This window comes from Triticum aestivum, chromosome 3B (assembly GCF_018294505.1).
Source record: "Triticum aestivum cultivar Chinese Spring chromosome 3B, IWGSC CS RefSeq v2.1, whole genome shotgun sequence".
NCBI classification, from domain to species: Eukaryota; Viridiplantae; Streptophyta; class Magnoliopsida; order Poales; family Poaceae; genus Triticum; species Triticum aestivum.
In genome coordinates this window covers 319833743-319905831 of record NC_057801.1, presented here as the reverse complement: position 1 = coordinate 319905831, position 72089 = coordinate 319833743, and the positions used below count along the sequence as shown (strand labels likewise).

The following is a 72089-nucleotide window of genomic DNA, read 5'->3' as shown; positions in this document are numbered from 1 at the left end:
CTCATGAAGGAAGGCTTCAAACCCGGTTCACTCGACCCAACTCTTTTCACTAAGTCTTATGATGATGAATTGTTTGTGTGCCAAATATATGTTGATGATATCATTTTTGGTTGTACTGACCAACGATATAGTGATGAATTTGCCTATATGATGAGTGAAGAATATCAAATGTCTATGATGGGAGAATTGAAATTCTTTTTAGGTCTTCAAATTTGTCAATAGCGCAATGGGATATTCATATCTCAGGAGAAATACCTCAAGGATGTATTGAGAAAATTCGGCATGCAAGATTGCAAAGGGGTCAAAATTCCAATGCCCACAAATGGCCATCTATGCACTGATGAAAATGGTCAAGACTTCGATCAAAAGGTATACCGCTCCATGATTGGCTCTTTACTGTACCTATGTGCATCTAGGCCGGATATTATGCTTAGTGTTTGCATGTGTGCCCGATTTCAAGCTACACCGAAGGAATCACACCATAAGGTTGTGAAGCATATTCTTCGATACTTAGCTCACACACCAACACTTTGATTATGGTATCCCGAGGGCTCTTCTTTTGATCTCATCGGATATTCAGACTCTGACTATGCTGGCGATCGCGTGGACCGCAAATCAACATCAGGCACATGTCATTTCCTCGGACGATCTTTGGTCTGTTGGTCCTCGAAGAAACAGAACTGTGTATCACTCTCCACTGCAGAAGCTGAGTACATTGCTGCTGGATCGTGTTGTGCTCAACTACTATGGATGAAGCAAACACTCAAGGACTATGGCGTCAACGTGAAGAATGTACCTCTCTACTGTGACAATGAGAGTGCTATCAAGATTGCTCATAACCCAGTTCAGCACTCGAAGACCAAGCACATCCAGATTCGTCATCATTTTCTTCGTGATCATGTGTTGAAGGGCGACATCTCCATCGACCACGTCAACACTGAAGATCAACTGGCCGATATCTTCACTAAGCCCTTGGATGAGAAGAGATTTAGCAAGTTGCGATGTGAGCTAAATATCCTAGAATCTTCAAATATTCTCTGAAATGGACACACATCCTAACACTTATGCTGACTTGATGACTTAGATGCGCAACACACGAAGTAACGTTTTTCTTCAATCAATGAAGACTAACCCTCTAAGTGTGAAGAAACTAATGAAGAAATTGATTCTCAGAGCCCTACGACAATTGTACGAGGTGTCTGAAATCAGCTTTCTTATACGGTGGGTTACGCCACCACCCAAAGTTCAAAATCTTCAATTTGAGTTTTTCTTTGTTTTTAAAATTCCTCAGTATTTCAAATTCTTCAACTTTGCATTGTCTTCACTATTTCCGGTGTTGTTCTTCATTTGAATATATATATATATATATATATATATATATATATGTGTGTGTGAGTTTTATGTCCTCTACAACATTCACTTATTGCTAATTCTTCAAGTTGTTTTTCTTCTGCTAAGTGAATGTGATCGGACCCTTCCCTTCTATGCTAAACTCAACCCAGTCTATTCACAAATTCCTCATGTGCGTTCAAATTGAAACTCGTTCAAAATCTTCACTGTGTCCTTGACAGCTGAAGAAATTGCCAACAGAACTTTTAAACTTATCTTATCTAAATTTTCGGCATTGCCGCTCAAACCGTTCCACTTCTCATGACAATACTTATCTATTCACCACGATCCTACACGGTCGCCACCTCTTAGTACGTGGGTGACACATGTCACGCGAATGAGAAGGGCCAGGGGCACGTTCGTCCGATTTCCTCGGGTGAACAGTTTTTCACTCCATCTATAAATACCCTTGTCTCTTCCTCACTTCACTTTCACCTCGCTCGTGCTCTCTCCCGCTCGAGCTTCCCGAAACCCTTGCACCACCGCTACTTCATCGTCGCCGGTGAGGAAGAGCTTCACTGCCTCGACCTCGTCGTCGTCGTACTCGCGCCGGTTGTGGACTTCTTCACTCCGCCGCCGCCGTAGCTGTCTTCCTCTGCTGAGTTAGGGCGTGGAAGATCTGACCCGAGAAACTTCACATCTACTCTTTCCAGTTCGTCGCATTCTTCACTTAGGGTAATTAAAAGTTACTTTTACTGCCCTCTTTGATTCTCAACTTTTCTTGAAAATCTTCAAAGGTGTTTATTCTTCAAATCTTCACACACATGAACACCTCACATGTCATCTGCTCTTGATTGGTTTCTCTAAGCAATGATTTTCTTCAAGATTCCTCAATTGCGTGGATTTTCAATCTATACAACTCTCGAACCTAAGACAAAGAACGCTTAGTAAAATTCCTCAAGACTCATCTGGTCAAATTCCTCAAAACCTATTCATTTTTTGAAAAACCTTCTGAGAACGCATATGACCTCTCCAAATTCCTCGCAACTATACTCTGTTCACAGGTACAAATGTCCGCTGCTGAATCACTAGGTTCTCATCAACTTAACTCATTTGCAGTGTTCCTCGAAGAAAAGTTGCACACCTCTTCAGAAACTTCAGTTGTTCATATTCCTCAGCTGAAGAAAATGGCTGACAAGAAGCCACGGAAGGGAGGAAAGAGGCCTGAGGTCAATACTGCGTTTGAAATTCTTGAGGACATTTATGCTGGATACTGCACTCCTGATGAAGCCAAGTTTGGCAAGGAGGACAAGAATCAGCGCAAGGTGCGCATACAAAGGATAGAGAGGAGATGGGCATGAGAATGGAGGGAGTACAGGTATGTTACTCCCAAGTATATAAAGAAATTCGCGCTCAAACCTCCATGCTCAAGACCTCCATTGGCACCAGGCCAATTGGCAGATCCCACCAGCCTCAAGCGCGGTGAGGACTATGCTGATGAATGGGCAAAGCGCCAGGCCAAATTGGCCAAGCAAGCAAAGGAAGCAGTGAAGAAATTCAACACAGACTTTGCTACTGCTGCTGCCTCTGCTGAGGCCTCTGCTAGTTAGCCAAAGAAGGAAATGCATAAGAATCATGCGCATAAGTCCAGTGCTTCACCTTCAATGCCCTCACGGCCAAGCTCCTCTGCTATGCCCTCAAGGCCAGATTCTTCAAGGCCCTCACGGCAAATTCCTCGTACTACTCCTTCAAAGTCCTCAGCTCCTCCGTCAAAGTCTTCAGCTGCTCCGACCAAATCCTCGGCACCTGTGCATCTCGCCTCATGCCAAAGGACTCAAGGCTTCTCAATTGCCTTAGGAGCATCTGCAAGCTCCTCAGCTGCTCGAAATTCCTCAGCTGGCCCCTCTCTGTTGAAGAAAAAGGCCACTGCTGGATGAGGCGTTCGACCAAGTCCTCACAAGAAGCAGGTCGCCTTCCAAGCGCCCTCTGATTATGATGAGGCTGATGATGTAGAACTTGCCGAAATCATCAGAGACAGGCAAGCCAGAGCCGCTAGAGCCAAAGGCAGCAATATGCCGCTGATGTTGGATCCAAAGTTGATCCTCGACTACATTAACATGTGGCACAAGGACCCTAACACTCCTTTGCCGGAGATGAACCTCACTCCTGGTCAGACTCATGTTTTGACTGCCTTTATTGAGGAAGAAAAGTGGAAATTTGGCAGAAGTTTGAAGAAAGCGCAGTACAAGAAACAGTGCTACCTCAAGGCCAATGTCCTCACTCTTACCCCTGATCAACTCATTGCCTTGCAAGCTGAAATCAAGCAACTGAGTGATGAATTTGATCGCTACTATGCTGATTGGAAGGGCGCCAAGGTTCGGTTCGTCAATCTGACGAAGAAATTCACTTCAAGTGTTGTTGCTCCTGTGCACATTGAAGTTACACCGGCTGATGCATCTGCTCAGCCCACTGAAGAACATGCCAGCACCGCTGATGACAATCAGGCTACTGAAGAAAATGAGAGTACTAGTGGTGCGCCTGAAGAAAGTGAAGAAGTCAGGGCAACTGCATTAGTTGCGCCTGAAGAAAATGAACAAAAGTCCTCTGCAACTACACCAACTCTGATCCTTCCATCTGCATCAGATGCGAAGAAGACCAAGGTTGCAGAGCGTGCAGCTGTGAAGGAAAGGAAGGCATCAACTTCATCAAATTCTTTAGCTCTGAAGAAGATGAAGCCTCTGACTAGTTCAATTGAAAATCCAATTGATGCCGTTCCAGTCTCCTCCATGCTATCAAAGGACCTTGTTCCTTTTGGTGAAGACTATGTGATTCCCAATGAATTCGTTGAAGAAACTCCTTCTGCTGTTTCGACAGAGCAGTTGGACGAAGAAATTGAATTGGATGAAATCCCTTCAACTCCAGTCATTTCCTCACCTATGCCTCAGTTCACTGCTGAAGAGGCGGGTGTTGAAGAAATAGAAGATGAGGATGTGGACACTGGTTGCACCACTCCTGTGCTCAACGATGAATTTTGGGACAGTCAGCACCCCAACTCTCCAATGTTCACTCCACTCCAAGCAATTCCTCAGTCCCCTGCTACTACTTAAGTGCAAATGGGATCTGAAGAACCTCATGCAACCCCAAGTGTTCATGAAGAAATTCCAGCCACTAGTGCTGAAGAAATTGTCAATGAAGAATTGAAGACACAGGCTGAAGCTACAGAAGAGCCTGAAATTCCTCAGCCTGAGGAACCTGAGATTGCTATTCCGGAGGTGGTGATGCAATTGACTGACACTCCTCAGCACAAGCCAAAGGATCCCTTCTCCAAGAAGCAAAAATTCAAGGCTGATGATTTCTTCGGTGAGCATGTGTTCTTCACTGAATTCAACCCCTATGACAATGCTCGTCTTAGAAGGAAGCGTTTCTGGACTGCCAGCCAGGCCAACTTCTATTCCTCACTGCTCTTCAGCAAGGACAAAGTCTTCGACCACGAGCACATTCCTCAGTGGACATGGAATCCATGCCTTGCTTCTCTCAAGTCCTCAACATGCTTCATGATGCAGGCTTGCTCAATTTCTGCTCTGACATAGTTGATTGGAATGAAGAGCTCATTCTTCAGTTCTACGCAACTCTGCATATCACAGGTGATGCTGCTGACGTCAACTCGTGGGTGTTGGACTGGATGACTGAAAACACTCATTACAAGGCATCAGGCTCTGAATTGCTTCGTGCCCTGGCAATCAGTCCTCCACCTGACGGTGCTCGTTGTCTGTATGATGAGCCTGAACTCACTGCTCACTATATGCAAGTGCTCATGAAGCCGTTGAAGCCGGGTCAAGCCCCAAGGACCAAATTCCTTGTGAAGGAATTGCTCTATGTGCCAAGAACCATCTACCGCATTCTGACGAAGGCCATGAGTCCCATCAAAGGCCATGACTCATCCGAGGAAGAAATTATCGGCATGATGAAGAATATGCTTTTCAACATCATGCATGGCATCCCCATAAACTATCATGATTTCTTCATGAGGACTCTGGCGAATGTTGCACTTTCACCATTTGAGCTGAAGCCTTATGCACCATGGATCATGAGATTCCTCAGAACAAGGTCTTCACTCAACTACAAGGCTGATTTTTAGAATCACCTCAGCTACTTGCCCCCTATTGAAGTCCTCAAGCGGACAATTTCCTCATCTGATGAGAAGGGCAAGTCACCAGCCGTTATCGATGAAGGCATTCGTCCATTGGATGGTCAGTTCCGCAAAGTTGCATCTTATTCCACCAATGATGAATCTGCCACTCATGATTCTGCTGCCAATGCTACCAAGTAAAGTCCTCAAGCTACTGCTCCTCGTGTGATGACTGACCGTGAACTACTTATAAGTCTCCACCAGAAGGTGGATCGCAACCACAAGTGGGTTAAGTGTCAGTTTGGCTCCATTCTTCACAACATGACTTCCACACATAATGTAGTAAAGAAAAACCATTACTACCTCCATGAAGTGTTTGATCGCACCTGGGCTATTCTATCACATCTATATGGTGAACAAGATCTGAAGCAAATGGGCTTCAAGGAAGACTTTGACTGGTCTGCTCCTCCACCGAAGAAATACAAATAGGTCAAGGTTCCTTCCTTGGTGGCTAGCTCATATTCTTCATCACGTGCCACGGACGAGCATGAAGACTTGGACGACACTGCAGCAGGCCCTACAACGACTCAAGACCCTGACAACGTTGGCGCTCCTCCATCTTCATGACATTCTTCAGGGGCGTTAGTCCTCATTTTCAACCCTTTTGGTCATTCGATCACAAAGGGGGAGAAATTTGAGTTAGTCTTCAAGCGGGTCTATCTTATATGGGCGTTTTTTTCTAAGTCACAACTCTCATTCTTTTGATGACTTTGCTGGATCGAGTTGTAATCTTAAACTCTATGGTGGCCTGATACTTTTGCTGAGTTTTTCTGCATGCTTATTCCTCCTTAATATTAATGCACGCATGCTGAATTACATCAGACACCATATTTCATCATGCATTTCAAATTCTTCATATTATATGTCAAATGCGTGTATGAATTACAAGATATAGGGGGAGATCTCCATGATTATACTCTTCAAGTGTGCATTGCTTCAAAAGCAAATTCCTCACTATGCACATCTTCAGGGGGAGTTCTTCTATATCTTGCAATCAAATTCCTCAATATTAGTATTTACACTTCATATGTTTATCCCTGTTGAAAACTTAACCTATATTGGCATCAACCACCAAAAAGGGGGAGATTGTAAGTGCATCTAGTGCCCCTTAGTGATTTTGGTGTATTGAAGACTTATAGGTTAAGGGATTGATGCGTTTGTGAGTGTACACAGGTCTATAAGTCTATGAGGAGTTTGATATTTACAGAGAAAGTCGACCCCTAAAAATGAAGTTCTTCAACTGAAGACTTTGGATTTCTGAAGACTTTGAAAGTGAAGAAATTGGTGTGACCTTGAAGACTTGGTATTCATTCGAGGAACATGAAGCGTGAAGACTTTTGTTTTCGTAATTTTATTTTCTCTTTCTTGAGTCATAGGAAACACCGTACTGTTAAAGGGGGTCGAGGAATACTAAGGAAAAAATTTCCATGTGATGCTCAACTCAAAATCCTACACCTACCAATCCCTTCGAGTGAAGCCATTCGAAATCTCATACAGTTCAGTCATATTCTTCAGTGGCAGAGACGAAGTTCTTCTGGTCTCTGAGGAATTTGTTCTGACTGAGGAGTTAGGAATTCGGCAGTGCGAATTGCCTACACAGTCAGGAACATGATAGCCATGTGGATTTTGATAGTCAAAATTCCGACCGTTGTTGTGCTATGCGCCAGAAGTTCCAAAATATCTACCCACCTAACGGTCATATCAGACAAGGGCATTTATGTCTTATCATGTCGGGCTGCTCCCTAGGCTATAAATAGCCGCCCCCTACAACCACTAGCTGGTTGGCTGCTCCGAGAGAAACTGGCACTTGTCATTTGAGAGCATCCCATCCTCTGAGGACTTTGAGCGAAAATCATCAAGTGAGGAAAACCCATACCCAACACCTACAAACCCAAAGTGATTGAGCATCACTGAAGAGATTGATCCTGCGTGGATCCGACACTTGTTTCCTTTGAAGACTGTGCTTCTTCCAGACGGTTAGGCGTCAAGGTCTAGAGCATCCAAGAGGAATTGTGGATCGCCGAGTGACCGAGTTTGTGAAGGTTAGGAAGTCACCTGAAGACTTACCACGAGTGATTGGGCGAGGTCTGTGTGACCTTAGCTCAAGGAGAATACGGTGAGCACTGTGTGTCCGGGACTGGGTGTCCTCGAGTTTAAATACTCAGCCGCTCCAACCAGATGTACAACTGAGACAACAGTTGGAACTGGTCTACCAAATCATTGTCTTCACCGAGCTTACTGGTTCTATTTCCTCAACTCTTTCATTTCCTCATGTCTGTTGTTGTGTGCCTGTTCATATCTGTTTGAAGACTTTGACTGAAGACTTTCTCAATTTCCTCAGTTCAATTTCTTCAGTCTGTCCGTCTTCTTTCTTGTGTTATCATGTGTTTACGCTTTCTTTACTCTGTGCTTGTCTTCATTTCATCATGATGACTATGCTTGTGTTCTGTTATGTTTACTTCTGAGTACATATTCCGCTGCAAGTAGTTCTTCAGTTAGGAATTTCCTCACCAGCAAATTCCTTAGTGAAGAATTCATAAAATCGCCTATTCACTCCCCCCCCTAGTCGATATAACGCACTTTCACATCCCTCAAAGATTATCATGACCACTTCTCGTCCCTTTGAATTACTTCACATGGATCTCTTTGGCCCTACTCATTATGGCACGTTCACTAATGCTGCATCTTTATATGATTTTGTCATTGTTGATGATTATTCTCGTTACACATGGGTGCATATCATCACTTACAAATATAAAGTGCAGGAAGTCTTCAAACAATTTTCCTCAAGAGCATCTATGAACTTTGGTGTGAAGATCAAGCATATCAGGAGTGATAATGAGACTGAGTTCAAGAATACTGGTCTTGATGACTATCTTGATGAACTTGGTATTACTCACGAGTTATTTGCTCCCTATACCATAAGCAGAATGGCGTCGTGGAGTGCAAGAACAGGACTCTTATTGAGATGTTTTGCACTATGCTTGATGAATACAAGACTCCACCTCGTTTCTGGCCTGATGCTATTGATACTGCATGCCACATCATCAATAGGGTATATCTTCACAAATTCTTCAAAAATACCTCATATGAACTCCTCACTAACAAGAAACCCAATGTAAGTTATTTCAAAGTCTTCGGTGATAAATGCTAGATTAGAGATCCTCATTACAACTATAAATTTGCACCGGAAGCACATGAGGGTTTTATGCTTGGTTACGGAAAGGGGTCACACACCTACAGAGTCTTCGACACCTATCATCACAAGGTTGTTGAAACTGTAGATGTGCGGTTCGATGAGACTAATGGCTCGCAAAGATAGCACCTATCTCATGTGCTAGATGAAATGTCACCTAAGGAATCCATCAAGTTCAAGGCTACTGAGGATGTCATCCCTACCAAAGAATCTGCTAAAGAAGTCATTCCAGAACGTGAAGGAAATCATAATGGTGCTACTGAAGAAAATGGCCCTGAAGAAAATGGTGTGCCAAATCAAAGTCGTCAACCTGCTCATCCTCGTGTTGCAAATGAAGTGCAGATTGAGAGAATCATCGACGACATCAACGCACCAGGTCCTCTCATGCGCTCAAAAGCTTCACATTTGTCTAAATTTTGTGGGAATTTTGCGTTTGTCTCTATCACAGAGCCCACCAAAGTTGATGAAGCATTCATGGAGCCTGAGTGGATTCAAGCTATGCAAGATGAATTGCATCAATTCGAGCTCAATAATGTGTGGTAGCTTATCAAGCGACCAGACCCACGCAAGCACAATATCATCGGCACCAAATGGATCTACCGCAACAAGCAAGATGAAAATGGCCTTGTGGTGAGGAATAAGGCTCGTCTTGTAGCTCAAGGCTACACACAGGTTGAAGGAATTGATTTTGATGAAAATTCTGCACCTGTTGCTAGACTTGAGCCTAATCGCATATTGCTTGTTTATGCTAACCATCGTAATATCATCTTACATCAGATGGATGTGAAAAGTGCATTCCTCAATGGTAAGCTTGAGGAAGAAGTATATGTTGCTGAACCACCAGGTTTTGAGGATCCAAAACTTCCAGATCACGTCTACAGACTCAACAAGGCCCTCTATGGCCTCAAGCAAGCACCTCGGGCATGGTATGATACATTGAAGGAATTCCTCATGAAGACAGGCTTCAAACCCGGTTCACTTGACCCAACTCTTTTCACCAAAGCATATGATGATGAGTTATTCTTGTGCAGAATATATGTTGATGATATTATCTTTGGTTGTACTAACCAATGTTACAGTAACGAATTTGCCTATATGATGAGTGAGGAATATCAAATGTCTATGATGGGAGAGTTGAAGTTCTTCTTAGGTCTTCAAATTTGTCAGCAACACAATGGCATATTCATGTCCCAGGAGAAATACCTCAAGGATGTGTTGAGGAAATTCTGCATGCAAGATTGCAAAGGCGTCAAAATCCCTATGCCCACAAATGGCCATCTATGCACCGATGAAAATGGTAAAGACTTCGATAAAAAGGTATATCACTCCATCATTGGCTCTTTATTGTATCTATGTGCATCTAGGCCGGATATTATGCTTAGTGTTTGCATGTGTGCCCGATTTCAAGCTACACCGAATGAATCACATTATAAGGCTGTGAAGCATATTCTTTGATATCTAGCTCACACTCCGACACTTGGATTATGGTATCCCAAGGGCTCGGCTTTTGATCTCATTGGATATTCTGACTCTGACTATGCTGGTGATCGGGTGGATCGCAAGTCAACATCAGGCACATGTCATTTCCTCGGACGATCCTTGGTATGTTGGTGTTCGAAGAAGTAGAACTGTGTATCACTCTCTACTGTTGAAGTTGAGTACATTGCTATTGGATCATGTTGTTCTCAATTGCTATGGATGAAGCAAACCCTCAAGGACTATGGCATCAATGTGAAGAATGTGCCACTCTACTGCGACAATGAGAGTGCTATCAAGATTGCTCACAACCCAGTTCAGCACTCGAAGACAAAGCACATCCAGATTCGTCATCATTTTCTTCGTGACCATGTGTTGAAGGGCGACATCTCCATCGACCACGTGAATACTAAAGATCAGTTGGCAGATATCTTCACAAAGCCCTTGGATGAGAAGAGATTTAGCAAGTTGCGGTGTGAGCTAAATATCTTAGAATCTTCGATTGTTCTTTCAAAAGGACACACATTCTAACACTTATGCAAAATTGATGACTTAGATGTGCAACACACGAAGTAAAATTTTTCTTCAATCAATGAAGACTAACCCTCTAAGTGTGAAGAAACTAATGAAGAAATTGATTCTCAGAGCCCTACGACAATTGTACGCGGTGTCTGAAATCATCATTCTTATACGGTGGGTTACGCCATCAACCAAAGTTGAAAATCTTCAATTTGTGTTTTTACAATTTCTTCAATTTTAAAATTCTTCAACTTTGCAATTTCCTCAATCCTTCCAACTATGTTCTTCATTGCTATATATATATATATATATATATATATATATATATACATATATATATATGAGTTTTTCATGTCCTCTACAGCATTCACTTATAGCTATTTTTCAAGTTAATTTTTCATCTAAGTGAATGTGATCGGACCCTTTCCCCCTCTATGCTAAACTCAACCCAGTCTGTTCACAAATTCTTCATGTGCGTTCTATTTGACACCCGTTCAAAATCTTCACTGTGTCCTTGACAGCTGAAGAATTTGCAAATGAAACGTTAAAATTTTCATATCTAATTTTTCGGCTTTTGCCGCTCAAATCCTTCCACATCCCACGACAGGATTAAACTACTCACCAACGATCTCACACGATCTCCACCACTTAGTACGTGGGTGACACATGTCGCTAGAATAGCAAGGGTCAGGGGCACGTTCATCCAATTTCCTCGGGCGAGCGGTTTTTCACTTCGGCTATAAATACCCCTCCCCTTCCTCTGAGCTCATTTACTCTGCTCGAGCTCTCTGGCCTAGCACCTCCGCTACATTCCATCATCGACGGTGAGGAAGAGCTTCGCTGCCTCGACCTCCTCGTCGTCGTACTCGCGCCGGCTGCGAAAATCTTCACCCCCGCCGTCGTCGTAGTTGTCTTCCTCCGCCAAGTTAGGGCGTGGAAGATCTAAATGGATGAACTTCCACTGTTCATCTCACAGTTCATCACGTTCTTCGTCAAGGGTAAATAAAATTCACTTTTACTGTCCTTGTTGATTCTGATGATTATCTTCAAAAGGTGTTTATTCTTCAACTTTCATATCCTTAAACACCACAGTTGCTTCTGTTCTTGATCTATTTCTCTAAGATGTATTTTTCTTCAAGATTCCTCAGTTGTGTGGATTTTGAATCTATACAACTCTGCAACCTAAGACAAGAATTCTTAGTGAAATTCCTCAAGACTCCCCTGGTCAAATTCCTCAAACTTGATTCCTTTTAAAAACAAATTCTGAGAACGCATATGACCTCTCCAAATTCTTCGCACCTATACTCTATTCACAGGTACACATGTCTGCTACTGAATCACTAGGTTCTCATCAACTTAACTCATTTGCAGCGTTCCTCGAAGAAAAACTGCATACTTCTTCATAGACATCTATTGTTCAGAATCCTTAGGTGAAGAATATGGCTGATGAAAAGCGTCCTTAGAAGGGAGGAAAAAGGCCTGAAACTAACACTGCTTTCGAAATCTCTAAAGAAATTTATGAAGAAAATTGTAGTCCTAATGAAGCCACGCATGGAAAGGAGAACAAAAATCAGCGCAAAGTGCGCATTCAGAGGATCGAACGCAGATGGGCAAGAGAATGGAGAGAATATCGCTATGTCACTCCAAAGTATATGAAGAAATTTGCTGTCAATCCTCCATGCCCAAGACCTCCACTGGCTCCAGGCCAAGAAGCTGATCCCAAAAGCATCAGAAGAGGTGAGGGATTTCGCAAGGAGTGGGACAAGTGCCAAACAAAATTGGCTAAGGTAGCAAAAGAAGCAGTGAAGAAATTCAATGAAGATTCTACTGTTGCTGCTGAAGCCTCTGCTAGTCATCCCAAGAAGGCTATGAAGAAGAAACTGTTGTGAAGCCATCTTCTTCTGCAATGCCCTCACGACCCAGCTCTTCAAAGCCCTCATGGCCACCTGCTCAATCAACACCATCAAGTGTGGCACCTGCTCAAGCAAAATCCTCAGCTACACCTGCAAAGTCCTCAGCACCTGTGCACCTTGCCACGTGCCAAAGGATGACTGGCTTCTCAATTGCTTCAGGAGCTTCAGCTAGTTCCTCATCCCGGCCTTAGTTGGTGAATAAAAAGGCTGCTGCTGGACGCGGCACAAGGCCAAGTCCTCACAAGAAGCAGGTCGCCTTTGAAGTTTTGTCGTCTGACGATGAAGCTCGTGATGATGAATTTGCTGAAATCATCAGAGACCGACAACACCTGGCCGCTAGTGCCAAAGGCAATGTTATGGCACTTCTCCTAGTTCCGAAGAAGATCCTTGATTTCATCGATCTATGGCACAAAGATCCCAACACACCTCTACCTGATGTGAACCTCTCACCTGGAGAAAGTCACATGTTGACTGCCTTTATCGCTGAAGAAAAATGGAATCCAGATCAGTGAAGAAAGCATAGTACAAGAAGGAGCATTTTCTAAAGAAAAATGTTGTGAACATGTCCACTGGAGAACTTGTGACTATTCAGTCTAAAACCAAAGCTCTCAGGGATGAATTTGATGCATATCGTGATGATTGGCTAGGTGCCAAAGTCAAATTCGTCAAGCTGGCGAAAGGCCTCAAGACCAATTTTGCTGCTGAAGCACAACAAGAAATTCCTCAGGGTGAAGCATCTGCTCAGCCCACTGAAGAACATGCCAGCACAGCTGATGAAAATTAGGCTGCTGATGACACTGAGAGTGCCAGGGATGATGATGAAATTCCAGCTCCTGATGAAACTGCCAGGGCAACCATCAATGTTGTGCCTGAAGATCAACCCAGGCCAGCTGAAGAATCTGCTGATGCGCCTGAAGAAACTGAACCCGCCAGGGCAACTGCAATAGTTGTGCCTGAAGAAACTGTGCCTCTTTCATCTGCTCCTCCTTCAAAGTCATCACAGATAAAGAGCACTCACCTTCCTTCTGCATTAGAAGCGAAGAAGACAAAGGCTACAGAAAGGGCAGCTGTGAAGAAAAGGAAAGCATTTGACGCATCAGAGTCTTCAGCACCGAAGAAAGTGAAGACTTTGACAAGCTCATTCAAGAATCCAATTGATGTTGTACCTCTGTCTGTCATGCCATCAAAGGAGATTGTTCCCTTTGGTGAAGAATATGTCATCTCTGGTGACATTGATGAACAAAATCCCTCTGCTGCTACGTCAGAGCAGTTGGATGATGAAATTGAAGTGGATGCAATCCCTTCACCACTACAGGTATCATCGTCCATGCCTCAGTTCACTGCTGAAGAGGTGGGCGTTGAAGAAATTGATGCTGAAGATGACGATGTGGACATCGCGTCTATGACTCCAGTGCTGAATGATGATTATTGGGAAAGTCATCATCCCAATTCTCCTCTGACCACTCCTCTGCAGCAAATTCCTCAGTCCCCAGTGCAAACTAAAGAAATTCATATGGGTTCTGATGAAGGTCAAGCTCCACTTCATTCTATTCTTGAAGAAGTTCCAGCCACTAGTGTTGATGAAATGGAGAATAAGACTGCAGAAGAAACTGCTCTTGAAATTCCTCAGCCTGAGGCTCCAGAGGTTGTGCATCAAGAGGCTATGAAGACTTCCACTACAAATCTTCAGCCCAAGCCACAGAATTCTCACACCAAGAAGCAGAAGTTCAAGGCTGATGAATTCTTTGTTGAGCATCATTTCTTCTCTGATTCAATCCATATGACTCTGCTCGACTTCGCCGCAAGCGTTTTTGGAATGCCACTCAAATGAACTTCTATTCCTCATTGCTACTTGACAAGGACAAAGTGTTTGACCATGAGCATATTCCTCATGTGGATATGGAGTCCCTTCCGTGTTTCACCCAATCCTTAGTGTTCTTCATGACGCTGGTGTGCTTAACTACTGCATCGACATCTGCGATTGGAATGAAGAACTTATTCTTCAGTTCTATGCCACTTTGCATCTCACAGGCAATGTTGATGATGTGAATTCATGGGTTCTGGACTGGATGACTGAAAACACTCATAACAAAGCTCTGACCTCTGAATTGCTTCATGCCGTCCCAGTCAGTCCTCCCACTAAAGGCGCTTTGAAAATTTATGAGGAACGTGAATTGCAAAATCATCCGTTGCAAGTGCTGATGAAGCCTTTGAAGGCTGGCCAAGCTCCAAGGACCGGATTCTTCGTCAAGGATTTGCTCTATGTGCCAAGAACCGTCTATCGCATTCTGGCCAAAACCCTCAGTCCAATCAAGGGCCACAACTCTGAAGAAGAACAAGTTGTTGGCATCATGAAGAATCTGCTTTTCAACACCATGCATGGCATTCCTATCAATTACCATGATTTCTTCATGAGGACTTTGGCCAATGCTGCTTTGTCACCTTTTGAGTTGAAGCCCATGAAATTCATCAGATCAAGGACTTCAATTCATTACAAGGCTGACTTTCAGAATCATCTCAGCTATCTGCCCCCAATTGAAGTCCTCAAACGGACTATTTCCTCAACTGATGAGAAGGGCAAGGCCGCTATCATTGATGAAGTCACTCGTCCTCTGGATGGTCAATTTTGCAAGGATGCATCCTACTCAACCAATGATGACTCTGCCACACATGACACTGTTGCAAATGCTTCAAAGCTAAATACTCAAGCCACTGCTCCACGTGTGATGACTGATCGTGAACTGCTCCTAAGTCTTCATCAGAAGGTGGATAGAAATCACAAGTGGGTCAAGCGTCAGTTTGGTGCAATTCTTCACAACATGACAGTCACTCAAAATTCTATGAAGAAGAATCACTACTATTTGCATCAAGTCTTCGACCGCACCTGGGCTATTCTTTAGCATCTATACACTTATGATGAACTCAAGCAGATGGACTTCCAACAGGACTTTGACTGGTCACAGAGAAGGTCAAAGTTCCTCCGCTGGTCGTCAGTTCATATTCTTCATCGCGCGAGGCAGACGAAGCTGAAGATTTGGACAACACTACGGCAGGCCCTACAACAACGGACGACCCCAACAACACTGGTGCTCCTCCATCGACATCATGATGATATTCTTCAGAGGCTTTAGTCCTCATTTTTCGTCCCTTTTGGTCATTTGATGACAAAGGGGAGAAATTTGAGTTAGTCTTCAAGCGGATCTATTATATGGGTGTTTTTGCTAAGCTACAACTCTTGTTCTTTTGAAGTGTTTGATTCGCCGAGTTGTAAACTTAAAGTCCTATGGTGGTCTGATACTTTTGACTACTTTCTGCATGCTTAATTCCTCAAGTACTTAATACACGCATGCTTAATTTCGTCAGACACCATATTTCATCATGCATTTCAAATTCTTCATATTATATGACAAATGCGTGTATGAATTACAAGATATAGGGGGAGATCTCCATGATATTACTCTATAATGTGCATCTACTATCTAAAGCAAATTCCTCAAATATGCACATCTTCAGGGGGGTTCTTTTATATCTTGTTGTCAAAATCCTCGATTTATAGCACTTTCAATTGTTTTGTTTATCCCCGTTGAAAACTTAACCAATTTGTCATCAATCACCAAAAAAGGGGAGATTGTAAGTGCATCTAGTGCCCCTTAGTGATTTTGGTATATTGAAGACTTATAGGTTAGGGGACTAATGTGTTTGTGAGTGTACACAAGCTCTATAAGTCGATGAGGAGTTTGATATCTATGATGAAAGTCGACCCCTAAAAATGTATGTCTTCAGCTGAAGACTTTGGTTCTCCTGAAGATTTTGAAAGTGAAGAAATTGGTGTGACCTTGAAGACTCGGATATTCATGCGAGGATTATGAAGTGTGAAGACTTTTGTTTTCGTAGTTTCATTTTCTCTTTCTTGAGTCACAGGAAACACCGTATTGTTAAAGGGGGTCGAGGTAATACTAAGGAAAGTGATTTCCAAGTGATGCTCATCTCAAAATCCTACACCTACCCAATCCTTTCGAGTGAAGCCATTGGCAATCTCATATTAGTTCTGTCAATTTCTTCAGTGACAGAGACGAAGATCTTCTGGTCTCTGAGGAATTTGTTCTGACTGAGGAGTTAGGAATTCACCAGTGCGGATTGCCTACACAGTGAGGAACATGATAGCCCCGAGGAATATGAACCTCAAATATCCGCCCGTTGTTGTGTTATGCGCCAGCTGTCCCAAAATATCTACCCACCTAACGGTCATATCATTGAAGGGCATTTATGTATTATCATGTCGGGCTGCTCCCTTGGCTATAAATAGTTGTCCCCTACAACCACTAGCTGGTTGGCTGCTCCGAGAGAAACTGACACTTGTCATTGAGAGCATTCCATCCTTCGAGGACTTTGAGCGAAAATCATCAAGTGAGGAAAACCCAAACCAAACACCTATGAGCATCACTGAAGAGATTGTTCCTGTGTGGAACCGACGCTTGTTACCTTCGAGGACTGTCTATCCTCCAGATGGCTAGGCATCATGGTCTGAGCATCCAAGAGGAATTGTGGATCACCGAGTGACCAAGTCTATGAAGGTTTGGAAGTTAGTTGAAGACTTACCACGAGTGATTGGGCGAGGTCTGTGTGACTTTAGCTCAAGGAGAATACGGTGAGGATTGTGTGTCCTCGAGTTTAAATACCCAGCCGCTCCAACCAGACATACAACTGTCACAGCAGTTAGAGCTGGTCTACCAAATCATTATCTTCACCAAGCCAACTGGTTCTATTTCCTCAACCCTTTCATTTCCTCATTCATGTGTTGATGAACCTGATCATTACTATTTGAAGTTTTGACTGAAGACTTTCTCTATTTTCTCAATCCTATTTCTTCAGTCACATAGTCTTCAGCCTGCTTATCTTGTTTTCATGCTATCTACTATGTGCTTGTTTTTCATTTCATCATGATGAATATGCTGCTGCTCTGTTATGCTTATACCTGAGTACTTATTCTGCTGCTAGTATGTTGTTGCTTAGGAATTTCTTCACCTAGAAATTCCTCAGTGATGAATTTGTAAAAATCGCCTATTCACCCCCCCCCCCTCTAGTCGATGTAACACACTTTTAACTACCTAAAAGAACTGTAAGGTTCTATTTCCCCTCTTACATCGTCCCACCTTTTGTCATGCCTCTCCTCGTACGACTCCCAACCCTTCCACTAATTTTCCTCCCTCCCTCCACTGGTTTTCTCGTCTGGTTTCCCAATTTACCGGTTTTCCAATCTATCTTTGGAATCAGAGAAATCATGTATGGAAACCAATCTCTTAATTGGCAATACAAACGCAACTAATACAGACGCAATCATTTCCTAGAGGAAAAAATGCAGACACAATCAATTCATGATCCCCCCCCCCCCTCATGATTTTCTGGTTTTGATCTGGCCGAACAAATCAGTATTAATCTTTGGTAACACAATCAATTGTCATATGGTAATCAATGTCTTATTTGCCAATGCATAATGCAATCAATTCACATTAATCACGGACATATTCTTCTTTCCTTATATTGGTTTATTTTCTTCCTTTTCTGCTTATTCATTTCTCTCTCTCTCTCTATATATATATATATATATATATATATATATCCCTTCCTTTGCCGCGCTAGGACACGCAAGACCCTACATGCGCTGCCGCTGGGACCCCGCTTGCACCGCGTCGGGAGACCTCCACCCTCTCTAGGAGAAGAGGTCGGAGCACCATGACCAGGAAAGATCATGGCGTTGTCAAGGGAGTACTCGCCTCAAGTCTACGCCACACACTCGAGGCCCAGATCCATGTCGCATTTGTGCACCTATGTCGAGTGTTGCCGCCGAGCCCTTTTCACGATGTCATCACCTGACCATCATTGCCAAACCGGGCCTCCCCGCAAGCCTCATGCCCTTCTCCATTCCAGCGTAGAACCATCAACAAGCCTTTTTCATCATCGAGTCACTTGGAGACGGGAAGCAGGAAGATGTCGCAGGATGTCATGCATCTTTTACCAAGGACGGAGGTTGGCCAGACCACACGCTCCCGGGCAAATGATTCAATCGTCAACTGCTACAAGGAGGCGATGGTGAGTGATTTATAAATGCTTTTATGTTTATAATTTTTACTTATTTTTCTTGTCTACTAGATTGCCATATCTGATATATTGTTTCCTTGATATAGTTTAGATGGATCTTCAAGGGGCAATGCCGTGATGGCAAGCTAACATGCATGATGCAGTTATGTACTTTACTTGCTCCCATGAATATATGTTGTCTTATTTCTCATGAAAATCATACGCTCATTAATCTTAGCTATATTCTATTCGTGTTGCAGAAAACATAAATTATTTGCGATCTAGAAGGGACTCATCATTCTGAGAGTCTGGTTCTACTCTTAGTTAGGCTGGATTTTTTTTTATTATCCTTGGAAGACTAACATTATGTAATATATTTGTAATCCCATACTTTTGCCAGCATATATATATTGTCTAAACTCTCCCTAACAAAACATACAATCTAGACATGTAGTATTATAGTTGGGGAATTCAGATATTCCATAGAACATCACCCTTCTCACTATTTATTAATATTACTTGCACAATACTTCTCAGTTTTTTTAGGTTTATAAGAACAATCTATGGCATGTTTTTTAATCACTTCAGTTATTAGTCGTGTTTTTTATACCATGACCTATGGCATATCTACTTTGTGTTCTTGACCTTTACTCCATATTAATATAGGGCAGCTCTAGGGATCAGACTACTGATCCCTTGCCTTTCATCAGACTAGTGAAACACCGTTGGATTAGAAGCATAGTAGCCGTCAGATATACTAGTATGGCCCACGCACGATTTGCTGGTTTGGGTCCTTAATTGATTGCTCATGTAATTGCTTCTGCTGAACACGTCCGCTAGTTTTAATTAGGAAACAAATCCCTCTGCTTCCTAGTTGATTGCTTCCTAACTTTGAACGTGAGTATCAGCGTGGTAGACTGGTACACTTGGCCGTTAGATAAAAATTGATTTCCGTAAATCATGGCAAATATTCTTTTATTATCCAATTTTTCTGGAAAGTTGTGATTTTCTTCCAACAAACAAATTAAAAAAATGCAGAATAAATGTAAGAAAATAATTATTATTGAGGATGCATGTTTGTGCTGCCCAACATGCTAAGGTGGCATGGAAGCATTATTCTTTATCAATAGAAGCATCCCTTTATGGTGTGGTCGGAACATAAATTTCCATTGTCTTGATAGAAACATTTTCTGTGTTGACTGAAGCATTATTTCTATGCTATGGTAGCTTCTGCTTTGAAAATTCATTTTTGTGTAGCAAAAGCAATACTTGCATTTGATGGAAGCATTTACATTTCATAGAATAGATTGTGCAGAGGCAAAACAAAAAAGGTTTCGCGTAGAATATACACGGACAAATATTTATTTGATAAGAACAATATACACCTTTACTTTTATAAAACAACGATAATTTGAACTAGCCGATCATGGGGGAGCTCCATGCACGATGCGAGTTCTTCGTTTTCAACAAGGTAACCACCACATACAACAGTGCCTAGTGTCTGCATCACTCTCAACATACAACTGTGCTCGAAATGAAGAAGCGCGACTGAACTGGGCAAAACAAAATGTCTGTACAACAGAAATATCAGTGACAAACAATGAAGCTCACATTAGTAGTGGTTGAAAAGCCAAAAAAATACTACAAGAAGCAAAATGGTTGTACAACAATATCAGTAAAAATAGCAGGGGTATTCCCTACAATTTTGCTAAAATACATATCAGTAAAAGAAGAAACACTAGCCATGGTTGAAGGACACAATACAATTGGTTGAACCAAAATGTCCTCACAACAAAAGAAGCATACACATGCAATGGTTGAAGCAAAAGTTTAGTACCATGGAAGCATATACAAAACCCTAAATCAACTGTGATGTTTCATGGAAACATCAATGAGAAACAATGAAGCATACATCAATTGTTGTTTAGATGAAAAAGTTGCAGCGGAAGAAGAAAAATGCATGTGCAGTAACTTAGTCAAAGAAGAATACTGGTCGTGGGTGAAGCACGCACTAATATTGATTGAAGCACACTGGTTGGAGCAGAATTTATGTACAACAAAATAAACACATAGTGGCAATGGTTGAAGTGGAAATTAGTGCAACCAGGCAGGAGTTAGGCTCTTACTACCTTTTGTCTGCTTCTTGTAATCTGGGCACATAATCATGCAACATAGGTAGCAAAATTTGTTCAACAAATACAAAATCAATGGGGGAGATCTCAAGAATGCTTCAAATAATAGAAATGACCTAGGAGTGAAAATAGGACAATACAAAACCATGCTTCTTCCACTATGTATGTAAGTAACATACAATGAAGCACAAGAGAGTTAATATTGAAGCAATTGTCATTATTCCTGGAAGCATGCAAGGTATATGCACATTTATGAAAAAGGGAAGAAACATACAATAATTAGGATGGTAAGCCCGTCACTGTACTGGAACGTACAACGTACAAACATCTTGAGTAGTTGAAGTTGTATAAAAAAACATCTCTAGATGAGGATGAAAGCATCCCATGAAATTATTTCAAAACAATAGATAAGGAAAAATATGAAGCATTGCATATTTAGCATCAAGCCTACATGGTGCATAGACGTGAGTACTTGACGCTGTGCACAAATTTCCGATCTAAAAAAAATGTACCAAACATACCAGTGGCTTTGCAAAGTTACACGGACTGGGCAAAAACATGATACACCATTGATGAATTTGAATGAAATACAGTCTAGAAATACTTCACTACAATGATGAGGAGGCTCGACGCCTAGGTTGAGAAAGATCCAAATCTTGAAAAAGTTGAGGAGGCTCCACGCTGCTTGGCCGAGTCGCTCGCGTGGTCGCGCTTGATGCCCCTACCGCCGAGAAGACCAAGCCAGGGGATGCGAGATGCTACAACCAACTGCGACGGAGGCGCATAGCAATGTGAACCATCGCAGTTCACGGTATCGATTGGAAGATCCAGGGGGTGGAGATGGGGGCGGAGGGATCACCGTCCATGCAGCCAAAGAGGTCGCCCGGCGTGATGATAATGGTGGCACATGCAAATGAATTGTGAACTGTTTCATCCTGTGTGTGATTAAAGGGTTGGTGGTCAGCCCTGTCCATAATTAATGGGTGCACGGGGTGGAGAGAGATTCTTGGCCGTGTGATTGAAAACGTAATCGATGGTACAGGGCAAGTCTGACGAATGGAAAACATCATGCATCTGAGAGATAGAGTTTCCCATTAATATAACCTGCTTGTAAATTAGATTGATGGATTGTATATCATCCTCTGATTTCGTTTGATTATAATACCATCCCTGGTTACATATATAAATTTTGGTAATTTCCTTTTATTCCTCTGCAAGTGAACTTACCTATTTTACAAAACTCAATTTTATTGTGAAGTTTGATTATTCTTCTATTTGCGGTTGGCCTTATAGTCAGTTGTCCATGTGAGTTCACCCAGAACATTACTTGTTGATGTGGCCATTAGTGGCAAAGCTATTGTTTCACGTACGGAAATATTTCAAGCTATTTCATATGCTACACAAAAGGAAAGAGACTTGGACCATGGTGCTTCAACGGGACAAGTTTTAATTGGTTCTATGTTGCTCCAGATGCCTCCACCAGAAGAAGAGATCAGACCAACTTTGAGAACTCCTCCGAATAGGTTGTGTTTTGATCTATGGCAAGAAATAAGCAAGCAACTAGCTACGTGATGTGTTTTTCCTTCCATAGTGCGAACGCTAGCTACATGCATGGCATCTTTCTCAGGCAGGTCTACAACTAGTACTAGTTACGTGTCATGTTCTAAGTCTAATTCGGTTGCTATGTGATCAAGGTGGCCGGATAATTAGTTAGGAAAATATCTTCTTGGTTGAACGAAGAGTCCGTATCAGATTTCTTACCTGTTTGCTTATGAGTCGGTTTGAAACGACCTGGTGTGTTGCCTATAAAACGGGCTGGCTTCGTCCATTGTACGGAGGCTGTTTTTTTTAGAGTTTAGACAATATTGTGTATCGATATTAAGCGACCCTCTTTGGGTGTCGTTCATATTTATTTTGTGTGAATTTTCTATTCGAAAGTTGCACTTGGTTTGAGGTCCATCGTCACCGACAGGTTGCGGGCTGGTTACGTCTACTACGGTGGGAGATTTCTCGTGTGTCGAGGGATTATCCGTTGGTGGTCGTCACGCCATCTTCAGGTTACATGTACTGTTCACGTAATTGGAAGATTTTATCGTGAATCTTGGAGGAGTTCGTTGCATCATAAAAGATCGGGCCGAATCAGTGGCACATCCGAGGTCGTGCCTCATCAGTTGGTATCAGATTACTGGGTTTATTACGGTGCAAATTTTCTCTTTAATTTGTTCATACAGATTCTAAAATTGCGATGAGGATGGAGTATTATTTTGATGGTGAGATGTCCCAATGTGAGAAGGATCCGTCACGAGCCCTTTCATGGTTTCAAATCTACACAAGAGTGAAGGTTGGGCCAACTACTTGTGCTGCAATGTTTGATCGTTCTTCAGAAATAAATTTGGTGAGTCAAACCTTGGTTGATGCATTGAAGCTAGTAGTAATAGAGCATCCAGACCCATATAAGCTCAGATGGCAGGGAAAATTTGTGACAATAAAACATCAAGTAGAGGTGACTTTTGGATTTTGTGGATTTACCAATTCAGTTTTCTATGATGTTCTTCCATATCATATGTATATGTGTAGCTTGATACTTGGTAAATCTTGGATAAAAAAGAGGGAGCTACAGATGGATAAATCTGGCTATTTTTCTTGGAGGAAATTTCAGATTTTTCGTAATGGTCGATGGATTTATTTTAAAGCATACTCTTCGGAACAATATTTGGAAGATCGTAAGAGAAGAGACCCAGCATATGCTGCAATTCATGCAAAGAAAGAAGTAGAGCAGATCTTGCTAGAAAAGAAAAAGGCGGAGGATAATCTTGTTGGAACTAAAAATATTTCTTCACATGAGAAGAACAAAGAGAAACCAGCAGTACCAACGAGTGGGCTGAATATGCAACTTAAGAGGGTACATGATGGAGATGAATTGGCAGTAGACAGAGGTCAGCGCATGAGTTTATTTCAAACTCAGTGTGACATTAAGGGTGTGGCGTGCAAGTTAATTATTGATGGAGGTAGTTGCACTAATGGCATTAACAACACGTTGGTGGAGAAGCTTGGTTTGTCCGCATGGCGATATGATAAACCATATCATTTAGAGTGGTTGAACAATTGTGGGAAGCTCAAAGTTACACATAAAGTACGTGTACCATTTTCAGTTGGACAGTATGTCGATGAGGTGGAATGTGATGTTTTGCCGTTGGAAGTTTGCGGTTTTCTACTAGGCCGACCTTGGCAGTATGACCGTAGTGTGCAGCATGCTGGAAGGACCAACACATACACTTTTATTCATAATGGCGCACAAAGGACACTTAAATCGATGAATGAAAAATTAATCCTCTCAGATGTGGTATTGACAATGCGCAAGGAGAGGGCTCCCAAGAAAAACATGAAACCGAAGACGGTTTCTCTTCAAGTGGAGGGGTGTGATATTCTTTTAGTAAAGAAAAAGGCCCCTAAAGCTATCATGAAGCCGAGGACGGCTTTGTTTCAAGAGGGAGAGGATGATGTGGCCATTAGTGGCAAAGCTATTGTTTCACGTACAGAAATATTTCAAGCTATTTCATATGCTACACAAAAGGAAAGAGACTTGGACCATCGTGCTTCAATGGGATAAGTTTTAGTTGGTTCTATGTTGCTCCAGATGCCTCCACCACAAGAAGAGATCAGACCAAATTCAAAACTCCCCCGAACAGGTTGTGTTTTGATCTATGGCAAGAAATAAGCAATCAACTAGCTACGTGATGTGTTTTTCCTTCCATAGTGCGAACGCTAGCTACATGCATGGCATCTTTCTCAGGCAGGTCTACAACTAGTACTAGTTACGTGTCATGTTCTAAGTCTAATTCGGTTGCTATGTGACTAAGGTGGCCGGATAATTAGTTAGGAAAATATCTTCTTAGTTGAACGAAGAGTCCGTATCAGATTTCTTACCTGTTTGCTTATGAGTCAGCTTGAAACGACCTGATGTGTCGCCTATAAAACGGGCTGGCTTCGTCCATTGTACGGAGGCTATTTGTTTAGAGTTTAGACAATATTGTGTATTGATATTATGCGACCCTTTTTGGATGTCGTTCGTATTTATTTTGTGTGAATTTTCTATTCAAAAGTTGCACTTGGTTCGAGGTCCGTCGTCACTGACGGGTTGCGGGCTAGTTACGTCTACTACGACGGGAGGTTTCTCGTGTGTCGAGGGATTATCCGTTGGTGGTCATCACCCCATCTTCAGGTTACATGTACTGTTTTTATTGTGAATCTTGGAGGAGTTCGTTGCATCGTAAAAGATCGGGCCGAATCAGTGGCACATCCGAGGTCATGCCTCATCACTTGTGATGCAATGTCATTGTCCATTGTTTTCTTCATAAGAGTTTATTATTTAGTCTATCGGTGTATTATGTATTTGCATGATTGTGAACACAATGATGCCATGCTTGTGCATCATCACCAACAATAGTCATTGTGGCCATGTATGTGGCTTAAGAAGAATAATTTTTGGGACAATATTTGTGTGAGTACAATTTCATAGAAGGATTGATGACGTTATTTCTTTCATGGCGAGCCAAATGTAAAATATTTGTGTGAGTACAATTGCACAGAATGATTGATAACATGCATTTTCATGTGCGGTAACTCGGAGTTAAGCTTACACATAAACCGAGAGTCGGGAAAAGATAAATAGATTATTCGTTTGAGCTATAGTATCTAGACTCGCGTGGCAACACACGGGCAATTACCTATTAATGGAAAAGAATGGAAACAACGAACCAGGAAAGAAAGAAAACAAATAAAGCTGAGAAATTCAAGCAAGTAATGAAGAAAAATGAAGAAGGAAATAAAAGCAAAAGGAGGAAAACCGAGAAAGAAATTAAGAAAAAACTAGTTAAAGCCATGAAAGAAACGAAGGAAAACTGGTAAAAATGAACAGAAAGATGAAAAAGAAGTCAAAGCGATCGAACGAGAGCGAGTGAATCGTTAGAAACAGAGGAAAAAAGACGAAATTATGCTGTCCAGTAGCTAAACATGGAGGAAACCCTTCAGGGTAAAGCGAGATATAGTCATCGGGTGCCTCTCTGCCTCGCTTTACGTCAGACACACTACTAGGAAAATGCTTATAGATAGAAGTTTACCAGTAGCGCCTGTTTATGACCACACACTACTGGTATTTACCAGTAGCGCTGTGTAGAAAACATGCTACTACTACTAAATAACAGCAGCGTGTGTTAGCTTGGGCCGCGCTGCTGTTACATGGGTCGTAGGGAAAAAACGGTAGCCCACTTACCTGTAGCGTTTGTTTCGAACGGGCGCTACAGCTAGTGGGCTTAGCAGTAGCGCTGACCTCTACCCAGCACTATTACTAGAGGAATAGAAAACCGGCCCGAGCGCCCCCACCCCCTCACTCTCACATTATCAATCCCCTCCGCCTGACGATGCCGCCGCGGTTAGGGTTCCTCCCCAACCGCCTCACCCCCGTCGACGGCGCCGTGCGCCGCCACCATGCACAGTCGCCTCTCGCCTCCTCCGACCCTCCAGCCCCGTAAGTCCCCCTCGATCTCCTCCTCCCTGCGCGCGCCACCACTAGCTAGTTAGGCTTCGATCGATTCATCACGGCAGCTCGAGCGAGTCGAGGACCTCGCGCATGGTGGGGCAGTTCTTGGGCACACTGTGCAGGCAGTTGTACGCCACCGTGGCGGCCTTCGCCAGCCCGAAGTCCGACAGCTTCGCCGTGGAGTGCGTGCATGGTTGTTTTATGTGGAAGCAGTGTACCGAATTGTTGTGTATTTGTTGACATTTATACTACGTGGTTTTCTTATCGGGGGTGTCAAGTAAGGTGGCTGGGTTAGGTGATCATACTTGATGTATACAAGGTGTGGTTGATGGTGCGACTATGTTGGTCGGCTCCTGCAGCTTGTGCGTTCTAGCTGGTGCTAAATATGGCCTAGCCTAGGAGGATTAAGAACACAACAACTGGTCTATTTTGTATCCTCGAGTGCATGTTTCGCTTGCACAGAAGAGATAGAAAAGTGCCTGCACAGAAGAGACAGAAAAGTAGAGAGAGTAGAGAGAGGGGTTAGGTGAGAAGGGTTAGGTGAGAGTAGAGAGAGGGGTTAGGTGAGGAACTGTGATGCCCCCAATTCGACCATACACTAATCATACACGCAAATGTGTACGATCAAGGTCAGAGACTCACGGGAAGATATCACAACACAACTCTAGACACAAATAAAATAATACAAGCTTTATAGTACAAGCCAAGGGCCTCGAGGGCTCGAATACAAGCTCGATACACAAGAGTCAGCAGAAGCAACAATATCTGAGAACAGACATAAGTTAAACATGGATGCCTTAAGAAGGCAAGCACAAAAGCAACACGATCAAAGAGGCAAGGCCTCCTGCCTGGGACCTCCTAACTACTCCTGGTCGTCAGCGGCCTCCATGTAGTAGTATCCGTTGGCGGTGGCATCTGGCTCCAAGGATCCACCATCTGGTTGCATCAACCGGAAAGAAGAACGAAGGGGGAAAAGGGGTAGCAAAGCAACCATGAGTACTCATCCAAAGTACTCACAAGCATCAGATCTATACTATGTATGCATTGGTATCAAATGGAAGGGTTGTATCTGTGGACTGAACTGCAGAATGCCAGAATAGAGGGGGAAGGCCTAGCCTAACGAATACTAGAATCTTCAAGCAGCTACAAGCATCTTGCAGCATGTAGAAGAGTACAGAATAGCAATTTATAATTATCAAACATGTTGTAACATTAATGCTCAGAGATCCTTCCTCGACTCCCCGCGAGAAAGCAATCCCGGAGCCACATATCTTAAGTATCCATCTGTAGTTGTATAAGATCAGGATATAAGTCCGAACGTCCGTTACCGTGGACACGGCTATAAATAGATAATCTTCCCTGCAGGGGTGCACCACGTTTTCCAACACGCTCGATCACTCTGGCTGGACACACCTTTCTGGGATCAATGCCCGGCCTCGGAAGATCAACACGTCGCAACCCTACCTAGGCTCAGCAGAGAGGTCCCCGACGGTCTACATCCTAAGCACTCCGGGGTCTGGGCCCATCGCTCGTTGCACACCGGGTCGTTGTGCGCAAGGGGATACCAGCACCACCCGTGAAGTGGATGGCACGATCCGGCCCGGCCACAATGCTGAACTGGATGTCTGACAAAGCTTCGGCTGATACTGCGACGTCGAGGCCCATAACTATTCTCGCATGGAGGTTGGTGCGTAAAGGCCAAAGGCCAACTCAGAACAAATACCCAAACCATAGTGTATTATTAGCTTGCGGAGACGAGCAGAGACTCACGATCAAAAGTGACCCCGTCGCCCCGTCTCGTGGACTTATGACAAGGGCCTAGAATGCCCGGCCGTGCCACATCATTATCTTGCGGGTGCTCTCTGGGCCCGCCCGACTTTCACCAAGGTCTCAAGTAAAGTCATTGTAACCGTGTGTCCAAACATCAAGGGGAAAACCCGAGGAATCACCCCCAGTGGATTCCGCTCAATGTAATCATCAAGGTGAACGTAAGAGGGACCACCCTCGAGGTTCAAACTTGAGGTGTTGAACGACAGAGACATATCAGGAATGGTGAAAGAGGAAATCACCCTCGATGACCATGACCGAATAGCTACACTACAGAATTATCACCAGAAGTGTGTTATGAGGGATCACCCTTGGCACTCGATAGTAGCTCTGCAGAGTCGAGCAACAAAAGGGGTGTGATGTGAGGTGAGGTGTCGGGCTCTGGTCGTCGGTCACGCTGATCGAGGTGTCGATGATGAAGCAGGGGCAACAAGGACAAGTGGGGGTCACTAATGGATCACTAGACAACCTATACTAAGCAGTTTAGGATAAGTAGGTAGGTAACAATAAGCAGGTACAAAAGCAGGCTATGCATCAGAATAGGAGCAATCAAATACATTAGCAAAATCTAATGCAAGCATGAGGGAATAGAATGGGTGATATCGGGATGATCAAAGGGGGGGTTTGCCTGGTTGCTCAGGCGAGAAGGAGGGTCGTCGTCGACGTAGTCGATCACAGGGGCATCAATAGCGGTCTCGAGGTCTACCGGAGAAAAAGAGGGAGAAGAAACAGTAAATACACGCAAAAATAAGCATAACAAGACAATAAGCAGGGCTAGAGGTGTTCTAACATAGTGCTAGGTGATACTGGCGAAGGGGGAAACATCAGGGAAAGTTTTCCCGGTTCCGGACGTCTCTCAGACAGATGAATCGGAGGGGAAAAGTTCAACGGTTGTTATGCTAGGGACGTGTGACAGATGAACGGACTGCGTATTCGGATTCGCCTCATCGTTCTGAGCAACTTTCATGTATAAAACTTTTTCATCCGAGTTACGGATTATTTTATATGATTTTTCAAAGATTTAAACAATTTCTGGGATTATCTTTAACTCAAAAATGGACTTATTGCGCCAGTATGACATCATTCAGATGTCAGCAGAGTCAACAGTCAACTCTGACTAGGCTGACTGGTCAGTGGGGGTAGTGGGGCCCATCTGTCATTGACTTAGTTAATTAAACAGGTTTAAATTAACTAATTAGTCAATTAGGCTAATTAAGCAAGGTTAATTAACTTAATTAATTTCCTAATTAACTAATTAATCATTTTTTATTTTTAAAATCTTTTTTTTCACAAAAAAGAGGGTGTGGGGCCCCTTGGTCAGTGGCCCACAGAGGGCTTAGCGGGCGCCGGGCGAAACGGGGCGGAGCCCCCTAGGGCACGAGCATAGCCCACGGGCGTGGCCACGGCTAGAACAGGAGCGGCCAGCGCTGGCCGGTGGGCAGGCCAACGAGGACGGCCGCCGGCGGGGCCAAACAATGGACGGGACGCGGCGCAGAGGAGGAACGGGGCGAGCGGCCGTGGTCGGAGGCACGGGCGCGAGGCGCGCGTGTGGCGACAGGGTGGGGTGACAGGGCGCGGTGAGCGCGCCGGGGAGGGAGACGACGCGCGGGCGCGTGCGTCGGGGGTGGCTGGCGCGGCACGGGAGCAGAGGAGAAGGGGGAGAACGAAGGAGAGGCTCACAGGGAGCTGCAGGGAGGTGGCAGTGGGCTCGGGGAGTGCGGGGCGGTCCGGCGACGGCGGTGCGGTCCGGCGACGTCGGGCGAAGGCGTTGGGGAGGTGACCGAAGGCGCGGGGCGTCGGCTGCCCCAGACCGGATCCACACGGGGCATCGGGTTGAGGAGGCGGGCGCCGGCGACGCATCAGGGTGACGGCGGGTGGCGATGGCGCGTCATCGGGGCTCGGGGCACCGTGGGGTCAAGCCCCCATTCTAGTTCAGGTGCGGAGGGGCCGGGGCGGCGCGCGGATGGGAGAAGAAGGAGAGAAGGGCGCGGGTGAGGTGGTGATGGGGCGACGCGGGCGGGATCGCTGCCCCAATCCAGATCGGGGGGGGCGCGAGGGAGAAGGGAGTGGGGGGATCGCGAGGGTTGTGGAGTGTAGCGGGTTAGGGTTACGGGAGTGGGAGGGGATAAGGAGGCAACGGGGTGGGCCGGCCTGTGGGGGTGGCCGAGTGGGCCGGCGGGGTTGAGGCCCGGTGGGGAAAGGGAGGGTTCCTTTTCTGTAATTTATTTCTTTTATTTTCTATCAAACGGATAGCTATTGTTTTGGATAGAAACAAGGCATCAAATGATTTTTGTCGAGGGTGAAACTTAGCAAATAGTTCAGGCACAATATTGTGGTGTTGCCTAAAAAGTTTCGGGGCCAAAGGAATTGTTCAAGCATTTTTAGAAGTTGAAAAGGTCATTTAATATGATGTTGGACCACTAAATAATTTCCAGGGGCATTTTCAGAATCCAAAAGAGGTTGGTTCCAACATGACAGACACCCAGGGATTATTTGCCACACTTTGAACATTTTAGTTTCCATGTTTGGCAAATTTGAATTTTGACTTTAAATTTGAGTATGAATATGAACATGAACAGTGATTTGGATCAAGTGAGGATTAGCAACAGTAATGTGATGACGTGGCACTATTAACAAAGGATTACTATAGCTTAATTATCCGGGCGTCACAATTCTCCTCCACTACAAGAAATCTCGTCCAGAGATTTAAGAGGTGTAGTAGGGGGAAATACTCGAAAAGGACGGGGCTCAACACAAGATAGGTACCTGGGGGCTATCTCGCGACGTGGCATAGAGGCATCTCTCGAGTTGAATTTCAAGAAAGTCATCGAGAGCAAGGAGGAGCAATAAGAAGCTTCAAGCGGATGGACAATAGTTCAATGTCTGAAACAGAGTGTGAAAGGGGTTCAGTGCATCAAAAATAAGTATTGCATCTGATAGCAGAGCAGATCACAAGAAGGTGGCTCGTGAATTACATACGAAGTCAAGTGTGAGGAACAATTTTGGAAGACAAAGATGTACAGGAGAGTCAGGTTTTGATCCTGTGAAACTGTGGATTATGGGACCACCATGTGGGTTAAAGGTAGGAAGGGCGCTAACATATGCACGGTCATGATAGCAAGGTAGGTCAGAGGATAGCATGTCAGTTATGTTGGCAACAACGTTGGTACCAAGGGCGAGGGACAAAGAGAACCATTTTCCTGCTCGTTAAGACGAGGCGGACCAATAGGCAAAGTTCTCGTCCATCAGCGCCTACCAGAATGTCATCAACAATAGTAACAAAGTCTTACTGATAGAGAATGTACACCGAGGTGTTTACATAAGCAGGGAATTATCATTGCTCAAGTATGATAGGTTACTAGAAAGGTTGAACAAAACAATGGAAAGGAAAGTGTAGGCTCGCATCAGTTATCGGTGTTCTCGAGTGTCTAAATACTCAGAACCCGTGGAAAATTGGAATCAGCGAGAAATAATAGTTGATCAAGAACTCATAAGAAGTTATGTAGTTCCATGACATTCTCGAGATATCAAAGGGTAATACTCAAAGGTATATCAATGTAGAGGTTGAACAGGTGAAACGATCTGAAGAAGACAAGTACTTTAACTTGTCCGAGAAATGGGATCAAAGAAGAACAATATGGTCAAAACGACAGTTGCAAAGGACCAAATATAGATAACAGATGGACTTATCACAAGGGGATTATTATTATAACAAGAAGCTTCCATGATAAGTTCCACATCGGGTCCATGGGCATGAACTCAAAGTTCAAGGTGGACTCCCACTTCTCTAATGCACAACCTCCCATTCACTTCTCATTTTCGACAAAGCCATAGTGTTCAGATTTTATCTAGCATAACACTAGTAGAGTATGGTCCGTAGAAGTTTCCGGGTTCACACAGATTGTGGAAGGCATACGTTCAACCCATCGGGGCATCTTAGGAACACATACCACAAACTTTAGGAATAAATAACTCAAGCTCGGAAGTAGAGCATGGTTGACAAAAGCAGGGGATACAATCTACCAAAGGCAATATGTATCCGAGGAAAAGCTCACAAGGCTACTGAATATGAAGGACCCTATTGGATAAAACCCAACAAAGGACCTGGAGGTCCACAATGGATCTGATGTGAGTATCGGTACTCAACCAGAAGAAGAAAGAATGTAAGGAGGTCAGGTTATAGAAACAACTAACTAATTCAAAGCTCAAATGCAAAGGAATTATGGTTTCCAAATTGGGGGATTAGAAGTAGAGGCTCTGATCAAAGACAAGTAAGTTGAATAGACATAGATCGACAATCAATCAAGGCTTGATTCGCTGAACACCAACTCATGTCCGGAGTGACATCTGAACCAAGGGGAGAATTTTAAATAGGACCGATGATTGCGAGCATTCGCAAACGAATCGAATCAAATGCTCGAAATTATGACGACAAAGGATGCTAATGAGTATTGCTAGACATATGGAAGTAACCATACTTCAAGCATATATATATTAGCAGAGCAATAGTTGAGAGGACTATCGGAAGATCGGATGGTATTCCAAAGTATCTTGTGAATCACATGAACAATTGTGAATGAACGAATACTTGGCAAGCACGAGTAATTATCCCTAGGGGTTATTCATGCGGCAAGGAACTGCAGGGCAGTAAGCATAAAGGATCCTCGAAACATCGAAGAGTATTTTAGGAAATCTTGTAATAACAAGAGCAACTGGGCATGAAGGTATGAACGACAGCGTAGGTAGTTACGCATAAGGATTTATCGATGGTAGGGATTGCAACGGCGAAGGGCGCAAGGGTCTCGAGAGAACTTCGGAGGGTATCTTAAGAATCTTCCGATGCACCAAGTAATCATCTGCAGTGAGGGGCTCTCCGGGAGAAAGTATTTACGAGAACCTAGAGTTGTTAGCAAAATCAGTTAACCCGAATAGAAGAGACATCAGATTCCCAGAGTAAGGACGAGGATAAAAGATCCTACTACCACCCAATGGCGACGTGGGTCCGTAAGCCACACAGCCATGTTAGTAAAATAGTTTTTCAAAAACTAGACTCAACTTTGGCCAAGGGGTCGGAAAGGGGGATCCTACAGGCAGTCGGCTCTGATACCAACTTGTGACGCCCCCAATTCGACCGTACACTAATGATACACGCAAATGTGTACGATCAAGATCAGGGACTCACGGGAAGATATCATAACACAACTCTAGACACAAATAAAATAATACAAGCTTTATATTACAAGCCAAGGGCCTCGAGGGCTCGAATACAAGCTCGATACACAAGAGTCAGCGGAAGCAACAATATCTGAGAACAGACATAAGTTAAACAGGGATGCCTTAAGAAGGCTAGCACAAAAGCAACACGATCGGAGAGGCAAGGCCTCCTGCCTGGGACCTCCTAACTACTCCTGGTCGTCGGCGGCCTCCACGTAGCAGTATCTGTTGGCGGTGGGATCTGGCTCCAAGGATCCACCATCTGGTTGCATCAACCGGAAAGAAGAACGAAGGGGGAAAGGGGTAGCAAAGCAACCGTGAGTACTCATCCAAAGTACTCGCAAGCATCAGATCTATACTATGTATGCATTGGTATCAAATGGAAGGGTTGTATCTGTGGACTGAACAACAGAATGCCAGAATAGAGGGGGAAGGCCTAGCCTAACGAAGACTAGCATCTTCAAGCAGCTCCAAGCATCTTGCAACATGTAGAAGAGTACAGAATAGCAGTTTATAATTATCAAACATGTGAATGCCCAGAGATCCTTCCTTGACTCCCTGCGAGAAAGCAATCCCGGAGCCACATATCTTAAGTATCCATTTGTAGTTGTATAAGATCAGGATATAAGTCTGAACGTCCGTTACTGTGGACACGGCTATTAATAGACAATCTTCCCTGCAGGGGTGCACCATGTTTTCCAACACGCTCGATCACTCTGGCCAGACACACCTTTCTGGGGTCAATGCCCGGCCTCGGAAGATCAACATGTCGCAGCCCTACCTAGGCTCAGCACAGAGGTCCCCACCGGTCTACATCCTAAGCACTCCAGGGTCTGGGCCCATAGCCCGTTGCACTCCGGGTCGTTGTGCCCAAGGGGATACCAGCACCACCCGCGAAGTGGATGGCACGATCCGGCTCGACCACAATGCTGAACTGGACGTCTGACAAAGTTTCGGCTGATACTGCGACGTCGAGGCCCATAACTATTCTCGCATGGTGATTGGTGCGTAAAGGCCAAAGGCCAACTCAGAACAAATACCCAAACCATAGTGTATTATTAGCTTGCGGAGACGAGCAGAGACTCACGATCGAAAGTGACCCCGTCGCCTCGTCTCGTGGACTTACGACAAGGGCCTAGAATGCCCGGCCGTGCCACGTCATTATCTTGCGGGTGCTCTCCGGGCCCGCCCGACTTTCACCAAGGTCTCAAGTAAAGTCGTTGTAACCGTGTGTCCAAACATCAAGGGGAAAACCCGAGGAATCACCCCCAGTGGATTCCACTCAATGTAATCATCAAGGTGAACGTAAGAGGGACCACCCTCGAGGTTCAAACTTGAGGTGTTGAACGACAGAGCCATATCGGGAATGGTGAAAGAGGAAATCACCCTCGATGACCACGACCGAATAGCTACACTATAGAATTATCATCAGGAGTGTGTTATGAGGGATCACCCTCGGCACTCGATAGTAGCTCTGCACAGTCGAGCAACAAAAGGGGCGTGATGTGATGTGAGGTGTCAGGCCCTGGTCATCGATCACGCTGATCGAGGCATCGATGATGAAGCAGGGGCAACAAGGACAAGTGGGGGTCACTGATGGATCACTAGCCAACCTATACTAAGCAGTTTAGGATAAGCAGGTAGGTAACAATAAGCAGGTACAAAAGCAGGCTATGCATCAGAATAGGAGCAATCAAATACAGTAGCAAAATCTAATGCAAGCATGAGGGAATAGAATGGGCGATATCAGGATGATCAAAGGGGGGCTTGCCTGGTTGCTCAGGCGAGAAGGAGGGTCGTCGTCGACGTAGTCGATCACAGGGGCATCAATAGCGGTCTCGAGGTCTACCGGAGAAGAAGAGGGAGAAGAAACAGTAAATACACGCAAACATAAGCATAACAAGACAATAAGCGGGGCTAGAGGTGTTCTAACGCAGTGCTAGGTGATACTTGAGAAGGAGGAAACATCTGGGAAAGTTTTCCCGCTTCCGGACGTCTGTCAAACAGATGACCTGAAGGGGAAAAGATCAACGTTTGCTATGCTAGGGACGTGTGACAGATGAACGGACTGCGTATTCGGATCCGTGTCGTCGTTCTAAGAAACTTTCATGTATAAAACTTTTTCATCCGAGTTACAGATTATTTTCTATGATTTTTCAAAGATTTAAACAATTTATGGGATTATCTTTAACTCAAAAATGGACTTATTGCACCAGCATGACGTCATTCAGATGTCAGCAGAGTCAATAGTCAACTCTGACTAGGTTGACTGGTCAATGGGGGCAGTGGGGGCATCTATCATTGACTTAGTTAATTAAACAGGTTTAAATTAACTAATTAGTCCATTAGGCTAATTAAGCGAGGTTAATTAACTTAATTAATTCCCTAATTAACTAATTAATCGTTTTTTATTTTTAAATTTTTTTCACACAAAAGAGGACGTGGGGCCCCTTGGTCAGTGGCCCATAGAGGGCTTAGCGGGCGCCGGGCGAAATGGGGCGGAGCCCCTTGGGGCGCGAGGATAGCCCGCATGGGCGCACGCCCACGGGCGTGGCCACGGCCAGAACAGGAGCGGTCGGCGCTGGCCGGCGGGCAGGACCGACGAGGACGGCCGCCGGCGCGGCCAAACGACGGACGGGGCGCGGCGCAGAGGAGGAACGGGGCGAGCGACCGTGGTCGGAGGCACGTGCGCGAGGCGCGCGTGTGGCGGCAGGGTGGGGTTACAGGGGGCGGTGAGTGCGCCGGGGAGGGAGGCGATACGCGGGCACGCGCATTGGGCGTGGCTGGCGCGGCACGGGAGCAGAGGAGAAGGGGGAGAACGAAGGAGAGACTCACAGGGAGCTGCAGGGAGGTGGCACTGGGCTCGGGGAGTGCGGGGCGGTCCGGCGACGGCGGTGCGGTCCGACGACGTCCGGCGAAGGCGTCGGGGAGGTGACCGGAGGCGCGGGGCGTCGGGGGCGTTGGCTGCCCCCGACCGGATCCACACGGGGCATCGGGTTGAGGAGGCGGGCGCCGGCGACGCGTCGGTGTGACGACGGGAGGCGATGGCGCGTCATCGGGGCTCGGGGCGCCGCGGGGTCAAGCCCCCGTTCCAGTTCGGGTGCGAAGGGGCCGGGGCGGCGCACGAACGGGAGGAGAAGGAGAGAAGGGCGCCGGCGAGGTGGTGATGGGGCGACGCGGGCGGGATCGCTGCCCCGATCCAGATCGGGGGGCGCGAGGGAGGAGAGAGTGGGGGGATCATGGGGGTTGTGGAGTGTAGCGGGCTAGGGTTACTGGAGTGGGAGGGGATAAGGAGGCAACGGGGTGGGCCGGCCTGTGGGGGTGGCCGAGTGGGCCGACGGGGTTGAGGCCCGGTGGGGAAAGGGGGGGTTCCTTTTCTGTAATTTATTTCTTTTATTTTCTATCAAAAGGATAGCTATTGTTTTGGATAGAAACAAGGCATCAAATGATTTTTGTCGAGGGTGAAACTTAGCAAATAGTTCAGACACAATATTGTGGTGTTGCCTAAAAAGTTTCAGGGCCAAAGGAATTGTTCAAGCATTTTTAGAAATTGAAAAGGTCATTTAGTATGATGTTGGACCACTAAATAATTTCCAGGGGCATTTTCAGAATCCAAAAGAGGTTGGTTCCAACATGACAGACACCCAGGGATTATTTGCCACACTTTGAACATTTTAGTTTTCATGTTTGGCAAATTTGAATTTTGACTTTAAATTTGAGTATGAATATGAACAGTGATTTGGATCAAGTGAGGATTAGCAACAGTAATGTGATGACATGGCACCATTAACGGAGGATTACTGTAGCTTAATTATCCGGACGTCATAGGAACTAATCCAGATGCACAAGTTTGGTCAGCCAAACTTGGTCGAATTCAGGAGACGGAAAAGGAAGCGGATGGAGGCGGGAGGGGGGGGGGGAGATTGAGGGCAGCAGAAGGGAGCGAGTGAACTGACCTGAGCGAGGGGGGGATTAAGGGCAGCAGAAGGGCAGAGGCTTGGTTTCTTCTTCCTTGGCTACCATCCCTGGAGCAGTGGCGGTGGCGGTGGCGGTGCCTAGTGTTCTAGGGTTTAGAGAGGGGTTCTCTCTCTCGTCCTGCCTTGGCTTTTGTTTAGTGGCAGCGGCGGCGATGCCCAGTGTTATAGGGTTTAGAGAGGGGTTCTCTCTCTTGATTGAACTACTTTTGCTTGTCTGCTTGCGCAATAATGGCAATATGCCATTTATCTTATTATTAGGCTCTGTTCTCTGAACTGAACTACAATTTAGTTGTTATTTTGCTTGCCATGTGTGAACCTGATGTGTATTCTCTATGATGTGAACATGACGTGTATATTATTCAAAACCTGATGTGTATTGAAAACTTTATGTTTACTTTTTGAATCGTTGATCCTTTAATCATATTGCTTTAGGGAAATGGCACCACCACCACCACCACCATGTCGACGTGCAAGTCAAGGTGCGCCAGCAGCCTTGCAACTGGCACGTTGTTCGGCATCTACTTCGAGTCTAGTCATGCGGTGGTAATAAATTATATGAAACTAGTAACCACTATTTTGTTTTTAGTGTTATTGGCATTAATGCATCATGTATATATCATTTTGCTTTTTGTATACAGATCGTCGCATGCAATATGAGGTCAGAATTCAACAAGCTGACCGGAGACTCTGTGACCTTTGAGGCTCATGGGGGCCCCTACACTATGGAGGTTGAGAAAGGACGAAATATGACGCAGGTGGGAGGAGATGGATGGGTCCGTTTCATCGCCCACATGCGTATCACCGGTGGTGAGTTGATCAGCTTCTCCTTCAGAGCAGAAAGACCCAAGCTGACCGTGATTTATGTCAACAAAGCAGAAGATGATGAGGATGATGAGGATGATGACGACCCACTTGGTGAAGCCATCATAGCTCAAAGAATGAGGTTGAGCGAGGAGGAGGTGTGCAACCTATGGGACATCATTCCGCCACGTGCTGACTTCATCAGGGTGCCATTCGTGACCTGCCTGACAAGTACCATGGTTGATCGACATATCATGGTATGTTGCATTTACTGTAGTAATTTGATGATATGCTTTATTGTTATACTTAGTGTAGAGTCTGATGATATGTATGCTTAGTGAATCTTATATGCTTAGTGAATCTGATGATCTATATGCTTAGTGAATCCGATGATATATATGCTTTATTGTTATACTTAGTGTAGAGTCTAATGATATATATGCTTAGTGAATCCGATGATTTATATGCTTAGTGAATCCGATGATATATATGCTTCCTGTAGAATCAAAAGAACTGTTAATAGTGTAGAATCCATATATACTTATTAGTAGAATTCATGCTTAGTAGAAATGTAGTACTGTCTTTTGATAGTGTAGGACGTGTGAGGCTACTTATTAATTGATATGTTTTTCTTATTCAGAGATTGCCAAAAAGCCTATCTAAGAGTTGTGGTCTCAAGCCTGATGAAGAAGGCTCTGCTGGAATACGCCTTACCGCGAGGGGCTCTGTCACCACTTGTGCGTACGGCGTGGACACGGGCGGTCGCACACACTTCAACTCGGTTGGGTGGAAGAGCTTCCTCATCGGCAAGAATCTTCATGTTGGACATGCAATCCTAATTACTATCAGGAACACCCACCGCCCAGGCTTGAGGATGATGGTCATCATCGATATCATCTAGAACTACATATGCTTGCGTGTGGCTGCTGAACCATATATATGCTAGTATGACTACCTAGTAGACTTATCAACTATGATTTATCCATGCATTGTTTACTATATATGGGTTTGTGAGATTGTGTGGTTATATTAAATATGGTATTGTCGTTAATGTTTGTGAGATGGTTCTGTGAACTTAGTCGTTAATGTTTGTGAGATGGTTCTGTGAACTTAATTTATTTGTACTGGACTTGTCTTGATTTCCATGAATATTGCATCTGACATTTTTTTATTTCTATTTGCCTAGTTGTAGCGTGGGGAGAAAATAGGGCGTTACTACTACGTGATTATAATAGTAGCGTTGGTAGAGAAACATGCGCTACTACTAAGTATCTTAGCTGCAGCGCTTGTTTAAAAATGCGCTAGTGTTAATTAATAGCTGTAGCGCCCTAGCAGTAGCGCGGGTGCCCGCGCTATTGGTATGTAAAAGACCAGCGCTACTAGTAAAGTTTTCTCTAGTAGTGACAGAGGGAGACCAGTCGGTATTCGAAGATCCTTTGGGGCCTCGCGTGAAGGGAGACATGAGATGGGCTAGCTCAGGCGCACAAGAGGCCACCGCCTAATGTTCTGTTTGTTTTTGTTTATTACTTATTTATTACTTTTGTTTATACTTTCAAATATTCTAAATAAATATATTATAAAAACCACTTTACATAAAACATTTGTAGTATTAAGCAAGCATTTGAAAAATGTTAAATACGTATAGAGAAAATATTTCTCATGTATACAGAAAATATAGTGTGTATGAAAAAATATGATTGTGTATTTTAAAAAAATTAATCAAGCATTTGAAGAAATGTTAAACAAGTATTTGAAAATGTTAATTAAGCATTTGAAAATGTTAAATGTGTATATAAAACTGTTGACCATGTGTTAAAATATATTAATAAAACATTTGAGAAATGTGTATAGAAAAAATGTTGACCATGTATTAGAAAAACTATTAATCTTTTATTTGAATAATGTCAATGAAGCATTTGAAAATTCTAAATGTGTATCTATCGATGTATCCAGAAAATCTTAATCTTGTATTATAAAAATGTTAATTAAGCATTTGAAAATGTAAAAAATGTGTATAGAAAAAAATATTGACCATGTATACAAAAAATATTAAACGTATATTAGAAAAATGTATTACTCCTAGATATATACACGAAATGTACAATGCTTATAGAAAAAGTAGACATAAAAAATATAAGATTTCAAAAGATATTAATCATGTATTTCGAAATGTTAAATGTGTATATATAAAATGTTTCTGATGTATGTAAATAATGTTAAATGCGTACTGAAAACCAAGAAAAACTGAAAAAAGGAAAAGTAAACAAAGAACAAGAAAAACCAAGAAAGAAACAGAAAAAACTGAAGAGAAAAAGAAAGAAAAAACCAATGAAAACCGGGAGAAACAAATAAAACAGGTAGGAACCATTAGAAATGATCAAAACGATGAAAAATATAAAAAAAGAGAAACGTAAAGATAAACAAAAGAAGAAAAAAGAAAAATACTAATAAAAAAGTGGGGCAAACCGATCCAGCGAACGAAAAAAAAAACAGTATATGGGCGGGGCCAGTTTCTTCAGGCGAGACTTTCTTCCGTCTCGCTTTGAGCCAGAGATAGCTCTCGCGGTAGTCGCCGCGCCAAACCACAGGGGGGGAGAGAGAGATAGGCTTTGGACTGGGCCAATAGGAGAGAGTATCTGGTGAAACGAGCAGACTGATGCACCAGGTACACCAGCGATAAATGGGCCGTTGGATTCGTAAGAGAGGGACAGGATTCGGTCGATGATTGGGCTCCTGGTATATTTGCAAAACAGTCCTCGCACTACAGCTAAATCCAGCGAATTGACCTCCACGCATCCAGATCTTCCTTCTTCCCTTCCTGTGTTGTGTTCTGTACCAAGCCTGGAGCTAGGGCTAAGCAAAATCCAGGCGAGCTCTCTCTCTCTCTCTGTGCTGGTCCCTCGTTACACCAGATGCGCCCTCCCCCTTCCAACTTCTACCTCTCTCTCTCCGGCTTCCGGCGTTGACGCATCAGTGCCCAGAATCCAACTCATGTGGTCCACCGGCGGCTCGCCACGATTGCGTCCACCTAGCGACGCGGCGCTGTAGCTCCGGGGATATCGATGATTGCGGCTGATTAGGAGCCAACCATCCTCTTTTTACTGATAAAGGATCCATGGTATGATCACTAATTTTGGTTCTTCTGTTATCCACGTTCCCAATCCTTCAGTTCACCGATTCGTTTGAGTGCAGTGGCATTTTGTAAATTGAATAGTATGAACACCGAATCAATGTGCGACATGCAGTTCTAATGGATAATTTTACTATTAATTATAGGCGACTGGAAAAATAGACGAGGGGAAATATGTTTGTACAATCTATATGTCAAGCACAAGGTTTGACTCCCTGTTTTGATCGTTTATTAGTAAAAATTATTAAGTAGAAAGTGCACTTTGCAGTGTCCAACTTAACTTGCTGATGCATTGCAAGTTCATCTTCGTGATTTTATTATGTAGTTCATCATTTCCCTGAAACTAGTGTTTTCAGTTCGTATATACAATGTAGTAACCCATCAGTGGCAGAATGTCGGCATTCCTTATAATCCGTTTGCACAATCTCATAAATTCTGAGGTCCCTGGAATCTGCAGTAAGAAGGGATACAAAAATTATCCTCAGTTGCAACTATAAGACTGGAAAATAGACAGTTGGTACTTTTATATGAAGATATCAGTGCTCCAGCAGGCCTCGGCTCATGTTTATAAATGTTTCCACGTGATAGTTAGTACTTTTATATGAAGAAACCAGTGCTACAGCAGCCATTTCCTCGAGCTTAGTGCTAGCAGGCAGAACACAGGTACTGCCAGCCTGCTCATTTTTTTTCAGTTTCGGCGTTCAGTGTTTACTCAGTTTAGGGCCATCAGTTACTAAAATCTAGTTTAATCATATTGTTCCTATCATCGAGGCCTGCAACTCTACACTAACATTTACACCGGTGTGTTTGTCGCAGATGGATCAATTGCTTCATTAGATAAAAGAAACAGCACACCCTGCCAACAATATGATAATTCTCGTTGTGTCAACATATATTCAGGAACATACTTTCCAGAGGTATACTCTAATAATGTGGTACTTGTATTGCAAGTGAAGCATGAGCTGAATAGGTAAATCGTAAGGGTAAAAGTTTATCCTCAGCTGGTGCAGCAAGATTGGAAATAGACAAACGAGCAGTGTGATTATAAACATTTTTCATGCTTTCCAAGTAAAAAAGAAAGTTTCCATATGACTGTCAGTACTTGTGTATGATCAAGTTAATACCTGGGATTTATGGTACAAGTCAGCAGTATATTATTTGCTACCCAACTCTTTTTATTCACTTTGTTGATTTTGAATGCCCTTTTTGATACCCAACTGAGGAAACCCTCACTAATTTTCATGTTCCAGATTTGATCTTTCCAGAATTCTCACTATTAGAACCTGTACTTACAACCAGTTATTGTTCCTGACTTCATTTTTGTGCAGATTTGATGCAATTGAGGATTAACCCATGTTTTTTTTTTGAAACGGAGGCAAAAGCTTTGCCTCATCCATTAAATAAGAGAGAATAGAGTTTGTTACAAATCACCCATGACACCACATGGATTATTACTCTCGCGATATGAAAGACCCTAATTTTTTTGCACCGGCGGTGACCCAAAGGTTGGCCTCGGTCGAGATGGTGTTAAGCAAGATAGTCGGTGGAGCGCTTTTAAACCTAAACACTCTTGCATTTCGCTCATTCCAAATTGTCCATGTCACAAGCATGGTGAGGGAGGCTTTGGCTTGACGGTTTGGCGTGCCGGCGTCACAAGTGCTTGTCCACCAAGCGTTGACGGAGTCCAACAAGCGCCATGAAGAGGTGTCCAACCCGAAGATGTGAAAATTTTCAATGACCAACGCCCACAGCCTTAGAGTATAGCGGCACTTGAAGAATAGGTGTGACCCGCTTTCTTGCACCCTCTTGCAAAGTGGACACAAACCACAATTTGGCCATCCTCTCTTGGCTAATCTGTCTGCGGTCCAAATTCTATCTTGAAGTGCCAACCAAGCAAAGAACTTTACTTTGGGGGGACCCCAGACCTTCCAAACCATTTGGTCCATGGGTGAAAACACCATCCCTATGAATTGCGCCTTATATGCCGAGGCCGCCGAGTAGTGCCCACTAGTCGTGTGTTTCCATAAAATGTCGTCCTCGGCGAGCGCATCAAGATGCACCTCATCCAATAGCATCCAAAGGGTGAAAAATTGTGTGATGAACTCAACGGAAATAATGGTTGGAGGCTTGATCTTGAGCATCCACGCGTTGTGCTTGATGGCCTCGCGCACTTTCCACTTCTTTCGCGAGGAGACTTCGAATATTAGTGGCGCAATGTTCTTCGGCTTGCGCCCAAGAAGCCAAGGTGATTCCCAAAAAGGTGTCTTCGCACCATTGCCCACGGTGATAGTGGTAGACGCATAGAAAAAGTTAAGGTCCTCCTCATTGCACGGGTTGCCCATCCCCACCCACAACTTGGTGGGCTCCTTCCATTCATACCAAGGCCACCGCAGCCGCAGAGCACGCGCGAACTTTTCCATGTTGAGTACCCCAAGCCCCCCATACTCAACTGGCCTACAGACAATTTCCCAATTCACCTTGCATTTCGCCCCCGTCGTCTTGTCCGAGCCGGACCATAGGAAAGCTCTCTCGAGCTGGTTGACTTTGAAGAGGATACTTGGTGGGATGATCAACGGTGTGATGAAGTAGATCACTTGGGAAGTGAGAACAGACTTGACAAGGGCCGTGCGCCCAATGGTGGTGATGTTTTGGCCCTCATACGTTGTCAACTTGGATGCAACCTTGTCCACAAGAAATTGAAGATCCACTAATCTTAGCTTCCAAACAGAGAGGGGGAGCCCCAAGTACCTCAAGGGGAAAGAAGCCCTAGTTGCCGGCAGATTTTGAGTGATATGATCCAAGTCAAGATTATTGCAACGAATGGGCACCATCGAACTCTTATGAAAGTTGGTGCAAAGTCCCGTGACCTCGCCAAATCCTCTCAAAATATTAGCAAGATTGTCAACATCCTTTTTGATAGGAGCCAGGAAGATGGCTGCATCATCCGCATAAAGGGAGGTTCGCATCATGGCACCCCTACCCCGAATTTTGTGGAGGAGCCCCTTTCGCGTAGCCACATCAAGGATTCTTTGGAGCGGGTCAATGGCGATGACGAACAGAAGCGGGGAGATGGGGTCCCCTTGCCGGAAACCACGACCATGCTTGATTGGGTTGCCGGCAATGCCATTGAGGATAATCCTCGATGATGAAGAACTAAGAAGCGCCGTGATCCAATCCCTAAACTTGCTTGGGAAACCTTGCCGTTGGAGAAGGTCCAGTATATATTCCCATTTGACCGAGTCGAATGCCTTGCGAATATCTAATTTGAAAAGGAGGGATGGGGTCTTGCTCTTGTGCAGGCGTCGTGCAAGATTGCGAACATACATGAAGTTATCATGAATACTTCTCGTTTTGATGAAGGCGCTTTGGGCATTGGAGATGAGGGCCGTCATGTGCGGAGTGAGCCGAGTGGAGAGCACCTTTGCAATAATCTTGGCGATCGCATGGATAAGACTAATAGGCCTATAGTCCGCAATCCCCTCTGCCCCATCCTTTTTTGGCAAGAGCACCACATTCGCAGAGTTGAGCCAGTGGAGGTTCAAAGTGTGGAGGGAGTCGAAACGAGCAATGGCCCTCATGAGGTCGTGCTTGACAGTGCCCCAACACTTTTTGAAGAATAGGCCCGTGAATCCATCCGGACCCGGGGCCTTGTCATTTGGCATGTCGTTGATTGCTTGAAGAACCTCCATTTCGGTCATTGGAGAGTCAAGGCCATGCATGTCAAGGCGTTCCATATTGAGCTCCTCCCAATTGAAATCTTTTGAACTTTTCGCTCCTTTCTTCATAACATGGGAGAAGTGGTCTTGGATTAATTTCTCTTTGGCTTCATGCTCGGTGACCCAACCATGCTCGTTCTTGATTCGATGGATATGATTTTTTCTCCTCCTAGCATTAACCCGGCGGTGGAAGAATTTAGTATTGGCGTCACCTTCTTTGAGGTTGGAGATTCGCGCACATTGTTTCTTGCGCGATCTCTCGATCACGGCCAAAGCAATGACCCTTCTCTTAAGCCTAGCCCGTAGGTCACGCTCCTCGGGCGAGAGAGGCCTATCCTCTTGGGCGATGTCGAGGCGAAGAAGCACCAAAAGAGCGGATTGGAGATGGATTTTAGCCTTGGAGAAAAGGCCCCTACTCCATTTGGAGAGGCGGATCGCCGTCTTTTTGAGCTTGTGGAAGATGATTTGATAGGGATCGGTATGGTCAACCCGTTCGTTCCACGCCATTTGGACCACCTCGTTGAAGCCGGGCATGGATGCCCAAAAGTTTTCAAATTTAAAAGTTCGTGGCCTCCGCGGGCCCTTGTCATCGGCAAGCAAAAGCGGACAATGATCGGAGAGGGATGATGAAAGTGCATGGAGGATATGCGTGTTGAAGGTTGTATCCCACTCGGCATTGCAGAAAAAAGAGTCAAGCTTGCATAGCGTTGGGTTTTCCCTCTCGTTGCTCCAAGTGAACCTTCGATTTTGGAGATGGATTTCTTTGAGCTCGCAACTATGGAGCGTGGCCCGAAAACGGTTGATCCTGCCATGGTGAACATTTCTCTTGTTCTTGTCTCTCGCCCGATAAATTTGATTAAAGTCTCCGGAGGCAAGCCAAGCCACCCTCAAAGGCGGCTTCTGGCTGAGGAGCTCGGCAAAGAACACGTCTTTTCAAGAGGGGTCGGTGGGGCCGTAGACAGATGTGAACTTGAAGACCACGTCGGTCGCTCTTACATGGATCATGGCGGACAAGCAATACGCAGTGTTGGTGACGTTGGATGCTTCAACTAATATATCATCCCATAGAAGTAGGATGCCTCCCCTTGTACCAGTTGCCGGGCGCTGCGCAAAACTACGGAGCCTATGTCCACCCAAGAAGGCAGCCGTGAACTGATCAACATTGTTGAGTTTTGTCTCCTGAAGACACACTACATGGCAAGACGAAGAGGCAATTGTAGCATGGACCGCTGCGCGGCGGTCTGGGCAGTTGAGACCCCTGACATTCCAGCTCAGGAAGTTGATTTGTTGCTCTAACATAATATAACAAGAAGCACCCTGGAGCACAATCTTCTAACATAGGCAAACGAAGCAACAGTCACTTTACCCAGAATTGTACGATACTGGGCACACGTACAAAGCACACATAGACCTAACCAAACACACAAAGTGGCATTCTCACAGGAGACAGTGCACTTCCTAACAGAGTCTAGTCTTCCATCAGCAACAACACTAACATCACACCTGATACATGGCCGCAGGCCAACACACATCAACCACGTAGCATTCAGCTCATCGCTCTTGAGCAGAGACCAGCCCCCTGAAGTTTGAAAAGGTTGTACTATCATTGGGAAACCTGGGAACCCAAAACATGGAGCATCAGCTCAAAAGGACGCCTGCTGGACAGCGGCGCCCTCATCAGTCCTCTCCAGGTTGAGGGCGCCTCCTCCTCCATGCGCAATGAGTGCCTCCTCGACATCTGTTGCATCTCCATCATCAAGCTTGAACAATCCGCGCATAGCAGCAATCACATCAGGTGGCAACTGCTCCTTGAAGCGGTCCACGAAGGCATCGAGTGCAGCTGCAGTGACATCTTCACCATCTTTGACAATACCCAAGCTGCGGCACAGGAGCAGCTCTGCCGCCTTGGCAGCCGGCGCCGCCTTGGCACACCCTGAAGTGCGTGTCTTGTGGATCGAGAATAAGCCACCAGACTTGGAAATGGTGACCCCAGCCAGGGTTTTCCGACGAGCAGCCGGTGCCTTAGGTGGAGTTGAAGTAGGTGATGGCAAGATTGCATCCTGGCGATCCTCGAAGAGCGGTGCGAGGCATTGTAAGCCCACGGCACCTGCAGTAGCAGGCCCACACAGCCGTCGCGGCGATGGCGTGCGTCGTAGAGGCCCGCTGGAGACCAAAGGTGGCGTTGGTGAGGCTTCAAAACCCGGCGGCTTGGCCGGCGAGGTCAGAGGCGCTTGGAGCCTGAGTGGTGAGCAGAGGTGGAGCAGCTCCTGGCTTGGGGCAGCCAGCGAGGTCGGAGAAGGCCGGGCCTCGCCTCTGTTGGAACGTGGCGATGGAGGTAGCACAGTTGTGGGAGACAGAGGAGGCGAAACTGGCGGCGTGAGGCTTTCCTGAGAGCGCCGGCGAGCAGAGCGAGGCGAGGGGTGGCACGCCGGGCTGCGGCCACGCCTAGAAGCCAACGGCGGGGCCTGCACCGGCAGCGACTCAAGGACACGGGCCTCCTCCCCGCTTGCAGAGCCGGAGCCGAGAAGAACCGTTGTCGCCGTGGCCAGCCCAGCCGGCTCGGCCGAGCGGCGACGACCATCACGGCCGCCAGCGTCCCTGCGGCCACCGCGCCCATCAGCGCGTCCCTGGTCGCGTGATGCATCCCTCGGCTGACGGGAGAGACTGCGTCGGAAGCGGTCTCCCCAGCCCTCCCGGTGCCGCGAGTTGTCTCTTCCGCGGCGGTCCCTGTCATCCCGTCCACGCCCTGGGTCGTCGTCTCTGTCGCGCCTGTTGTTGTCAACGGGGCGAGAGATACGCTCGTGTGGATCGCGGGCCTGCCTCTCGCCGTCAACGACACCCTTCTGGAAAGTGTACCCCTTGGATACAATCCTTGGGCCTTGCGTGGGGTCTTCATGGATGGAGAGATGGATGATTACCCGCCGCTCCAGTCCGCGTCGACGAAAGGCCGGCTGACCACCAGCGCGCGCTGGCAGAGTCACCCAGTTTACTCGCGGGACGTTTGCCGGTGACACCGTCCACGCCCACACCCCAAGCACCTCGGTGTCAGTCTTGAGCTTGGACGCAGCTTCAATTTAGTCGATGGAGCATTCGGGGCCGATGGCCTGCGCTACGGCGAACTCATCCCACGCCTGCAGCGGGAGTCCGTCCAAACAGAGCCGGACGTGGTGGACGAGGTCCACGTTCTTCGAGTGCGCCTCGAGGCGCCAAGAGCGCATCTGCAGCCTAGTGTCGCGGAACTTCAGGTCACGGCGCCCGGCCGCGTCCGCACAGTGATGCTGGTGGGAGAACCGCACCAGGTAGGCCTCGGGGAAGTGTCTGACGACGGAGACGTCCTCCGCTAGCATGCCCATCTCCTGGACGATGGCGGCGGCGATGTCTTGCGGACTGGCCCTGATGTCGCGGTCGAGCCATGCAACGACGGCGTTGGAGCCGAGGAGCACAGCCTCCTGATGCATGGCCGGCGTCGCATGAATCACAGTGAAGACCTCAGCCGGCCGCTGCGAGTGGTCGCCAGTCCATGCCATGGGGCGGGGCGGAACTTGGCGAAGGGGCTGGGACGCGAGGGGCGAAGGCGAGGACGAAGGAGTGCGGGCCGGCGCCGCGGGTGCCGTAGGTGCAGGACGGGGGCGGCAGGGTCGCGCACCCGAGTTGCCTGGCCGGAGGTGCGGGGCAGGTTTGTTGGAGCAGCTCCTCGCGCGGTGACCAGGCTGGAAGCAGCGGCGACAAGTAATTTGGTTGCGGCAGCCCGCTTGTCGATGGCGAGGTAAGAGGCAGCGAAAGCACAAGCCTTTAATCCAGTCAGGGACGGGTTGGCGCAGCAGGGAACTCCGGGCGGCGCGGCCGACGGGACGCGACGGTCACCCATCCGCCTGCGCCCTTCGTCTCGAGCCCCGCGGCCACCATGCGCGGTGAATGCGCGTCGTGGGCATGCCCGCCCCCGCCGCGGACCCGATCCGCCCAGCTGCCTGAGATAAAGTGCGTCCCCTGCCCACCAGACGCGGCATTGAAGGCGGACGCGTGGGCAGTAACGGCAGGGCGAGACGCGGCGAGTAGCAGCTCAGGAGGCGTTTCCGGAACGACCGACACCTCCCGCGGATCCCAGGCCGGCCTGCCCGGCGGCGGAGGCGGAGGGGTGGCAAGCGCCCGATCCAGATCTAGGTCCGGCGCCTTGGACGGGGAAGGTGGGAAGGCCCACAGCAGGACAGGCGCAGCAAGGCCATGGGGAGGGCACCGGGGCGAGCAAGGGTGGGTGGCCAGAGGCGCCGGAGTGGCGGCCGCCGGGAAGGGCTGGTGGGCTACTGGGACGGGACGGCGGTCGCCGCGAGAGCGAGACCGGGGGCGAGCCATAAGGCAGTACCCATGTTTTCTTATGCGTCGGCGGGTGAAGACTTTCATGGCTGGAGTCACAACAATCTCCTAAGTGTATGGCTTAGATTAGGAAGAAATAAATCATGTAGTACGTGGCTTTTGAAGTTCAGATGGACAACTTTTGTAAAGTTTATGTTATTTTTGTATCAAATTCTTGCGATGTTCCCACATGTAAATACTTGACGTTTTTACATGGAAACAGCTAAAAAATATTGTGTCCAGCGCGATCACATAATTCAGTTATAAACCTTCAAGCATTACAACTGATTGAAGAATAGATCACATGCATCTTTTGCCAGAATCATTTAACACTGCAATTCAGTTTGTGAGAATTTTTGTTGCACTTTGAAGGCCTAAATTCAGTTTGCACTGCAGTGCATTTTTCCAAATAAGGTTGTACAGTATTCCCAGATTTTACATTTCCATTGGAGTACCATCCTGCAACAATCTCATTTTATTTTCTAAGTGAGACGTGGATGTCCTAGGAAAAGGTCCATAACTAACAGCTAGGGAAAGATGAAATACATGCTGATCTTAGGTTTCAGGTAACAACATCTCAAGATGCCTGGGCAAGATTATCATGTTAGCAGCAGAAGAAAATATTTTTATTTGAACTATACACCAGTCTCGGGGCCTGGTTCAGTGGTACAGGAAGAGGAAGACATGAACTGGGTTTCAGATGTCGTTTCGTTGATTTAGCTAGGCTTCAAGGTCTCTTTTGCAAAACGTACCAGCAGCCAACCTGTTAGATAGATCCTGTCCCTTCCATTACGATCTGAGGGCTCATGTGTAGCTGGTGCATCTGGTGCACGAGTTCTTTCGTTGCACAGGATACGTCCTCGGGCCAATAGAGTCTGCACTCTTTTCCTTCACGCGTCCAAAGGAAACAAAATTTCCAAGAAAAGAGGTTGGGGTCGTCGCGTCGGCGTTGCCCAATCCTCTCCCATCTCCCCCACCTCTCCTACTCCGCTCCGCGCCGTTGCCGATCTGGCCTCCAGTCAACTCCGGCGAGGTAAGAATATTTGTTTCGTCTAGTCTAGGGTTTGTGCGGAATTGTTCTTATGCTTTCTGTCCCAAACTACCTACTCAGATTGGATTTGATTGGATTGAAGTTTACTGGACTGGAGCCGATCCGATCCGATCTGATCGGACTCTGCTGGCATCTAGCGAAGCTTGAGGAGGGGTCGCTCGCTGTCGCGGGCCACAGATCTGCCGCGTCCGCCATGGACGGCAACAAGGACGACGCTGTCAAGGCCCTGCGCATCGGCAAGGACGCCCTCGACGCCGGCGATACCTCCCGCGCCCTCAAGTTTCTGTCTAAGGCCAAGCGGCTGGACCCCTTGCTCCCCATCGATCACCTCCTCAACCCCCTCCTCAATAAGGATGACCCGTCCTCCTCACCGGCCTCGTCATCATCGTCATCTGCCCCACATCCCCCACCGCCTCCGCCGTCGCGAGCTGCATCATCAGCAGCCGGTGCTGACGGCTTGAGGGAAAGGAAGCAGAAGGGCAAGAAGAAGGATGGGGAGGAGGGCGGCGGTGATACTGCTGGGGTGAGGACGTACACGGAGGAGCAGCTGGAGGTGATCCACCAGATCAAGAAGCACACTAGGGATTACTACAAGATCCTGGGCCTCGAAAAGGACTGCACTGTTGAGGACGTGCGCAAGGCCTACCGCAAGCTCTCTCTCAAGGTGCACCCTGACAAGAACAAGGCCCCTGGTGCCGAGGATGCCTTTAAGGCTGTCTCCAAGGCCTTCCAGTGCCTCAGCGATGCAGAGAGCCGCAAGCGCTTCGATCTTGTTGGTTCTGATGAGCCGCCGGCATACAACAGGAGGGCGGCATCCACTGCCCGTTCATACAATGGGTTCTATGAAGATGACATTGACCCGGATGAGATATTCAGGAACTTTTTCTTTGGTGGGATGGCTCCTGCCACCACCAGGCAGTTTGGGACGTTCCATTTCAGGACTGGCGGGATGCATCATGCTCATGGTGTGCAGCAGGGTTCTGGTGGCTCCACTGTCCGTATGCTTGTCCAGCTGTTGCCTGTACTGCTGCTTCTGTTGCTCAACTTTCTGCCATCCTCTGAGCCAGTCTACTCCCTATCCCGCTCCTACCCTTATGAGCACAAATTTCAAACCCAACGTGGAGTAACATACTATGTGAAGCTGCCTAATTTTGAGGATCAGTATCCACACCAGAGCACTGAGCGTACAACACTAGAGCGGCATGTTGAGAGGGATTACTACTCGATAATAACACAGAATTGTAGGGTTGAGCTGCAGCGTCGCCAATGGGGGCTAGCCTACCAGACACCACATTGTGATATGCTTCAGAAATTTGAGGCGACAGCACAGTAATTCCTCCGGTGTCGCAAGGTGTGGATTGACTCTCCCTGCACATTATTTTGCAGTAGCCATATACTACTACATCATTTGCTTTGCAACCTTGTGTGCCTTGTATCTTGATATTTTTACTGTTCTGATGTAATAACCAACACTTTAAGGCCTTCTTTCCTACTTCTATTGAGTCCTTGTTATGGGTGCACACACATGGCAAGTGAGTTTTCTGCTTTTCACCTGAATGTCCATTCAGTCTTCATTGTGAAAGAGATATAGTGGAAGATGTTATTTCATGCTAGTTAATGGACATCTCCGTCCAACACATTAAGTATCTACTGAGTACTTGGCAGTACATAATTACGTAGCTTCACAACTGAGTAACTGTAACTTGCTCTGGCAGCTAGCAGCATGTATGGTGGATCGATAGATAATCGAACAATCATCTATGCATCCTGTTTCATATGGTTTTGATTAGTTGTTCTGATACTATTATTTGGATTTCAATATAAAACTTATAGCCATGCTAAGCCATGTAAGCTGTGCTATTACTATTACTAATTTATGCGTGCCTCTTTTCCTAGTTTTGAAGAGTCACCGAAGTTCCGCAGATTCTAAGATTTGTTAATCATAATCGTACTGGCTAGATCAATTGATCTTACGCCCTATGCTTGATTTTTGTAACCAGTGGCATGCCCATACGAAGCTGTCAGTCATTCTATATTTTCAGTCTAGCCATGTAACAGTGGCATGCCCATATGTTCCTGATATTTGTTAAGCCTCTTGTTCTGGCTGTTTTTATTTTTATTTTTATAACCTCTACATGCAGAATGGTACATTTGAGTGTTTGCATTGAACAGTTGCCTACGTACGTAACCCCAGCACTTGGTATGTGTAGTGTGTCAGTCATTGTAGGATGCACCAGACATGTTGTAGCAATGCATTAAGTGTTGGTGTATGCATGCCTCAATTATATCTCTATCGAGTTTTAACAAGTGATTGAGTTTTATTTTTCTGTTACAAAATTGACATTTATATAACATTGATTGCAGAATAATGAATGGGGTTAGTCTGTAGCAATTATATAGCATTCTTATAAAGACTTGATTTCCATTTGTCCTTCTGCCCTCACCTTTTTTATGTTCCTTACAAAATGATCAACTCTTAGGATACAGCAATTTGAAATATATATTTTGATAACACAGACTCCCTCCGTTCCAAAATATAAGGTGTATTAGTTTTTCAAAAGCAGGGCTGGTTGCCATAGATAGATTGGGTCATTTGTTACTTGAGCAATAACCGATGCTACCACAGAAATACCGGAAGAAACTACAGCTATACGTGGCGACTCCACACGCAGCTTTGTTTAACAAGCATCACCCTTCCTTTCTTTTCAAACTAGTTGGATGCCCGTGCTCGCCACGGAACAAATAACATACATAGAGAATGTGAATGCATAAAGAGATCTTATCTACCAATGAGTTTGAACGCTGGCTGCTTCGCCTCTAATGGCAAGTTCCGCACATGAAGGCAATGGGAACCACATATCTACATTCTGGAGTGCAATTTTAGTTCATCCTATGTTATTGTGACCTCTTGACAATAAAGACCATCTCTTAGAAATTGCTTACTGATTCACCATAGCATCATTTTAAAATTTAAGAACTGGTATTTCCATAGCGCACTGGTTAATGAACAATGGCAAGTCCACATTTGTAGGCAGCTAAAGTTCAATGAGAAAACTTATACATCACCAAAAATAAAAGAAGAGGGACTAACTGTTACAAACTCAGTAGAGTAGAGAAAGAACCAAAGAAAGATCTGAATATGTCACCAGGATAGTTCGGTTGTACAAAACAGTAGCTACATTTGTATCAAGTCAATATAATGTACTCCCTCTGTTCATTTTTATAAGGCTTTGTAGATGTTTCAGACAATGTGCAAAACAGCACAATTTCACTTGTCTGAAACGACTTATAAAAGTGAACGGAGGGAGTAGTAAACATATAAATGTCATGACTTTGGTACTGAACTGTTCTACCAAATATTGTTCCTTAGTCAAGTACTCCAAATTGTAGATTATTTAGAGCCTTATTTACTCCTCTAAAATACGCATGACAAACCTGTAGCATGACAGTTTTAGCTGCAGCACCTGTGTACAGCCCGTCCAGTAGCATCCATTTTCACTCATCCAAGTGCTCATCAATATGCTCATGAAAATTATGATTTACTCACTTTGTGTGCTTACCATTTTGCTTCTTTATCATCAAAGTGCTGGTTAAACATCTCAAGATATGATTGGAATGTCTATTTTGATGTAATAGACTACCTTAAAACTCATGATCTAGAAGTATTTGAAAAATAACCTTCTGCACACTATAGCTTATGTAAAAAACTCGTATGTTAATTAAGAACCATTTGAAAAAAAAACTATCATATCCTTGCAAACAGAACTCTCCTTGTATTTTTTTTCTCATGTTGTTATAACCAGGCACTACAACAACCATATTCCATCAATTTATTGCATTAGGTACTCCTCGTGGCATTTTTTGTGCTCTTTCATCAAACACTATAACAAAACTGGGAAGAAAGAAAATCACCTACAATCCTTATACCCTCTGATGGTTCTAATATATGTTTGACATGAAACCCTCTGTCAGAACGACAATTGAACCTACAGTGTTATTGTGTAAACATCAGCCTCTGAAAACGTTGAGGCATGTACAAAATGATTTTTTCTCAAGAATTTTATATGTCCCTCATGAACAACCTGGAGAAGCATGTATCACACCCTGTAGTGGGGGCATGAAACACACTCTCGCTACCCTCAACACTTGATGATGCCTTGTTACTACTAAACGTACACTGTTCTCTCCCTCAAAATTTGTCATAACGTCCGTTGTAACATCATTATATCAAGGAAAGTGTTGTGCGTGCACATACTGTCCTTGGCGTTGAACTTTCTTCCCTATAGCAACATACAGCAAGGGCCTCTCAAACAATTCTTAAAGGAACCGAGAAAACGACATTTGATGGGCAGATTCATACTGATTTGTTTGAGGCATAATTTACCAGTTAGCAAATATAGTTACATACACCTAGGTGATTTTTGATATAATGTGCAAAAAATAAAACCATGTCATGTCACCTGCAGAACTTCTAACAAAATCACATGAAAATAGCATCTACCAACTGAATGGCTGGTGGTATAGACGTATACATACTCTGGCATTTTGTCGAGCACTTGCTTGTGTGCAGTGGCCAGCAGCTGTGAAGCAAAGCAATTTGTACCTGGATCAGCCAGAATCTTGGGAGTCCGCTACCGTGGATTCGATTGACTTCCACTATGTGTCGTCCTAGTAGAAGCAGCCATGGCCAAAGAAGGTGGGCTCGCAGTGGGCTTGAGTTTGAGGTGGCGCATGGTGGAATATGAGGAGCAAACTCCCCTTCTGCCTGCTGTCCCTATCAGCTGCATGGTGCTCACCCTCCATAGCCTGGGCGTGGCTGCGCTCAACTCCTGCTCCTTTTGCAGTGCTGATAGGAGACAGTGGAGGGGTGGATGAGACGGCGAGGAGGAGGGGATCTGGTGGTGATGATGGGTGGTTGGACTGCTGAGGCAGAGGAGGCAGAAGAAGCGTTGAGGAACGGATGGAGTCAGTGACGCACTTCTGGAGGTCGGTGTCGGAGGAGACGAGGAAGGGGGTGGAGGAGATGGTGAGGAAGAGGGGGTCGTGGTGGTGGTGGTGGGGCGGTGGAATGCCGTGGCGGAGCAGGAGGCATCTGAGGCGTTAGAGGCGGACGGCGCATGCTACAATGCTTAAGGGGGAAGTGGGGAGGGACGCTAGAGCCGAAGGGGTTTTGTGCAAAAGTACGAAGCGTAGTGGCGGGTGTCTTTTTGCAGAAGTGCCACAACTGTGCTTTTATCCTTTAGAGATTCAGATCGGACGGACCCAATTGCTAGATGGCAGACACACCGTCATCACCAACTGTGTCTTCTATAGGAGTAGAGATGCTTCCTCAGTCAATCAGCAGCTTATTCGATTCCTATTCTTATTAAACATCTGATATAGATGGTGGGAAAAACATGTGCATGTTTGACCAAGTTTTAGAAAAAGTTATCAATATCTACAGTACCAAATTTGTATCACTATTCACTAGATCCATCATGAAAATATTTTTCTATTTTATTTATTTCGTATTGTAGATATCGATATTTTATTCTATAATCTTGGTAAAATATACACAAGTTTGACTTGCACGGAAATCGATACACCTTATATTCTGGAACGGAGGGAGTATGTGGGTGAAGTGTGATTTCGTTTTGTGCTTGGTTATTGTTAACTTGCTAGCTTGAAGAACAATTTCCTAAGCATGTGTAATTTGTGCACAATCTTGGACCAATCATATGTTCTGTTCCCGTGTAATGTTCTGTAAGCCTGGCTTAGGTACTTCCGAACAGTGCTTAGGCTCTAACTAGTTCCTCTTGCCTCTCAACATTGAGCTCTCTTTCTAGCTTCTCTCCTAGTCTGCTGCTCCTCTATTGCTTCTACTACCCCTCTGCTGCCTCTCCTTCTCTGTTGTTTCTCCTCTGCCGCCTTTGCTGCTGCCAGAAGATGTTGATTTCTCAGCGAACTTCCTTGCTGGCTGCCTAGGTCATCGGCCGGACCTAAGCACTGTGGCTTGTCCGCTCCCCAGCACCTAATGCTAGTCTAGGCGAGCGCCCCTTGGAATCTTGATTGTATGAGATAACTTGATTTACTCAACACAATGTTAAGAAAGGTCTTAGGTGCTCGGTGGGCGTTTTTCTAGTGTCTAGGGTCTCCTTTGGTTTAGAGGAATCTTGTAGGAATTTCACAGGATAGGATTTCTATAGGAAAAATTCCTTTAGAGCCCTTTGGTTTGCATAATATATTTTCCTATTATGCACTGGTTATTATGCACACTATTTGTTCCTATAGGAAATACCTTGGCATAAGGTATTTAACTTAGCCAAGCTACCAAGGGAAGCTCCAGGCCAGGCAATTTTGCACCAGGGCAGCAACCAATTTCACAGGAAAGGAAGCTCTAGTGTCAGGTAGCTTGGCTAAGTTAAATACCTTATGCCCTATTTGTGTGCATAATAAACAAGCAATGCTGATATAAAAATGGTGAACATAGCTCGGTTCATGAACTAAATGAAATTAATGTGCAGATGAGCATTTGTTCCAAGCACTACACTCCAAAAAAGTTCGATTCACTTACCTTTTTGTAGCTAATCACTGGTTTCCATATACTATGTTATTTCTAGTTCACAGCTATTTGTATATTTTGTTTTTCTATATGTTGACAAATATATCAAGTAATGTTTGATCATGAACTTTAGTTACTGTGAACATAATTTAGTTAGAAATCCATGGGTGATATATCATCAACACCAGTACATGAGAAATGCAATTTTTAGTTTTTGCTCCCTTAGGTTTTCCCACTTTCTTGTCTGTGGGAAGTAGAAAACCAAATGCGCTAAACTCAGTTGGATTCATATGTTTCATTGTCTGTTATCGAGCCGGCTGGTTATAGCCATGGGGTCACACATCAATTGTTACCTTCTGACATGGATGATGTGTCCCATTACCTCATACTGTCTACTAGTATTTTTTTACCAGGATTGCTCACTAATTTGTTGCTGTACATTTACTCTCACTTGCTCATTTGGATTAGTAAGTTTGCACGTGCATTGCATGTTGTGTTAATGGGAGGTGGCCTCATGCTAATTGGATTAGTAAGTCTGCACAGGCATTGCATGTTGTGTGGTCTGGTTACTTCTTACTCAGCTGGATTAGTAAAGGAAAAAAATCTAAAGTATAAACCGCATGTTATTCGGGAATGATTGGGTGTATTTGATCAAAGACTTCATGAGCTGTTCATAGCAGAAAAATCAGAGGCAACCCAGTTTTCGAAGGCTTGTTCCTGAATATTTAATGGATAGTTAGGTGAGGGTTACTGTTATAAGTTACTCCCTCCGTCTGAAAAAACTTGTCCCAAGCTTGTTTCTCAAATGGATGTATCTAGCACTAACTTGGTGCTAGATACATCCATTTGAGGGACAAGCTTTTTCGGATGGAGGGAGTACATAGTATTCCCTCCGTAAAGAAATATAAGAGCGTTTATAGATCACTAAAGTACTACTCCCTCCGTCCAGAAATACTTGTCGGAGGGATGGATGTATCAAGACGTATTTTAGTTCTAGATACATTCATTTTTATGCATTTCTTCGACAAGTATTTCTGGGCGGAGGGAGTATGTGCTAGGGGCAGTATGCTTGTTTTAAAAATTACTTGGAAACATTTGTCTCTTTTATATTTTGTTATGTGACAGTTTGCTGATACTCCGTTTTATAGGGGTTGCGGCGAAACAGGAACTTTGGTCATGGTGTAAAGGCTTTCCAATACTTGCTCCGTTGATTGTCTGTTTCAAATTGGAGGCCAGCAAGTTAGTTTGGACTAGTAGTAAATTTTGTGGAATAAGTGCATTCGATGACTACACACACCGCCTTGATGTATCTTAACAGTGTTAAGGCGTATGCAGCCGTAACTACTTGAAAGGATATGTAATTTGTTACGTTTCTTAGGGGCTGATCAGAATGCAGACATGTGTATGTATACGAATCATCTATATTTCCTCTGATGTTATTGAAGAGTATACCTGACGTAGCAGACTGTTACTGCTTTTTTCAAGAGTTAGCAAACTGTGTACCATAGCTTTATATGGAAAGAAAAAAGAGAATGTACTCCCTCCGTCCGAAAATATTTGTCATCAAAATGAATAAAAGAGATATATCTAGAACTAAAATACATCTAGATACATCCTCTTTTATCTAGTTTGAAGACAAGTATTTCCGGACGGAGTATGTTATAATCACGACGGATGTGAAGATAAAAACCCGACCCATACTGAATTTTCGCACTCCACGCACAACACATGCAAGGCCACTACTCACTTCTCTCTAAAAAAAGGCTACTACTCACAAATTGAATTGACTCCCTTCCCTCCAGCTAGCCCACATCTTAAAGCTCTTGCATAGTGAGATTGACGAGCTCAACCTCATTCACCTGATGTTGCACATGGTTTAAAACCCTTGCGTTTGTCTTTGGGAAAAATGAAGTCTTTACAGAGCTACGCGTTTTGGTGATGGAATGAGGTAAGGCGCTTTAGAGACTTGACACACAAGTCTCTAAAACGTCTTATATTTATGAACAGGGAGTACACAGTTTATCTTTGTATCGTGTTGTCATCAGTCTCACAAATTACCTCAAAGGCCGATCCCGTTTAGGCGGTTTTGACGATGGGTGCCGTGAAAAAGGCTTGCTTCAAGTGTTTGAAGGTGAAATACGCTCGTCGTCGAAGTTGGAAGAAACACTTTTCTATAATAGTTGAAAATACTAGAAAAATTCTTAATAAAACACCTATAAAACCTGCATGTCCTAGAAAACTCCGTGTCCCCTTTATGTCTTGTGGGTACAGTAGCTTTTCTATGGCATCAATCTTAGCTCGGTCAACTTCGATGTCCTTTTCGGATATCTTGTGACCTAACACAATTCCTTCGTTCACCATGAAATGACATTTCGCAATGTTAGGACTAAATTCTTCACACCTCTGCAAAACTTTGTAAAGATTGTGAAGGCAATCATCAAAAGAAATTCCATAGATAGAAAAATCGTCCATAAATACTTCTAAGATTTCTTCAACATAATCAACAAATATAGCAGTCATGCATAGTTGAAAAGTAGCGGATGTATTACATAGTCCAAACGGCATACGCCGATAAGCGTACACATCGAAAGGGCAACCAAATGTCATTTTCTCTTTATCATCACAATGAACCACAATTTTTGAAAAAACCAGAGTATCCATCTAGGTAATAAAAATGAGTGTGAGGGGCTAACCTTTCAATCATTTGGTTGATGAAGGGCAGTGGGTGATCCTTCAGTGTCTCTTTATTTAATCATTTGAAATCAATACACATTTTACACCAACTGTTGTTCTAGTGGGAATTAGTTTATTATTTTTATTAGGCACAACCATAAATCCTCCCTTCCTGGGTACACAATGAATCAGACTTATCCACTTACTTTCAAACACAAGGTATATCATTTCGACATTTAATAATCGAATTACCCCTTGTCTCACCATTTACTTCAATTCTGAATTTAGCTTTATCTAGTATTCTCATGCGGGTGCAACACCCTCTTCCATGTATATCTGGTGCGTGCATATGGAGGGTCTAATTTCTTTAAAGTCGTCCATAGAATACCCGAACGCCTTGTGATGATTTTTCAAGGTTTTCATAAGTTTGTCCTTCTTTTCCTCTGAAAGGTTAGCACTTATAATAATAGGATATCTATTTGTTTCATCTAAAAACTCACACATTAATTCTTCTGGTGATGGTTTTAGCTCCGGAAGTGGGAGTCCTTCATCTCCTTTCTTTTCGGGCACCTCATAGGTGTAGGAACAGAAGTATGTCTAGAGAGTGTGTGTGTGTGTGTGGGGGGGGGGGGGGGGGTTGAATAGACTACCAGCAAAAAATGAAGGACTCCTTTTCCACTTTTAGTTCTTGGCAGTTTTAGCTTAATAGCAAATCAAGGAACACCTTACACATGCAAGTCCAGTGCATAGCCAACGGAAAGTAAAAACATTGCAAAGTGATAATAATGTAGAGAGTAGAGTTTAGAGATACGCAATGGTGACACAGAAGATTTTGTCTCGCGGTTCCCATAGGTGGTGTTATCGTACATCCATGTTCATGGAGGCTTCAATCTCAAGGATTACGGTTGCGTCATCCCACAGAGGAATCGAGTCCATGGATGGCTCACACGCACGAATGGTTCACGAAGAAGTAACATTGCCTATCCCACCATGGCTTACGCCCATGAAGGGCTGGCCTCACTCGGGTAGATCTTCACGAAGTTGGCGATCTCCAAGACCTCACAAACTTCTTGCTTTCTCCACAAGATTGGGAGACTCCCAAACACACCTAGCCAGCCTAGGAGGCACCACCCTCTAAAACATAATAGATGGTGTTGTTGATAATGAAACTCCATGCTCTTGTGCTTCAAAAGATAATCTCCTCAACACTCAAACATTCTCTCACATATTCTGACTTTTGGTAGGAGAGATTTGGGTGGAAAGCAATGAGGTGACTAGAAATCGAAGGATCAATGGTTGGAGAGGAATCCCTTTGAAATTAGCACGAGGAGTGGGGGCTTTCTATCAGTGGATATGAGTGGTGTTTGCTTCGAGAGACATTGGTGGAGTGGGTGATGTATATATAGGCAGGACCATAAATCTGTCTGTTACACACCTTTTAGCACATATCCGGATGAAATCACTTGCTCCGACCATTCTGCACAAAAGGTATGAGCTATGGATCCTTCGGTCACTCCGAAAGAAACTGATCAGTGGCTCCGAGTGGTGCTGACCTAAGCACTTTTCACAATTCGGTGTCACCGCCTGAAACCGTTAGGGACTTACAAACGAATTAGAGATGATAACATAAGGTTGGCAAGTTCTCCTCAGTGAGACCGAACAATTGGGATTTAGGACAACGACTATATATGATGGCTCGGTGACTGTGTATGGAATGTTTGAGTGAGTCTGAGAGCATATTTCGGTTTTGGTATAGTGGGAACTTGTGAAGTAGTATGAGGCTTTTGGAGTTTGATCAGCAAAGAACTCATCTTCTCGACCTCATCCCCTTTTGATAGTATTGGCATACCTATGGACTTAATGTGACATTTCATCACTTAAATATAAATGAAGAGTCTTGAGGCTTGATCTGACACTTGTCCTTAGCATTTTGAGGGGTCCATTTTCATATCCCTTTTGTTCCTAAATTTAACTTTCCTAAAATATTATTTTGAGTAGGCATTAGTTCAGTGAGATATATGTTGTTATGAATTACCAAAATGACCCTGGGACTAGATGCACTTTCAATAGGTTTCGTTCATTTGGGGGTCAAAAGTAGGTGCCTCATCAAGATGTTGATCAATTACATTTCTCTAGAATCTTCATGGCTTTGTCCATACTTTGTGAGGCTTCATACTAATTCATCTTATGGTGTTCCAAAGTAGATATCAGCAAGTTGGGTTATAGTTTTACCCTCACTGTTGTTATGCTCACTTGGTTGTAGACGATTCTTGAATCTACAGAAGTGAAACTCCCTTTATTCCTCTTCATATTGAAGAGAAATCACTTATCTTTTACATTATATCTTAGGCCCTTGCAGTGTTCAGGAAAGGTCTGCCAAAAATATTTGGACAAAATTCGTCCTTAGGAATTTCCATAACAACAAAACCTATGGGGTAAGTGAAAGTTCCAAAAAAATATGAGCATCGCAAAGAATACCATAAGGTTTTCTAAATGTACCATCTACTAATCTGATGTCCATATCTATGGTCTGGAGTTCACTAAAATATATTTCATAACATATCTTAGCATAAAGATTAATGCATGACATTAATAGAGGAACCAATATTGCAAAACCCATAACAAGAAGTGTGATGACCCACAAGTATAGGGGATCAATCGTAGTACTTTCGATAAGCAAGAGTGTCGAACCCAACGAGGAGCAGAAGGAATTGATAGGCGATTTTCAGCAAGGTATTCTTTGCAAGTGTTGTACTATTGCTTTTTACTGAATGTTGTAAGATCGTTTGATAGCAAGATAATTGGTAACAAGTAACAAAATTAGTGTGGTGCAGGAAGGTGGCCTAATCCTTGATGTTGCTAAGGACAAGCTGGTGGAACTTCTTATAGTGTTTAAAATGCTCTTGAGGCCACACGGGAATATCATCGAGTTACTTTCACCACAATTCATCAACTTACGTTCATTGCCTTGATAAGTTGTTATGTGGGTGGACTGGAGCTAAGGTATTGTTCTTACTTGAGCAAACACCTACTTATGATTATACCCCTATGCAAGCATCCACAAATACAAGAGAAGTAATTAAGATAAATCTAACCATAGCATTAAACATGTGGACCCAAAACAAACCCTCACGGAACAATTCATAAATTGGGGTGTAGGTTTCAGTCACTCCCACAACCCATAATTTACAAACTAATTCACAATGCCTCCCCGTAGGCCCAAAGATGATGAAGTTTCATGTAGTCGACGTTTGCATAACACTACTAGAGGAAGAACAACACAACGTATCATCAAAACATTGAACAGTGATCAACTTCACATGATTACTAGTAACAAGACTTCTGCGATGTCCTAAAGAACAAATAGAAATACTCACAACTCATACTATTTGACATGTTCAGTAGGTATAAATATGCAATCAACAGTCTGAACATAATGACCTTACACCAAGTAAACCAACTAGCATCAACTAAGAGATGCAACCAACACTACTAGCACCCCCAGGTAGCAAGATGAGGTTTGATACAAAGATTGATCACAAGAGATGAACTATGGTTTGGAGATGAGATGGTGCTGGCGAAGATGTTGATGAAGATGAAGTCTCCCAGATGAGAAGAGTGTTGGTGATGACGATGGCTTCGATTTCCCCTGCCCAAAGGGAAGCTTCCCCGGCAGAATCGCTCCGCCGGAGAGCAAAAGTGCTCCCCCTCGGTTTCTGCCTCGAGACAGTGCCGACTGGTCCCAAAAGTCTTCTCTTATATTTTTTGGGTAAATGGATTCATACAGGAGAAGGGAATCAACATTGGACCTCTATGGGCCCCACAAGCCTGGGTGACGCTGTAGCGCCCAAGATGCCATTATATCCCAATCATGATTGGGGCACAACTACATTTCGAGCGCATAGCAAGGTGGATATCATTACAACATACCATGTACTGAATAGATGAGAATACTAGATAAAGGCTTACACTCGCCATAAGCTACAACATGAATACATCAATATATCAATACATAGCAATCATCATACAGAAGAGCGGGATCCGACTACGGATGAAATCAAACGAAAAAGAAGAACGACATCCACCCAGCTAATTCCATGCTCCCAACCTGGAACCTATCACTTGATCGAAGAAGAAGAAGAAGTAGAAGAACTCCAAACAGGCAAGCATCACTCTCTCATCAAATCATCGCATACCTGTACCTGCAACTGTTGTTGTAGTAATCTGTGAGCCACGAGGACTCAGCAATCCCATTACCATGGGTATCAAGACTAGCGAAGCTTAATGGGTATGGATTGGATAAGTGGTGAGGTTGCAGCAGCACTAAGCATTTGTATGGTGGCTAACTTACGAGTACAAGAATAAGATGAGAAACTACGCAAAATGGTCACAAACTAGTAATGATCAAGAAGTGATCCTGAACTACTTACATTCAATCATAACCCCACCATGTTCTCTTCATGAACTTCGTCGAAAAGAGACGATCACGATTACACACACGGTTGGTGTATTTTAAATGAGTTTAGTGTTAAGTTCTCTACAACCAGATATTAAAAATTCCCATCTGTCACATAACCACGGGCATGACTTTCGAAAGATCAAACCCTGCAGGGGTGTCCCAACTTGGTCCATCACAAACTCTCACGATCAGCGGAGGAAAATCCTCCATCCCGGAACAACCCGATCAAGCTCGGAATCCCGATTCACAAGACATTTTGACAATGGTAAAACAATTCCAACAAGACCTCCCGACGTGCCGACACCCTAATAGTTGCTGAGCGTATCTCGTCTCAAGCCACGATCGGATGGGACATCCTACGAGTAAAACAATCCTCGAGTTTCCCATGGTGTCCGCACAGTCTACCAGATTTGGACCAACACTCATAAGGAGCACTGGCCCGAGTTGTTGATTAATTATCCTCGGGTGCTAGCCGACCCCTATGCAAGTTTTAGTTGTTATTAGGCAAATGGTAAAATCAATGTTGGGCCTTGCTAGAAGAGTTTTATTCAAAGCAAACTGTCGAGGGGGCCCCATAAACCCCGACCGTGTTAGGAACGCAAAATCAAGGAACATAACACCGGTATGACGGAAACTAGGGCGGCAAGAGTGGAACAAAACACCAAGCAAAAGTCTAAGCATTCCACCCTCTACCAAGTATGTGGATGCATTAATTAAATAAGAGATATTGTGATATCCCATGATATCCATGTCCCAACATGGAACAACCTGCAACTGCACGTGCAACTAGCAACGCTATAAGAGGGGCTGAGCAAAGCGGTAACATAGCCAAATAACGGTTTGATAGGAAGGTGGAAATGTTAGAGGCTTATCATGGCAACTTAGGAGGCTTGATAAACAACTGGTAGGTAGCAACATAGCGATAGCATCGAGACAACTAGCATAGCAAAGATAGTAGTGGTATCCAGGGTAATGATCATCTTGCCTGAAATCCCGCTAGGAAGAAGATCGAATCCATGAAGTAGACGAACCAACACAGTCGAACGGATCCTCTCAATCGCAACGTTACCAAAACTATCGAGGCGAAGCACACCCAGAAAGAAGCAAACAACATGGTAAACAACCACCACATATACATGGAATGATGCACAACCAAGTATGATGCATGTCCGGTTTAACGATTCATGGTGGCAAAGTGCAACAAAGAACACTACAAATTAAGTGGATCTCAATATGCAACGAGTTGCATATTGAGGAAACACCACATTCAATTATTTAGTTCACTCCGTTCATGTACAAGATAAGATTACATGTTGATTTGAAGGAAATATGCCCTAGAGGCAATAATAAAGTTGTTATTTTATATTTCCTTATATCATGATAAATGCTTATTATTCATGCTAGAATTGTATTAACCGGAAACTTGATACATGTGTGAATACATAGACAATACAACGTGTCCCTAGTATGCCTCTACTAGACTAGCTCGTTGATCAAAGATGGTTAAGTTTCCTAGCCATGGACATGAGTTGTCATTTGATAACGGGATCACATCATTAGTGGAATGATGTAATGGACAAGACCCGTGCGTTAGCTTAGCATAATGATCGTTCAGTTTTATTGCTACTGCTTTCTTCGTGTCAAATATATATTCCTCTGACTATGAGATTATGCAACCCCTGGACACCGGAGGAATGCCTTGTGTGCTATCAAACATCACAACATAACTGGGTGATTATAAAGATGCTCTACAGGTATCTCCGAAGGTGTTTGTTGGGTTGGCATAGATCGAGATTAGGATTTGTCACTCTGAGTATCAGAGAGGTATCTCTGGGCCCTCTCGGTAATGCACAACATATGAAGCCTTGCAAGAAATGTGATCAATGAGTTAGTTATGGGAGGATGCACTATGGAATGAGTAAAGAGACTTGCCGGTAACGAGGTTGAACTAGGTATGAAGATATCGATGATCGAATCTCGGGCAAGTAACATACCGATGACAAAGGGAATAACTATGTTGACATTGCGGTTCGACCGATAAAGATCTTCGTAGAATATGTGGGAACCAATATGAGCATCTAGGTTCCGCTATTGGTTATTGGCCGGAGAGGTGTCTCGATCATGTCTACATAGTTCTCGAACCCGTAGGGTCCGCACGCTTAGCGTTCGATGACAATAGGTATTGTATGAGTTATGTGTTTTGGTGAACGAAGGTTGTTTGGAGTCCCGGATGAGATCACGGACATGACGAGGAGTTTGGAAATGGTCGAGAGGTAAAGATTGATATATTGGAAGGTAGTATTCGGACACCGAAAGGGTTCCGGAGTGTATCGGGTATACCGGAGTACCGGAGGGGTTACCAGAACCCCCCGGGGAAAGATATGGGCCATAGGAGGGCGCCTAACCATCCCACAAGGGGATGGTGCGCCCCCCACAAGGGAGGAGGCCGAATTGGACTAGGGAAAGGGGGCGCCACCCCCTTTCCTTCTCCTACTCCCACTCCTTCCTCCTTTCCCCCTCCATGAGAAGGAATAGAGGGGGGAGGGGATCCTACTAGGACTCCCCCCTCCTTGCCGCGCCCCCTATGGCGGCCTCCCTCCCTCTCCCTCCTTTATATATGTGGGGAGGGCACCCCTAGAAGCGACAACAATTGCTCTTAAGCGTGTGCGCCCCCCCACCATTCACTCCTCCGACAGTATCATCATAGTGGTTAGGTGAAGCCCTGCACGGATCACATCACCAACACCGTCATCATGTTGTCATGCTGACGGAACTCATCGACTCCATCGACACTTTGCTGGATCAAGAGTTCGAGGGACGTCATCGAGCTGAACGTGTGCAGAATTCGGAGGTGCCGTACATTCGGTACTTGATCGGTTGATCCGAGAAGACGCTCCACTACATCAACCGTTTTAAGTTAACGCTTCCACTTTCGGTCTACGAGGGTACGTGGACACACTCTCCCCTCTCGTTGCTATGCATCACCTAGATAGATCTTGTGTGAGCGTAGGATTTTTTTTGAAATTGCATGCTATGTTTCCCAACAGTGGCATCCGAGCCAGGTCTATGCGTAGATGATATGCACGAGTAGAACACAAAGAGTTGTGGGCGGTGATCGTCATACTGCTTACCACCAATGTCTTATTTTGATTTGGCGGTATTGTTGGATGAAGCAGCCCGGACCAACCTTACATGACCGCGTTTATGAGACCGGTTCCACCGATTGACATGCAACTAGTTTTGCATAAAGGTGGCTGGCGGGTGTCTGTTTCTCCAACTTTAGTTGAATCAAATTTCACTGCGGCCGGTCCTTGTGAAGGTTAAAACATCAAACTTGATAAATCATCGTTGTGGTTTTTGTGCCGTAGGTATGTACGGTTCATGCTAGCAGCCCGTAGCAGCCACGTAAAACTTGCAATAAACAAAGTAGAGGACGTCTAACTTGTTTTCGCAGGGCATGTTGTGATATGATATGGTCAAGACATGATGCAATATAAAGATTGTTGTATGAGATGATCATGTTTTGTAAAAGTTATCGACAACTGGCAGGAGCCATACGGTTGTCGCTTTATTATATGAAATACAAGCGGTAGCGATATTCGTAGAAGCAATGGTTGGCGAGACGACCACGACGCTACGATGGAGATCAAGTTGTCAAGCCGGTGACGATGGAGATCATGACGTTGCTTCGGTGATGGAGATCATGAGCACAAGATGATGATGGCCATATCATGTCACATATTTTGATTGCATGTGATGTTTATCTTTTATGCATCTTATTTTGCTTAGTACAGCGGTAGCATTATAAGATGATTCCTCACTTAATTTCAAGGTATAAGTGTTCTCCCTGAGTATGCACCATTGCGGAAGTTCTTCGTGCTGAGACACCACGTGATGATCGGGTGTGATAAGCTCTATGTTCAAATACAACGGGTGCAAGCTGGATTTGCACACGCGGAATACTCAGGTTAAACTTGATGAGCCTAGCATATACAGATATGGCCTCGGAACACTAGAGACCGAAAGGTCAAACGCGAATCATATAGTAGATATGATCAACATAGTGATGTTCACCATTGATGACTACTCCATCTCACGTGATGATTGGACATGGTTTAGTTGATTTGGATCACGTATCATTTAGATGACTTGAGGGATGTCTATCTAAGTGGGAGTTCTTAAGTAATATGATTAATTGAACTTAATTTATCATGAACTTTGTCCTAATAGTATTTGCAAATTATGTTGTAGATCAATAGCTCGCGTTGTAGCTTCCCTATGTTTTTTGACATGTTCCTAGAGAAAACTAAGTTGAAAGATGATAGTAGCAATGATGCGTACTGAGTTTGTGATCTGAGGTTTATCCTCATTGCTGCATAGAAGAATTATGTCCTTGATGCACTGCTAGGTGATAGAGCTATTGCAGGAGCAGATGTAGACGTTATGAATGTTTGGCTAGCTCAATATGATGACTACTTGATAGTTTAGTGCACCATGCTTTACGGCTTAGAACCTGGACGTCAAAAACACTTTGAACGCCACAGAGCATATGAGATGTTCCAAGAGCTGAAATTGGTATTTCAGACTCATGCCCGTGTCGAGAGGTATGAGACATCTGACAAGTACTTCGCCTAAAAGATGGAGGAGAATAGCTCAGCTAGTGAGGATGTGCTCAGAATGTCTCGGTACTATAATCGCTTGAATCAAGTGGGAGTTAATTGATAACCCACAAGTATAGGGGATCGCAACAGTTTTTGAGGGTAGAGTATTCAACCCAAATTTATAGATTCTACACAAGGGAAGCCAAAGAGTATTTGAAGGTATTAGCAGCTGAGTTGTCAATTCAACCACACCTGGAAATTAATTATCTGCAGCAAAGTGATCAGTAGCACAATAATATGATAGTTTTGATAGTAGCGACAACAACAATAGTAACAGTAACAGTGATAGCAGTATTTTGTAGCAAGTGTGACAGTAGCAGCAACAGTAGTAACTTAGCAGAAACAATATAAGATAAATTCGTAGGCATTGGATCGATGACTTGTTGGATGATATTCATCATGTGATAGTTATAACCTAGGGCGATACGGCACTAGCTCCAGTTCATCGATATAATGTAGGCATGTATTCCGTAAATAGTCATACGTGCTTTATTAAAAGAACTTGCATGCCATCTTTTGTCCTACCCTCCTATGGCAGCGGGGTCCATATTGGAAACTAAGGGATATTAAGGCCTCCTTTTAATAGAGAACCAGAACAAAGCATTAACACATAGTGAATACATGAACTCCTCAAACTACGGTCATCACCGAGAGTGGGCCCGGTTGTTGTCACTCCGGGGTTGTCGGATCATAACCGTAGTAGGTGACTATGACTTGCAAGATCGTATCTAGAACATGGATATAATGATGAATTATTAAATGGTTCAGATCTGAGTTCGTGGCACCCGGGCCCAAAGTGACAAGCATTAAGCATAGCAAAGTCATAACAACATCAATCTAAGAACATAGTTGATACTAGGGATCAGGCCCTAACAAAACTAACTCGATTACATGATGAATGTCATCCAACTCCTCACCGACCAGCGAGCCTACGAAGGAATTACTCACTCCCAGCGGGGAGCATCATGGAATTGGCGATGAAGTTGGGTTGGTGATGAAGAAGAACGAAGACCCCCCTCTCCGGAGCACCAAACGGACTCCAGATCTGCCCTCCCGAGGAAGAACATGGCTTGGCGGCGGCCCTGTCTCGTGGATCACGATAATTCTTTCTCCCAGATTTTTTTCTGGAAATATGTGATTTTGTAGTATCAGGGGGTCGTCTGCGGGGCCACCAAGTGGGTACAACCCACCTGGGCGTGCCAGGAGAGGGGGGCACACCCTGGTGGGTTGTGCCCACCCAGGTGCCCCTCTAGGAAGGTCTTGGCTCTATAAATTCTTATTATTGATATAAAAAAATCCTCACAAAGTTCCGTTCCATTTCGAGAACTTTTATTTCTGCACAAAAACAACACCATGGTAGTTCTGCTGAAAACAGCGTCAGTCTGTGGTTAGTTTCATTCAGATCATGCAAATTAGAGTACAAAACAAGAGGGAAAGCGTGAGAAGAAGTAGATACATTGGAGACGTATCAACTCCCTCAAGCTTAAAACTTTGCTTGTCCTCAAGTATTTCATCTGATAAACTGAAAGTGAGAAAGAAAACCTTTTACAAACTCTTTTGCTCTTGTTTGCATAAATAAGCTTAAACAACACCCAGGTTTTCAGCCAACATTATAACTAACCATGTCAACAATAACATTTAAAGATTATAATGACTCATATCAATGACATAATCAGCTAGTGAGCAATAATAAAATATCTCAAACAGCAACACGTTGTCAAAACAACCATGATATAATATGACAATAGTGGTATCTCGCTAGCCCTTTCCGAGACCGCAAAACATAAATGCAGAGCACCTCCAAAGTTCAAGCAGCGTCTAAACATTGTAATTCATGGTAGAAAAGATCCAGTCATGATGCACCCAATATTAGCTACACATAATGCATAAATCATGACAGCTGTGCTGTACTCAGTTTCTGGCGCTTGTTTTAGAAGGTGGTGACACAACATAAAAGCAAATAGATAGTCCCTTCGCAGAGGGAAGCAGTGATTTGCAGAGGTGCCAGAGCTCAATTTTTAAAACAGAGATAAATGATATTTTGAGACATGCACCCTTCTTTTTCACTTCACGACCACCAGTTATCAATATCTTCCATGCTAAGCATGCTAGTGGTGGTTCCCAAGCGATAAAAGTAAAGGTTTTGACTCCATTGGGAGTTTTTGTTTGATTATTTCAGAGATGAACTCTTTTTCATGCTTGCCGTTTGGGACTGGGCATCCCTATTACCGCCCTTTTCTCGTGCGATGGCGAGTGAATAAACACTCGACCTGAGAATAACCCACTTAGCATGGAAGATACCGACCACCTCCTGTTTTTCCATGAACGATCCAGGCACGCAAAAAGGATAATTTTTAGAAGTTTTTAGAGGTGGCACATGCAAATTTACTTAGGACGGCAGGGTAATACCACATATATGTAGGTATGGTGGACTCATCTGGAATAACTTTGGGTTCAAGGTTTTTGATGTACAAGCAGAATTGCCACTTAGTACAGGCGAAGGCTAGCAATTTAGATTGAGAAGCGGCTAGCTAGAGAGCAACAACAATCATAACCATGCATTATGCATAAGTAACATTGGACACTAGCATGAGTAGGATATGGAAACCATGAACATAAATATCATAGAGGCTATGTTGGTTTTTATTCAACTACATGCATGAACATGTGCCAAGTCAAGCCACTCAAACATTCAGAGGAGGATACCATATCATCATACTACATCACAATCATTTTAACGCCATGTTGATATCCAAGATAAATCATTATCAACTCCCAGCTACTAATGCATGGCATGAGAAACTATAATCTCTAATTGTCATTGCAAATATGTTTAATCATAATGGGCTAAATCATAGATACTAGGTTAAACATATTTACACAAACAGAACAAGTCGAGTTCATACCAGTTTCTCCCTACCACAGCCAGTTCATCGGATGTCGTCATTATTGCCTTTCACTTGCACTATCGAACGATATGAAAATAATAATAGTGCAAGAATGCCATGGACTAAGTTGGAATCTGCAAACATTTTATTCAACAAGAGAAGACAGGGTAAAATGTACTCTTTATTAGTTCAACAATTATTCGTATGAGAGCCACTCAACATTTTCGTCGTGGTCTTCTCCTCGGTACAACTCGAATAAAAGGAAAAGAAATTTAGAGAAACATACTAAAATATTTTTGGATTTTTTGGTTTTCTTGAACAAGCAAATAAAAGGGAAAAGCAAAAACGAGAAAAACTATTTACATGGGAAAGGCCCCAACAAGTAAAAGAAGAACAATATTTTTTTTTGGGTTTTCTTTTTAATGCTACT

The 72089-nt window shown here is 44.5% G+C and overlaps 3 protein-coding genes and 1 long non-coding RNA gene across 5 annotated transcripts; 2 read left to right on the top strand and 2 right to left on the bottom strand.

Annotated features, from left to right (window-relative positions):
• Positions 1–40975: 40975 nt before the first annotated feature.
• On the top strand, positions 40976–42163 carry LOC123069807 (uncharacterized). The gene is made up of 2 exons (XR_006432989.1): positions 40976–41308; positions 41467–42163. It is a non-coding gene; the product is annotated as an uncharacterized lncRNA (long non-coding RNA).
• A 4176-nt stretch (positions 42164–46339) lies between these two features.
• LOC123069805 (uncharacterized) lies at positions 46340–48563 on the bottom strand. The gene has a single exon (XM_044492744.1). The coding sequence runs from the start codon at positions 48561–48563 to the stop codon at positions 48111–48113; it is 453 nt and encodes a 150-aa protein (XP_044348679.1). The 3' UTR covers positions 46340–48110.
• LOC123069804 (atherin-like) lies at positions 46340–49434 on the bottom strand. Its single transcript, XM_044492743.1, has one exon. The coding sequence runs from the start codon at positions 49432–49434 to the stop codon at positions 48838–48840; it is 597 nt and encodes a 198-aa protein (XP_044348678.1). The 3' UTR covers positions 46340–48837.
• Positions 49435–49440: 6 nt separating this feature from the next.
• LOC123069803 (chaperone protein dnaJ 49) lies at positions 49441–58462 on the top strand. Of its 2 annotated transcripts, none has more exons than XM_044492742.1 (3): positions 49441–50419; positions 50520–51788; positions 58127–58462. In XM_044492742.1, exon 2 carries the CDS (start codon positions 50631–50633, stop codon positions 51768–51770), a length of 1140 nt encoding a protein of 379 aa, XP_044348677.1. In that variant the 5' UTR covers positions 49441–50419; positions 50520–50630; the 3' UTR covers positions 51771–51788; positions 58127–58462. The 2 variants fall into 2 exon arrangements, with proteins under 2 accessions (XP_044348677.1, XP_044348676.1); XM_044492741.1 differs by having other exon boundaries at positions 50498–51788.
• Positions 58463–72089: the final 13627 nt, after the last annotated feature.

Excerpts from the sequence above, each read along its gene's own strand:
- LOC123069803 (XM_044492742.1), top strand. The coding sequence starts at position 50,631 with ATGGACGGCAACAAGGACGACGCTGTCAAGGCCCTGCGCATCGGCAAG.
- LOC123069804 (XM_044492743.1), bottom strand. The coding sequence starts at position 49,434 with ATGAAAGTCTTCACCCGCCGACGCATAAGAAAACATGGGTACTGCCTT.
- LOC123069805 (XM_044492744.1), bottom strand. The coding sequence starts at position 48,563 with ATGGCATGGACTGGCGACCACTCGCAGCGGCCGGCTGAGGTCTTCACT.